A 72,089-nucleotide genomic window follows, 5' to 3' on the forward strand; every position below is an offset into this window, starting at 1 on the left:
CTAGCTGTTGTCAATTCTGAAACTGAACAGAAGGAAGAAAATCTGATTCTTGAATCAGATAAACTGATTGAAGCTGAAGATCCAGAATCTCAGAAGTTTTGTCAAACTCTGAAGTTCAGAGGAAAGGAAACTACTTTGTTCTACAAATCTCCTTCTCTTCAAGCTATAGATGAAGCTGTAGCAAGGAAGATTTTTGAAAGAGAAAATCCAGGAGTTGATATTGAAGCTATCAGACTTGAAGAAGAAAGATTGGCTGCTGAGAAGATGAAGATCAGCAAATCAAAGTCTGATAAACAGAAGTAAATCACTGATCCCTCACAGAAACAGTCAAGACCAAGGGAGAAGGGGATAGTGATCAGTGAGATGAACAACTCTCATATTAACAGACCCAGAACCAGGTCTCAAGGAAAGTCTGAGACTGATTCTAAGGACAAGGGAAAACAACCTGTTGATGGTGTTCCCGTTTTAAAGAAGAAATCAGTTGTTAAGATTGCATCAGAAGATCCTTCTCAGAGACTGATACAGCTAAGCAAAGATGCAAACATAATTTCTGATGTGTCTGATCAAGTTGAAGAAGAAGAAGTTGGATTGAGTAGAATAAAGAAGAATGCAGAATCAGTGGTCAAGTCAATTTCTGAGTTAACCTTAACCTCTGACATTGCTCAAGTTAAGGTTCAAGAAGCAAAAGGAAACTCTGAGCCTGCAGAAACTAAATCATCATGGCTGAAGATAAACTCTGAGAAACCTCAAGACCAGAAGAAGAAGAAGAAAAGCCTTTTTGGAAGCCTTGGTACAAGTCTATATAAGGAAAGCTCAATGCTGACCAGAATCAGAACTCATGGAACTAGAGGAAAGGAGGCATATGATACAACTGGTCTAGGTCACTGGAAAGAAAAATTGGAAACTAGCTCAGCAACCACTTTCAGAGATCCATATTCTCTGACTGATAAAATGGGTGAAGCTGTTACACAGAACGACCTAGACAAGGTAGAATCAGTGCAAATTCTGATGGATACTCATGATGGTACAGGAGATAAAGAAAAGATAGCTATATTTCTCAACACTGGCAGAGTATACAGGATTTCAGAAGCTGATCTGTTACTGAAGTCTCTGAGGGAGCTTGAGCATATTCACTATATGCTTGAGATAAAGAATGAAGCAACCCAGAGATGGTCTGATCTGATGAAGAGGACTATTCTTGAAAAGAGAAGATTCCATGGAATAAGTCCTGATGAAGAGTATGTTCCTAAAATATCACAAGATGATGATTCTGAGATTTATATGGAGAAAAACAGCTCTGTTATGGAGACAATTGAAAATACCAGAATCTTGGGATATAATAATGATGCAGACAGACCTAGAGTGATTGAGCTTGGAGAAGCAACGAGGAGAAGCAAGGTAAATGCCTTGAGATCAGCTATATACCAAACTGGGGATGACACTGAAGAACTCAGTACAGTCAAAGCTCAGATGATACAAGTCTTGAAGCAGAAAGAAGAAGATCTGATAAATCAGTTTGTCAGAGAAAGCTATGGATATAGACTGATTGGATAGATAGTAGCTGCTGGTTCTGTAAGTTGTAATTAGTTCTGAGAATTAATTATTTCATGCATTTGTCCTTAGTAATTTTTGACATCATCAGTATATATATAACTTGTTCATTCTGTCTAATGTACAAGTTGGGGGAGATTGTTACATATTTGATGATGTCACAGGTATCTAACTTGTTTAGTGTGCAGAATTGAATATGAGAGTTTATATGGAAATCAGAGTTTGACGACTGCCAGCTGGATCAGAGTTTAACGAAGATCAGAGTTTGCAGGCGGCTGATTTCTAGGAGAAGATCTGGATAAACAAGGAAGATAAAGATCAAGGAAGATTGAACAAATCAGGACAGCAGAAGGATAGCTACTGATTAGATTATTTTAGGAAGCAGATAATTTTATATCAATCAGTAGATATCATGCAACTGTGTATATAAACACAGCTGAGGGTTTACTCTATAAGAGTTAGAATATCGAGCATATTATTCTTGTAACCCAGCAGCTCTTAGTGATAAGTTATAAATCACTAAGAGAGTATTTGTAAGCTACTGTGATTTGTGAATAAGAGTACAGTTGAATTATTCTCTTAATTGAGTATTTTGGTATTGATTGTGTTCACTATATAAATTAATATAGTGAGTTTACTCGGCCTAACATGACTTTTGACTTCTGATTAATATAGGGTCATGTTCAAGAGAGAACCATTAGACAGGGAACCCTTACCTTATTTCTAGTATTAGTTAGGGTCCTGCAGCAGAACTGCACATGAAAAAAATGTCTTATTTATGTATTATATTTTGAAATTACTTCTGAACACACACAATGATGCATAAAAACAGGTATTTAAATTTAGATCCTGAAAATCTATGTAAAATATAGGGTTCTGCAGCAGAAACTTAGTGGTTCTATGGTTCTATTTTAAGCATTGGTTCTCTATATATCGCGACTCTAATAATATATGTGACTTTTGCATTTTCACTTGTCTTGTAACTTATATATCGATGACCTATAAAAAAACCAATTGTATGAGCTTGTAAATCAGATAATATGAATAATGCTATCTTATAACTTATTTATCGATGACCTATAAAAAAACCAGTTGTATGAGCTTGTCAATGAGATAATATGAATAATGCGATGTCTACTTCTTCCTTGTCTCTATCAATTTTCTTTCTACATGTAATATTACAATTTTCTTATTTTATAACTATACATAAAAACACTTATTTCAAAAGAAACAAAGATGTTATGAAATATAATGGTGGATGACTTTAGGCTCTTGGATTGATCTCATGACTTTTGGCTCTTGGATTGACCTCATGACTTTTGGCTCCTGATTTTTCCTATCAATAATGTGTGTGACTTTTGACTTTTTACTCGTCTTGTAACTTATATATCGATGGCCTATAAAAGCCACTTGTATGAGCTTCGAAGGGGATGAGATGTATAATATAATATATCTACTTCTCTCTCTCTTTAGCTTTCTCAACCTTCTTTCTACATATATTATTACATAACACGTTATCAGCATGACTTGCTTTTTTTTTTTGTTTATATCTCGCTTTACGCTTTGTTTATATATTGCACACATCCTTTTTCTCTTTGTTTGTGTGTTGGCGTACCTTATATTCAAGAGGATCATGGTATGTAAATTTTCGATGAATTGATCGGTGGGAACTCATTTCACTACGAAGTGTGAGTTGTTCTTTCTATATTAAAGGTATTTATCAATACATTTTCAAAGATTTATTGGTAGTAAGGAATCGTAAGCCTAAAAGAATTGATGATCAGATTGTAAGATTTTAAGGTACGCCTCCATCCATCATCCTTTCTCATTTTATAGTTTTATACAAAGTGTGTATCTTTGAGTTATGTTAGTTTTGCATTTCTCCTAAAATTATATCAAATTTATTTTACACCAGAATTGAGAGATTTTAGATGTTTTTGTAAAGACCCTTGATATTCTATAATTTTAATTGGTTAGTATATTTGATATTAGACATTTAAATTCTTCAACATGTATACATTGATGATATGATTTCGATCGTAGGTACTCTAAACTAATATTTACCTATTAAGTGATAATTTCATTTTTATGCTTGTGTCCTCGTATATTTGTTATTACCGGTTGATTTTATATATGCATACTAAATTGTCTCTTCTTGCTATAATTAATAGTTTTCTTGTTCCGATGTCATATTTCTGGTGGTCATGTCTTATATATACTTTTAATTGCCTTTTTATGAATGATCACATAGTTATGTCATTCTCAAATATGGGTAAAATTTACATAAATTCTGGTGATTCATTTTATTTATTTTTACTCTTGGACATAAATATAATCTTAATTATTCATGTATCCAGTACGATGATTCTCATTTGTGATCTCCTACATCATTTTATATTTGACAACTGGGACATAAGGCAAGTTTAGATTGTATATTTGTGATTTATTTGATTTAAATAAATTCACAAGTTATGGTTAATAAATGATTCTATCCAATACTGTAACGTCTGTAATATTTGACTTATATATATTACAGTATTTCATTTTGGTGATATATTAAATATCGTGTTTTAATTGCGAAGTTATGTGAATTTGACTCGTTTATTGTTATGTGACTTTCGTATATCGTTAGAATGTACTTGTATGACTTTTGGTGGATAATTCTCGCTACGCGATTAAATAGTATTACTAGTTGCGACGGTTTTGACTTTATATTAATAAGTGTGATCGTTGTCGCTACCCGATTAAATAATAATAGATATTGATACAATTTAGTGATATTCGATAAATGCGAGTAGCCGATAAACTTTAACTTGTAAAATAGCGTTTTGGTGCATATATTTTTCTCGAGATTTTACGTGTATGTCGTGCTTTATATTTATATGAAATGTGTATATTAGAGCTCTACTTGTAATATTTCTTTTAAATTCATTCCTTGTCCAAAATTTGTGAAAACTATTTTATTAAACTTCTAAAATCTCATATTATTTGTGATATTAATTTCATGATTTATAGATTTGTACTTTATTTACTAAAACTCTTTCTTTTAATACTCTTTTAATCATACTTTTATTAATTATCAAATGTCTACATTACCCTTGCATGCAAACACCACCTACATTGCCTCCAAGGACAAGCTAGACATTTCCAACCCCACTAACACTTTTCTAGTCAAAAGAGGGGTCAAAGCAAGCATATAGCTCCACTTGTCACACCCCCTTTCACCCACCAAAACCCTCATTTCTCTCCTCTCTCTCTCTCATTTCTCTCATTTCTCTCCACTCTCTCCTCTCCCTCTCGGCTGAACCCAAAAACCAGCCCCTCTCCACCATTTTCTTCCATTGTTTCAACATTTCAAGCTTTGTCAAGACAAGCTCTACACCATTCAAGCTTGAACCTTCCATTTCGAGGTTAGATTCTTGTTGCATGTGATATTTGGAGCCGAAGTAGGGCCTTGGTTCTTATGAGCTTAAGGTCTCTACTTTGGTGGCTCCTATAGATGATCAAGATGTGTATTTGGAGAGGTTACTCATCTCTTTTTGGCCAATGCACCCTTGAATCATCACATTCGGCAATGATTCTAGAGAAGAGCCGAATGTATGTATGTTTATACTTGGAAAGCTCATGATTTTGAGATTGGTTTCTTGTAATTCGAAGGGTATATTGATGTGGTGAGATTTTGGTGAATAATCAGCCCTTGAATGTCTATTCTCTTGATGTTATAATGAGATTTAGAGCTATATTTGAGAGATTATAGTAATGCATGTTGAGTTATGTGAAAATCAAGTGTTAAGCTATGAATTTGAGTTTTGTATGTGATTTTTGAGTAATGCATGCCATGTTCTAAGTGTTAAAATGATAGTTTATGGTGTGTATGATGATATCTAGTAGTAATCAGTAGCCATTGTGTGAATACCATGATGTTACATTCGAAATTTTGCTCTTGAATGCTCCCTGAAAATTCTGCTCTGTTTTGCTTTATAAATGCCTCGGTTTTGTGCTTTTAGATGGTTAAATTTTGTGATATCTTGCTTTGTGTGACTAGTCAGTAGGTGTATGTATATTGTAGAGTAGGATTTGTGGCTTGGTTTGTTGGTATATGGAGTTTTGGAGGATGTTAAGGTGGAAGGAGACACACACACACCATGGCAGATTTTTACACTATAGAAAACATGAGTATTGGATGTGTCATGCTTAGGCCCTCATAGGCCCAAGTCTCCTGGAGTTGGGACTTGATGTATACAAGTCTCCAGTAGCCATAAAAGTCATAAAACCATCATTTACATAGATGCACACACACATTTCAGGTTACACCCCAGAACAGGGCACAATTGTGTCATTTGCACTTTTGAGTGTTAAAAACCTTGTCAATGATGAGGCCCTCATGGGGCCTTGATTTAGATGAACTTAGGGAAGTCTTAGGAAGGTATTTGAGTCATTGAATTGGTGTAGTGAGTGAGTTTAGTGAGTTTCAAGTTGGTAAGGTCATGGCAGTCCCCACAGCAAGTGAAGGTGCTCTGTGCCAACTTGGCATGGAGGCCCAAGGAGGCCTGAGCAAGGCCTTAGTGTCATTCCAAGTGCACAACTTAGAATTAAGTCTTAGGTATCCAGAGGAGTCACAATTTCACCAATGCACATGGAGGAAACACTTGTTTTTGCCAAAACCCCCAGGAGGTGCCAAACTGCCAAGGCAGAATGGTCACTTTAAGTACACTAGTTTTTAAGGACCCATATAGGCAAGGCCTTTGAGTCACACCACTTCATAATGTTAGCTTAGGATCATATTAACCTTTAGAAGTCAGTTTAGAGTGAATACCTTAAGTGGAGATGCCTCATTTCCACTAAAGAACACAAGTGTCACACATGGAGTCATACTTTAGAGTTCACTTAAGATGCATTGCATTTGAGTGTGTCATCAGTGAGGCCTTGACCTCATATTGAGTCCATGAGTTAGTTTTAAGTCATATTAGATAGTGCAAGTTAGTTTAAGTCAATTCACTTAGTGTAGATGCATTATTTTTACCAAGGCACCCAAGTGTCGCCAAGGTAAGCATACTAGTGAGTCACTTAGGTTGCACTTCACTTGTAAGTCTTGGGAGGTGGGGCACAAGTGTGCCCTACTAATAATTGGTTAAGTTGAGGTCAGTAGAGTATAATTAGGAGGTATTGGTCTTAGACCTTATGTGCTACTTGATTAATTGCTTAGGTGATTTAAGTATAATTAGAGGATCATTAAGTGATACTAGTTAAGTAACAAATGCCATGCTTTACTTGTTATGTGCATTACTTGATGATTATGTTACTTGTTTTAATTAAGTTTAAGTGTATATTTTACATATGTATATATTTATATATATATATATATATATATATATATATGTTTATACACGAAAGGGTAGTTAGCATTATAGTGACGAGGATACTATTAATTATAGGTGCAAGTAGGAGGCCAGGCAAGGAACCCCTAGAAGCATCTATACAAGAGTTCAGTAAGCTTTATCCAGGCAAGTGAAACTCTTCCTTTATACTTGCTTTGTAACTGTATACCCTATGAACGTTGAATTACTGTTTACTTAGGACTGAATTACCTTATCACCCCTCATGATCATGACTTTGGATTCCAATAATACCCTTAATACTTGAATTACCTTTTCATATAATATCACCTTACAACCACATGATTATACTCCAATAGTCCTTTGATGAATAATGAGAACTTGATACCCCACATTAAACTGAATTATCTCATTTGGAACCCTGATCTTAATAACATCCCTTACTTTAGAAAGATCACTTGTATTTTGAAAACACCCTTGCTTATAACTTGTCTTTGATCAAGACCCCTTTTTGAAAATGATTTGATTTGAAATGACCTTAAAAGGAATTGGTTAATATTTTATAATAAGACTGAGGCGCCAGTCAATTTTTGCAGCATCAGTAGCGGGGAGCCTGATGTCTGTTTATGGCCAATGTGTGCCGAGGATCCTCCCTGGTTGAATCACTTTATGTGGTTCGGAGCTTGGTGTGGGCTGATCACCCCCCAATGCTCGTAGCGCTGTGTGTTTCCAATTCCAATAAATTGATACCCCACATTGCACCTTTACTTGTGTTTATACCTTGTGATATCTGTTGTTGCTTTTGCACTTGTTATATTGCATATTGTGAACTGTTTTATTTACTGCTTTCACTTGCTGAGCTTTATGCTCATATATATATTGTTGTTGTTATAACCCTTCAGTGAAACCCGAGAATGGCCCGATTCAAGCAGACCGCACGTAAATCCACCTCAGGGAATGGGATTGCTTACCGCCATATGATGGAGCAGGTTGGGAACTCGTAGTTCCCTAAATGTTATCTTTTGAACTTTTGGGATTTAAAATTTGTAGTAATGACTTAGACTTAATTCGGATTTTATTTTGGGTTGTAATAACTTTAGATGTTGTTCGTACTCATTCCTGGTGATTCCGGGATTGTGGATTAGACATGTAGATTAATCTTTATAATTCTGTAGTTTAATTATATATATCGATATGCATGCTTAAGTCGGTTATTTAAGGTGGGTCCGTCACAAATACTCATACCTGGAGACAAATCAAATAGTAAGATATTCTAATTTTAAAACATCATGAGTCATATATGACCCTCTAATCCTGAAATCATTCCCTCTAGTTATTGTCCTCTTTAATCCGAGTTTGAATTGGTATTAAGTTTAATTGTCATAATAAGTAGGTTGTATAAACAAATTTATGACATATATAATAGTTGTATGAGTGAAACAAAAGCTTTCTATACTTCTTATCTAGGTAAATTATGTGCGACCTTTTAAGTATTCCTTCTCCATGTATTCTCAATTAATATATGGTACAAAGGTCCTTGCATGTCCATATTTAATCTTTCAATTTATGAGCAAAACACCATATATTATGATTTTAATTAGATGACTTGTGCGCTCACACACACTACGTCACTTATATCAAGTTGTCTTGCTCACATATTAAAGTATATTACATATGCATATTCTTCAAATACATGATATTATGTGATCTCCATATGATAATATTCTTGATAATTGATAAAATGTTAATGTCACTATGTGCCTTTAAATTTATAGTTCATTTAGAATTAGCATTTGTAAATATGTTTTACCACTTAAGTTAAATGATGTTGATATAAGCGACAACTAACTGTTGATGTTATTTTTTTTTATTAAGAATTAGTAAATGATTGCAACCAGAAGTTGCACGAAATAATAACCAAAAGTTGTCTCTCCATAATGATATTCGTTTATCACATATTGACTTTGTGTTTAATTTTTGTTAAATTTCAGAAGGATGTTGATCATATTTTTTATAAATATGATATTGAGCGAGGTCTATAAAATAAATGTTGTGTGTTTAAACACTTGAATACATTCCAAAAGAGTGACAAAAGAGTGATATAGTAGTATATTAATCAAATTACAAGTTTATCCTAAATGATATAATATTCCTTAAATATGATTTTATATAAAGAATAATATGATATTTGGATTTTAATTTAATAAATAAATATTATATTGTATCCCGCAGATACAGTATTATGAAATTGATGAAATTAAGGTGTTAAAATCATGAGTTGATATAATGACTAATTGTGGTTTACTAAATTGGAATTATTAATGAAAGGATTATGTATTGCAACAAATGATATTGCACCATAATATGACATTATTTCGAAATCAAAAGATACCAACCATGCCAGTAGCAATGGTCATGACATTACAAATATTTCTAGTCATATTTCTATTATTTGTATAAGTAATATTTCTTTTTAGTCATATTTCTGTCATTTGTATAAGTAATATTTCTCTTGATTAATATAAAGATGACTAGTATCAATACTTCATATCTAATATGAGTCATCCAAAAGTGAGTATTATATAAGATGTCTCATTATAGTTTTTCTAAATATAAGACTCGAAAGAGAATGTATAATGCTCCGGAAGAGCGTGAATAATGCTCCTGAAGAGCATGTATAAGGCTCTTGAAGAGCATGTATATTTTATCTACTCTCTCAAGTAGATTTTACTTTAGGAGAGCATGTATAGTATTGATGCAATTATACTCTAAAAAAACAGGGGGACTGAAGAATGAAATTTGATATAATTTACCGCATTGAGATATCAAGTGCCTTTAAATGTTGAGTCTAATTCATTGCACTAAAATTAATTTGGAGAAAGCTTTGTCATCAGTTTATAATAACCATAATTGAATTTGATTTTGAAGTAAACCAGAAGTTTAACTATAAGTTTATTGTTTGGCGTGACTAGTTAAGCCATCTCAATTTGATAAAGATGCAAATAGTAATTTTATATGCAAATAGTTTATAATAACCATAATTTTATTTGCTTATAAGGAAAAATTGATCACCAGCAAAGATATAGTTGTGATTTATCATCTTTGAGAATGAATTAATGAAGATATGGCATGAGATAAAAATATCATATTGTTGAACAGTGGGATATTTTTTTGAAATATATGATTGTATACAAAGTTATTATCAACTCGCAGCCTGAAGTATGCGAGGTTCATTATTTAGAATATATGCTTATAATGCTGATGCATCTCATTATGAGTATTATCTCATCCATAACTTTGCTGATTATTTTGTATCACATATTTATTGATTCGCATCATATAAACCAAATTTTGGAATTTCTCCCCATCATAAACAAATTATTTGGTCATCACAGATTTTCCACCATGTTAGTAAGATCGATTCCTCAATTGGATACATATCATATATGAGTGCATTTGGAATCATCAATGTGTATTTGTTATGACTTAATTTAACGAGTTTGTTTTCCTAAAATCAGGGGGATATAATAGCCGGTGAAAATAGATATTTAAGAATGAATTATTATTGCCTCATCTCGATCCTCAAAATAAAGAATATGAACCATAAGTTCATAAGATGATTCATTTTAATGACCAGAAAATAGTGACTATGTCGCAAACACCGGCTACATATGCTCCTATGATATAAATGTTAGGGTTATACTGAAATATACGTTTGAAGTATATAACAATTATTTGAGAATCTTGAATGCATTTTCATATTGTCTGTATATTATATATTGTAGACAATCTAGTATCAAATGGGATAGCAGAACGTTAGATTGTTAGACTCCTTATATAATATAATAAAGGTTCACAGTCGAGGTGGTGTTAGACAAACCACTGGAACGGCTGAAGTATTATTTGGAAATAGTTTATCTTGACTATTGAATAATACTTATATAATTTGTGTATATTGAACGGGATCAAAATAGTAGAATAATTGTTTCTTTAATTCTGACAATAAAGAACTAAGATTCTATGATGTTATTAATGCTTAAGTTCTTAATCCGGATATAGTGATTGACACTTGTATTTAATGCACATGCCTTGACTCATAAGTTAAGTAATTTATTTTAAATTACGAATTTATGTATTGGGCAATGACATTATATACAGAGTGGGATATTGACTATAGAAGGAAACCGTGTCCGAAAAATATATTCGGGTGATGATGTCCTCTTGAAAGCTCATAAAGGTAATTATGCTTTAGTCCTGCAGGCAGATTTGTTCTTGCATAATTATAAGGTTGAGTGGATGATCAAGGATAAAAGATATTGATTAAATTAATTGTCAGAAATTAATTTAATTAATGGACATGCGATATCTTAAACATGGGGAATTTATAAGCAATTAATATGGGAGCCGAATTAAATAATTAATTTACGGAATTAGGAAAGGTAGTGCAAATATTAATTCTTTAGTGGATTGAATTAATAATTAATGACATTGGGCCTGGCCCGGAATGTCATTGGAAGGCCTGACCTAATGATCCATGATCCCTGCTGTAGCCTATATATATTCTCGTTCTCCTAAAGCTGAAATACACACCAAAACGAATTCATCCTAGAGTTTGAGAGAGGCAGACGTTTTTCTCAAGGAGACAGCTAGGGTTTTGGATTTTCGGAGTTTTAAGGAGAGGCACACCTTGGGAGATCAAAGGCCACACTTCGTCCGAGGAGAATCAGGGAATACAGTAGAAGACGTGGATTTGAATCGCTTGCGCCGTAGCGATTAAGGTTAATATTCTGTTCGAACTTTTAATTAGTATCATAAAACGCAGAGGCAAGGTCCGATTGTTCCTACAATGGGATCAGAGCCAGGTTGCGGTTCTGCGTTTTATGATATGTTGTCCAAGTCATGAAGGCAAGTAGCCATGAAGGCTTTAATGAACACTCAGATGGCTAAAGGTACACCTGTAAGGGATCATGTTCTTAAGATGATGTCACATCTGAATGGGATAGAGATCCTTGGTGCTGAGCTTGACGGGAAAACCCAGATTGACATTATCCTTATGAGCTTGCCCAAGAGTTTTGAGCAGTTCCGCTTGAATTACAACATGAACAAGAGGCAGTATAGTCTTGCGGAACTGCTGACGGAACTTCAGGCAGCTGAAGGATTATTTCGCTAGAGTGTTCAAGTGAATGTGGCTGAGAAAGGTTCTTCCTCTAAGCCGAAAGGCAATAAGAAGAAGAAAAAGGCTCAGACACAGAAAGCTATGAAGGCAGTGGGAGTTCAAGGTGGTGTGAAAAAGCCTAAGGGAAAGTGCTACCGGTGCAAGCAGTCGGGTCACTGGAAACAGGATTGTCCTCTTCCTAAGAAGACAAACAATACTGGTATGCCTCTTTCTCTAGTTACAGAAACATTTATAGCGGCTATATCTACGAGCACTTGGTGTGTAGATACTGGAGACACTAATCATGTTTGTAACTCTATGCAGGGGTTCCAGCAATCCAGAATGCTTAGAGATGGCGAGATATACGTGTTCATGGGAGATGCTACGAAAGTAGCAGTAGTTGCAGTAGGAGTTATTCATTTATCTTTTGGCTCTAATAGGATTTTGGTTTTGAACAATTGTTTTTATGTACCTTCTTTTAGAAGGAATTTAATTTCGGTTTCTAAACTTGCTATGGATGGTTATAATGTTTGTCCGGATCGTAATGTTTCTATGTTAGGTCCTATAAACTCACTATATAAGATGATATAGTGATCACAATCTGTAACACAATATGACAATATAAGAGATTAGAAGTAATAAACTCTTATTCACAAAGCTTTAATAGTTACAAAAACTCTCTCAGTGATTTATATTGTATCACTAAGAGCTGCTAGGGTTCTTAACAATGTACTCGATAACTCAACTCATATAGAGTAACCCTAATCTGTGTTTATATAGACACAGTTACAAAATCAATCTCTGATTTGATATCCTATAAATCAGCTATGTATTCTATCAATCAAAGATTGCTCCAGTTTTCTGTTTAGTTTCCATAGTCAGCAAATCACTCCTCCGCTTCTATCCTTCCTTGAAGTATATCCGCTTCTGAGCTCTTTCCACGTGTAAACTCTGACAAGTCTTGACTATGTAAACTCTGATCAGACTTTATCAAACTCTGATCAGACTTTACTAAACTCTGATCAGCTACATCAAACTCTGATCAGCTTCCAGCTTAAACTCTGATCACTCCTGTTCTAAAACAAACTTTAAGAACATTAGTAATCATCAATTATATCTAACAATCTCCCCCAACTTGTGCATAAATAAGTTATGTGCAAGTTAACAGATAATTGATGATGTCAAAACAGATAAGTCAAATGCAACAGAGTTTAGCTATATAACAGAAAACTTTTTAAAACTTACTAATACTTTACTCCCTAGCTTCATAGACACCATGAGCTGTCTTTAGATATCCTTTGAGGAGTTCTCTTTCAGCTTCTTCAAGTACTGTAATCATTTGTCTCTTGATCTCCCTCAGCTCTGGATCTGAAACTCCAGTTTGATAAATTGCAGCTCTGAGATCATAGATCTTGTTTCTTTTCAAGTCTCTATCCAGCCTGATATTGTAAGCTTTATCAGACTCTTCATTGAATGCAAGAGTTCTGATTCCAGCTATTGTCACTATTTTTGCTGAATTTTTCTTCATCTCAACCAGCTGTCCTTTATGATTGAAGTATTTAGGAATGAAAGGTCCAGCATTTTTGTTTCCTGTAATACCCATCTTTCTTCTGATTTGATCTTTAAGCAGGTTGGAGATGTGTTGGCATGACTTGTTCTTTACTTGAAATGTGTGATACATATCTCAATTCTTCCCAGTGTTTAGCATACAGATCAGCTTCTATTACTCTAAACACTGTTCCATCAGACATGAAGTAGATAAGAATGTTATCTCCTCTGTCATTCTTCACCAGCTGGACTGAATCTAATTTGTCCATTCTTTCTTGTAATGCTCCAGTCTTGGGAGCACATAGAGATGAGGGGTCTGCTGACATTGATCCTATACTCTGATCAAATTTCTCATATTTGGATCCCAGCCCTCCTTTATCTCTTCCTGCCTTTTGACGAGAGATTGGTTGAATTGAGCCCTTTTCAAAGTTTATTTCAGTCATCAGACTAGGCTTTGCAAATCCTGCCAATGGAGTAGTTGTTGGTTTGAACACAGCTTGAGCTTTGTCAGAGGTTGTGTCTTTCTTTGCATCCTTATTAACTTGAGCTATGTCAGAGGTTAATCTTTCTTGTTGAGGTTCTGCAACATGAGCTTTGTCAGAGATTGCAGCTTCTGATTTCTTTTCCTTTACAACTTGATCTTTGTCAGAGGTTGTAGACTTCTTCTTATCTCAGCCTTTCTCAAGGTGTTCATCTACTTTGCTTTTTCCCTTGGATGTATACTCATCTTCAGAGTATACCTTTTTGACTGATAAACTCTGATCAGCAACAGTAGCTTCCTTGATCAATATCCCTTTTTCTTTTGGCTTGGTAGTTGATTTTGCAGGCTTTTGAATTTTTCCAGAGTTTATAGCTTCAACATGTTCCTTCTTCAGCTCAGCTTCCTCTGCAGCAATCAACTCCAAATCCAATTTGGCTTCTGGATTTTCTTGTTCAAAAATCAATCTAGCAAGCTCTTCATCAGTCATGGGTTTATCTGATCCAATCACTGGTCTTTGCTTAGATCCAGATGTGACATTATGTGTTGGAGCAGACTTTGTGCTTTGCTTAGACTGTTTTTGACTGTCAGAGTTTGAAACTCTTCCACCAGTCCCTGCTTGAAATCTCTTGTGCTTTGTGAAGTCATCCACATCATCATCATCATCCTTCTTCTTTCTCTTCAGAGTTTGAACAGTAGACTTGCATTTGACCTTAGCTACTCTCCCCCCCTTTTTGACATCATCCTCATCAGGAATCAGTATAGAAGTTATCAGAGAAAGTGAAGATTGGATGGCTTCCAGCTGCTTGGACATCTTTTCTTGAGTAGACTCAATGGTGGTCATCCTCTTTTCCAGAGATTCATTTGCAGATACCAGCTTCTGAACATCATCTTTCAGAGGTATGTGGTTTCTTTTCTTCTCCATAGTTTGAGCTTCCTTGAGACCAGCTACCTCTGTTCTGAGACTATCTATAGACTTAGATGTCTGAGCTTGAGCAGGATGAAATGTCTTTAAATATAGAACTGTAGCCTTGAGGCTTGACATGACATCAGAGTTTGTGATTTTATTCTCTGCCATAGATAGAAAATCTTCAGCTTTTGCTGGCTCCAGAGAATGTTGATGGCTCAGCCAGAGTTTATCCCATACTTCACTTGGTGGATCAACCTGAAGATCCCTGGGAAGTGGCTCAGAGTCTGTGTTCAGAGTTTGTAGCCTGGCATTATACTGGCTGGTAGACTCCCACTTTTGTTGTAGATGTGACTGAGGAACTTCAGTATCATTTTCATCATTGTCATCATCTGAACTTTCATCATCCTCATCATTATCAGATGCAGGATCAGCAACTTTCTCAACAGTATCTTGAGCAGATTTTTCTTGAGTTTTAAACTGTGATTTGCTAGGCTCTTCACCAGCCTTAGCAAGAGACTGCAGAGCTTCCAAAGCTACTTTGTCAGATTCATCAACTACATCAGACTTGTAGTTTTCTGGAGCTGTATCATGAACAATGGCATCCTCAGGAATTTTCATTGGAGAATGAGGAATTGGAGTGGAGGGGCCATGATCAGATAATGGAGTTTGAGGATCAGACATTTTTGCTCCAGCTTCAGTTGTAACTGGTTCATCACACTTTATTTCTTCATCTACTTCAGAGGATGTAGTAGATGCTGTAGCACCATCAGAGATTGGAACAGCCTGAAGAGGAAGTACCATCAGAGCTTGAGAAGGTTCTGGTAGTGTGGTAGATGGTGCTTGCTCTTCCTCAAGAGTGAAATCTGTTATCTCTGTGATGGGTACCTTTGCCCTTGCAGGCTTTTGAGCCCTTCTTTTGAATCTAGCTGGCTTTTGTTGAGGACTGGTCTGAACAGGTTCAGTGTCTGTTGTAGGAATAGGTTCAGAGTTTACGGCATGTGCAGGTTCAAGATCATCATAATCATAGGCTGCAACCAGTCTTCTTCTTTTCTGCTTTTGAGGAGAAGCAGCTTCAGTGTTTAAAGGATCAGTGTTTATGGGATCAGAGTTTACAGCATCAGAGTTTGCTGTTTTATCAGACTTTGTCTTCTTTTTAGACCTGGATGCAGAAGTTCTGGGTTGTTTGGGGATTGTAGGAGAGACTGGTGGTTGAGGCTGTTGTGGTTGTGGTTGTTGTTGTTGTTGTACTGGGGGCATATCCATCCTAGCTCTAATTTGAGCTGGAATTAGAAGAGGTCTCTGAATTGGATACTTCTCATCCTTGGAGATGAGGTCCTTAAACACTCTTTTATGAAGCCTGAATGGCTTGATCTCATCATCAACATTAAAATCTACCTCACCAACAGTAGCATTAAACAATAATTGACAGAATCTGGAGAAATATATGACTTGTCTATTCTCATGCATTCTTTCACCAATATTTCTAAGAACTAATCTACCAAAATCAAAATTAGTAGAGTAGATCAGAGAATACCCAATCTGCAGCATGTCCATTGGTATGGCATCCCAGTTTGTAGACTTCTTTTGAAAAGCCCTGGTGATGCAATCGAAGAAGAAACTCCATTCCCTTCTGAGCCCTGGGCGCTTCAGTTGTCCCAATTTTTCAAGTGATTCACTGTAGCCCAAATCAGTCATCATTGTCCTCAGATTTGCATCTCCATTAGTGATATAAGCAGTGTCGAGCTCTGGCAGGTTGAATGCTGTTCTGACTGTAGCATGTCCAATGGTGATCCATCTTCACCACCATTGTCATACTTACCCGTCCTCCAGAAATTGATGATCTGGCTGCCTGAGAGTCTGGCAGGAGCGGTAAGAGCGGTAGCAATGGCACTCTGTGCCAGAAATTGCTGCATGGGATGATAATCCCTTGGAGCGTCGGCAGTGTTTAGAATAGCAGCATGGTTATTGGTAACAAATTCCACACCTGCAAAGATGAATGCTGTAGTGGCCATTAGAACAGAGTTTATGAAAGAAGGTGTTTGAGGAGGTGTGTGAGAGAAGATTTGAATTTCAGAGAGAAGAGAGTGAGAGTTTGTTGAGAGAGTGTGTGTAAAGATTAAGTGTATAAGTGAAGAGTAAGCAATAAAATCTGATGATAAACTCTTCAGATTTTGTTTAGCTGTACACGCTTGGGCTCTTTGTTCACTTGGACACCTGTCAGATTTTAACTGGTAGATGAATGTTAGTGGGATGGAGAAAAGAGAGTAATAATCATGAGCGCAGTAAAACATGTGCAGTTATAAATGCTGATTACACGTTCTCCTATTAAAATGTTTTTCATGTAAACCCACTAACAATACATCCGTTTGAAATACTCCCTTCATATTCTCTGAATATTTGAACTCCTGAAATGTACAAGATTTTAAAAAATCAAGATCAAATCTCTCGAATTTTAAACTCTGAGATTTACATCAAAGAAAATAAATTTCTAAATACCTCAGAATAAGGACATAATTTTCAGAATATTCATCAATAAATCAGAGTTTGTTATAAAATCCATAGCTCAATAATGTGCTTTGTGAAATAATGTGTGTGATTTAACATATGAGATCAGAGACTTAAGAATTTCACAATTTCGTAATTATAAGGTAGACAAGAATAATTTATTTAAACTCTCAAGACATAGACAATAGGCATACTCTGATGAAGAAATATATAAAATAAACTAACCCCCTTTTTTTTTTTTTTTTTTTTCAAAGGACGCTTTTCAGTGTAAATGAATCACGACCTTTAAGGATAATTTTGCAACAGTATTTCTCCAGTAATCAGAGATTGTGACTGGTCACCATAGATTATAAAATCTTGGCAATTACTTAATACCAGTAAGTGTTTGGGTCTTCCCAGTCACTGTCATATGGACATCTAAGATCTCAAAGGAGTACTATGCTTATTTCCAGGGGTGTGTATAGCATCAGAGTTTATAAACACTGTCTAATTTACTGAGAGAAAATGCAAATTAATCAGTCTCACTTATAATTAAGATATGTGAAGTAGTAGAGTCTCAATGAAATCAATATGCATATAGTGTAAAATAGTAGCACAAAATTGAGATCAAGATTACAGAACTAAACTAAGATTTATGATTACTAATTCAGATCATGCTTCATAGTATCTTCACAGGTGATGTGTCTCAGAGAAATAAAAATGAGATAATTTAACAAGAATCAGAGTTTACAAATATCAGAGAATATCGTCAGAGAATGACGATCAGAGTGTATCATCAGAGTATAACAACCAGAGTATATCATCAGAGAATGTCATCAGAGTTTAACAATCAGAGTATATCATGGCAAATGTGTGAGCAATACATATGGTAATTTGACAATTTAAATTTGAAAGATCTGACCATTATGTTTACTCAGTTCCTGATATCATTCCTAGCTCATTCACCAGTCTAGTAAAGGTTGCTTCACTTAGTGGTTTGGTGAATATGTCTGCTAGCTGCTGATCAGTAGGAACAAAGTGAAGTTCAATGGTTCCTTCCTCCACATGCTCCCTTATAAAATGATATCTTATACTGATGTGCTTTGTCAGAGAATGTTGAACTGGGTTTCCTGTCATAGCAATAGCACTTTGGTTATCACAATAAATAGGAATTTTAGAAAAGGATAACCCATAGTCCAAAAGTTGATTCTTCATCCAAAGAATTTGAGCACAGCAGCTGCCTGCAGCTATATACTCTGACTCTGCTGTTGATGTTGAAATGGACTTTTGCTTCTTGCTATACCAAGAAACAAGTCTTCCACCCAGAAATTGACAACTCCCACTTGTGCTTTTCCTGTCAATTTTGCAACCTGCAAAATCTGCATCAGAGTATCCAATTAGACTAAAATCTGATTCTCTAAGATACCATAATCCCAATGATGTGGTTCCCTTGAGATATCTGAATATCCTCTTCACTGCAATCAGATGAGGCTCTCTTGGATCTGCCTGAAATCTTGCACATAGACATGTGGCATACATGATGTCTGGTCTACTTGCAGTCAGATAAAGCAAAGATCCAATCATTCCTCTATAGTTTGTAATATCCACTGATGCACCAGTATCTTTGTCTAGTTTGGTTGCTGTTGCCATAGGAGTAGTTGCAGCTGAACTGTCTTGCATACCAAATTTCTTCAAAAGATTTCTGGTATACTTGGCTTGATTTATAAAAATCCCATCTTCAGTCTGTTTAACTTGTAAACCCAGAAAATAGCTGAGTTCCCCCATCATGCTCATTTGGTACCTAGACTGCATGAGCTTGGCAAATCTTTGACAGAGTTTAGCATTAGTGGAGCCAAAAATAATGTCATCAACATAGATTTGAACTAAAAGCAGATCATTACCATGATTCAAATAAAACAAGGTTTTATCTATGGTACCTCTAGTAAATCCAATTTCAAGAAGAAATTGAGCCAGAGTTTCATACCATGCCCTTGGAGCCTGTTTTAGTCCATAAAGTGCCTTGTCCAATCTATAGACATAGTCTGGATGTTTTGGATCCACAAAGCCTGGAGGTTGTTCAACATATACCTCCTCATCCAGTTTTCCATTTAGAAAAGCACTTTTGACATCCATCTGAAATACCTTGAATTTCTTGTGAGCAGCATAGGCCAGAAAGATTCTAATTGCCTCCAATCTTGCAACTGGAGCAAATGTCTCATCATAATCAATACCTTCCTGTTGTGAATACCCTTTTGCCACAAGCCTTGCTTTATTCCTTGTAATGACACCCTCACTGTCAGTTTTGTTTCTGAACACCCATTTTGTACCAACTATGGATCTGTCTTTAGGTCTTGGTACTAGGGTCCATACTTTGTTTCTCTCAAACTCATTTAGCTCCTCTTGCATTGCTTGAATCCAGTCAGCATCTTGAAGAGCTTCCTCCACCTTTTTAGGTTCTGTTTGTGACAGAAAGCAATGATGTAAACACTCATTTGCTGTAGCTGTCCTTGTTTGCACACCTGCTTCTGGATTGCCAATTATTAAATCAGGTGTGTGAGATTTTGTCCACTTCCTAGCATGTGGAAGTTGACCATTTTCATCATTGGATCCTCCCCCTTGATCCATGCTCTCCTGATTCTGTTGATTATTCTCTGTAGCTCCCCCTAAATTTGTGCTATCAGAGTTTGAATCAGTATTCTCTGATGAGTTTGAGTCAGCATTCTCTGATGAGTCTTGGGTAGAATCTGAAACATTCTGATGCTCCCCCTCAACAATTGCTTCATCATCATGAACTTGTAAATTTTCACCAGAGTTTGCTGTATTTTGTTCACAATCAGAGTTTGACTGTTCATCAGAGTTTGTTGAATCAGAGAATATTTCTTCATTTTCAAAATGCAGTTCTTCATGATCATCCATATCTGCTAATCCCATGATTCTTTTGTCATCAAATGACACATGTATGGATTCCATGATCACCTTGGTTCTGAGGTTGTAGACTCTGAAGGCCTTTGTTGTCAGAGGATAACCTACAAAAATGCCTTCATCAGCTTTTAAATCAAACTTGGTAAGCTGTTCTGGATGAGTCTTCAATACAAAGCATTTGCACCCAAATATGTGAAAGTACTTCAGATTTGGCTTCTTTTTCTTCACCATCTCATATGGGGTCTTGCCATGCTTATTAATCAAGGTTGCATTTTGAGTGAAACAAGCTGTTTGAACAGCTTCTGCCCAGAAATAAGTAGGTAGCTTAGCCTCATCAAGCATAGTTCTGGCAGCTTCTATAAGAGTCCTGTTTTTCCTCTCAACTACACCATTTTGCTGTGGTGTACCAGGTGCAGAAAATTGTTGCACTACACCTCTTTCTTTGCAGAACTCTTCTATTGTTGAATTTCTGAACTCAGTTCCATTATCACTTCTAATGATCTTTACTTTGTCTTCAGATCCATGATCCAGTTGCTTCACATGATCCATCAGATGCAAGGCTGTTTCATCTTTAGAGTGAAGAAAATATACCCAAGTGTATCTGGTATACTCATCAACAATGACAAGAGCATATTTCTTCCTTGCAATGGATGGTACATTAACTGGTCCAAATAGATCAACATGTAGAAGATAATATGGTTTCTTTATTGAGAATTCAGTCTTACTCTTGAAAGATGTCTTTCTCTGCTTGGCCTTTTGACATGAATCACATAATCAATCAGATGTGAGTAGTGATTCAGGGAGTCCTCTCACAAGCTTTTTCTTTATAAGCTCATTTATGGAGTTGAAATTGAGATGTGAGAGTTTCTTGTGCCACTTCCAACTTTCTTCTGCAGAGATTCTTGTAGACAAGCAGATTGATTTTCCTTCAGAGTTTGTAGGCAAGTGGATTTCATAGATATTCCCATGTCTGTGAGCAATCACTGCCACTTTGCCTGTTGACTTGCTTACTATCTCACTGTGTTCTTCATAGAAATCAACATGATATCCTCTGTCACAGATTTGACTGACAGAGAGTAAATTGTGTTTTAGCCCTTGAACAAGAGCTACATTTGATATGATGACATTTCCAAGATTGATATTGCCATATCCCAGAGTCCTTCCTATGTTGCCATCTCCATAAGAAACACTTGGGCCAGCCTTCTCCACAAACTCTGACAGCAGGGTCTTATTTCCAGTCATGTGTCCTGAACATCCACTGTCCAAGACTAGGATATTCTTCCTGTTGCCCTGCAATCACAAAGACCACTAATTGTTAGTTTTAAGGACCCAGACTTGCTTGGATCCCTTGGCCTTATTAAGTTTGTTAGCTTTTGCAGCGGAATTATTATTATCAGAGTTTGAGCTAACAGACTTTGTAACAGAGTTTGTACTAGAAACAGAGTTTGTACTTGCAGAGTTTTTATTAACCTTTAAAGAAGGTTTCAATTGATAATAATCATAATACAAACTATGATATTCTTTGCAAGTATAGATAGAATGCCATAAACTACCACAATGAAAACATGGATCTTGTGGTTTATATCTAATACTACTTTTGCTAACTCCAGACTTTGTAGGTAAGGAGTTAATGTCCTTGTTCTTCCTGCAAAAATTAGCAAGATGATTAGTATTCCCACAGTTATGGCATGTCTTCCTAGGTGCATTTGGAATAGGCATGTAGTTATTACTCTTGTCTATTCCAGTCTTGCCATTTCTATTTTTCCTAGGTTCCCTGTTTTTGTCATCAGACTTTACCTCTTTAAGCTTATGTTTAAGCTGTTTCTGAGTCATCAGTCCTATGTTAACCTGTTTGGGCTTATCAGATTTTAAATTGTTGTTAATCTCTGATTTTGGTCTATTCTGTTTAGACTTAGAGGATTCAGCAACAAATTTAACAGGTTTAACCTTAGGTTTTTGAGTTTTAACAAACTCTGTTTTTGATGACTCAGCTTCTGAGTTATCAGTGTAACCTAGTCCCTTCTTCCAGTTTCCACTACCTAAGATATCCTGAGTGGTTTTGCCTGAATTAGTCCATGTTTTAATAATGTCTCTTTCCTTAGCAAGTTCTGATTGAAGAGATGCATACCTCTTTAATAATTCATCTTTGATAATGACAGCATCATCTCTTTCTTTCTGAACTTCTAGCATCTGAACCAATTCTTTTTCTAGATAATCATTCCTTTTCTTTACACTTAGAGTTTCAGGTTTTAATCTTTCATTCTCTAAAGTCTGATCTCTAAAGCTGATATGCAAAGTTTTAAGGAACAGTCTTAGCTCAGTTATATCTTCAGTATCAAAGGCAAGAGAAGAATGAGGTACCTTTGCAGTAGATTCAGGGTTGTTGTCAGTGTTTGCCATCAGAGCATAATTGACTTCTTCTTCTGAATCAGATGTATCTGTCCAGTTTCCCTTCTTGGTGATAAAGGCTTTTTCTTTTTCTTTATTGGCTTTCTTGCATTCAGATGCAAAGTGACCCTTTTCACCACAGTTGAAACAGGTATACTTGTCAGCTTTTCCAGCTATCCCTTCCTTGCTCTCATTCTTCCTAAAGTTCTTCTTATCATAAACTCTGTCAGAGTTTCTGTCTTTCCTTGAAAAACTTTTGCCTTTGTTGAACTTTTTGTAGGCCAACTTCTTGAAGCTTTTCACCATCAATGCTGCTAACTGCATCATCTCATCATCACTTTCTTCAGAGTCTGAGGGAACATCAGAGTTTGAATCATCAGAGTTTGATGACTCAATGTCAGACTTTGTGACATGAGCTTTTCCTTTGCTCTTAGCAGCTTCCTCTTGAACTTTCAGAGCAACAGACTTTGATTTTCCTCCATGACGTTTGCTCCTCTGCTCCATCTCAAGTTCATGAGTCTTCAGTCTTCCATAAACATCATCAAGAGACATTTCTCCAAGATCAAGATTGTCTCTTATTGTGGTGACTTTCAAATCCCATTTTTCAGGAAGAGCCAGAAGGAATTTGAGGTTTGAGTCTTCAAGATCATATTCCTTGTTCACCAGAGATAAGTCATTCAACAGTTTGACAAATCTGTCATACAGATCTGTCAAGGACTCACCAGATTTTGAGTCAAAGTGCTCATACTCCTGTGTAAGGATTGTTTTTCTGTTTTTCTTAATGGCCTGAGTTCCTTGACATCTGGTTTCCAGAGCATCCCAGATTTGTTTAGCAGTTTTGCACCCAATCACCCTATTAGACATTGCATTATCAAGGGCACTGTGCAGAAGGTGTTTCACCTTAGAGTCTTTACCAATTGACAAGATGTCCTCAGGGGTATAATCTTTCTTTTCTTTTGGGACCATCTTCTGAGGTTCATCTGCAAGCCCAACAGAGAGCTTGGTGGGCATATGTGGTCCATCATAGATCCTGTCAAGGTATTCTGGATCAACAGAGTCTAAGAATATGATCATTCTTTCTTTCCAGACTGGATATTCAGATGCCTTAAGGATTGGAACTCTAAAGGATGAAGCTTGTGATTTTTCAGACATGATTGTGATTAAGATCTCACTGTAGTAATCTTAACAGAGCTGGCTCTGATACCACTTGTTAGGTCCTATAAACTCACTATATAAGATGATATAGTGATCACAATCTGTAACACAATATGACAATATAAGAGATTGAAAGTAATAAACTCTTATTCACAAAGCTTTAATAGTTACAAAAACTCTCTCAGTGATTTATATTGTATCACTAAGAGCTGCTAGGGTTCTTAACAATGTACTCGATAACTCAACTCATATAGAGTAACCCTAATCTGTGTTTATATAGACAAAGTTACAAAATCAATCTCTGATTTGATATCCTATAAATCAGCTATGTATTCTATCAATCAAAGATTGCTCCAGTTTTCTGTTTAGTTTCCATAGTCAGCAAATCACTCCTCCGCTTCTATCCTTCCTTGAAGTATATCCGCTTCTGAGCTCTTTCCACGTGTAAACTCTGACAAGTCTTGACTATGTAAACTCTGATCAGACTTTATCAAACTCTGATCAGACTTTACTAAACTCTGATCAGCTACATCAAACTCTGATCAGCTTCCAGCTTAAACTCTGATCACTCCTGTTCTAAAACAAACTTTAAGAACATTAGTAATCATCAATTATATCTAACATTCTATTATGATGAATAAACGGATTATATGTTCTAGTACATTGCAAGACAATTTGTATATAATTAATCCTAGTCAACCTACACTGCAACTACAACATAGGGTATTGAACAACACATCTTCTACCTCTAATAAAAGAAAGGAACCTTCTAGTTTGAACCAAACATATCTTTGGCACTTGAGATTAGGTCATATTAACTTGAGGAGGATTCAAAGACTGGTAGTAGACGGGCCTTTAGGCTCATTGGCAGTGGAGCCATTTCCAGTTTGTGAATCCTACTTGGAAGGTAAAATGACCAATAGGCCTTTCAAGGCAAAGGGGAATAGAGCCAAAGAAGTGTTAGGATTGGTTCACTCTGATTTATGTGGACCCATGAATATCCAAGCAAGAGGTGGTTATGAGTATTTCGTCACTTCTATTGACGATTATTCTAGATATAGGTACGTTTATTTGTTGCGCCGTAAGTCTGAGTGCTTTGATAAGTTCAAAGAGTACAAAGCTAAAACGGAGAAGCGACATAATAAAAGTATCAAGTCAGTACGATCAGATCGTGGTGGCGAATACTTGCTTGGGGAATTCAGGGAATATTTATCAGAGAATGGGATAGAATCCCAGTTGACTGCACCAGGCACACTCCAGCAGAACGGTGTAGCAGAGAGAAGGAACCAGACTCTTTTAGAGAGTGTTAGATCGATGATGAGTTATTCAGATTTACCCAAGTAGTTTCGGGGACATGCCTTAGAAACAGCAGCTTATCTTCTGAACTTAGTACCTTCTAAGTCGGTTCCTAAAACCCCTTTGGAATTGTGGACCGGGGACAAACCGAGTCTGAGACACATTCGGATATGGGGTTGTCCAGCACATGTGCTGAACAAGAATGTGACTAAGCTAGAATCTCGTACAGAAGTAAAGCTATTTGTAGGCTACCCCATGGGAACAAAAGGTTATTTATTTTATAGTCCTAAGAATCGGGATGTCACTGTTAGCACCAATGCAAGATTCTTAGAGGAAGACTATATAATGAATCACAAACCCATGAGTAGTATCGTTTTGAGGAACTAGTGGGAGGGACGAATAATGAACCTGTAGTACAAGTAGAACAACCACAGCAGACTGTGGTCACTAATACCGCACTAGTTCCTCATCGTAGTGGGAGGGTTGTTCGACAGCCCGACAGATTCATGTTTTTGGGAGAGTCTTCGGACTTGGTCTCTGGTGAACATAATGATGATCCCCGGACATACGAAGAGGCAATACAAGACAAAGATGCAAGTCTTTGGCAAAAGGCAATGGATTCTGAGATGGAATCAATATATTCTAATCAGGTCTGGGAGCTCGTGGAACCACCCAAAGGTATAAAACCTATTACATGTAAGTGGGTCTAAAAGAAAAAGAGGGGATCAGACAAAAGGGTGAAAGCCTGGAAAGCAAGACTTGTTGCGAAAGGGTATACTCAGAAAGAAGGTATCGATTATGAGGAAACCTTTCCGCCAGTAGTCATGCTTAAGTCAATCCGTATTCTTTTATCTATAGCGGCTCATCTTGATTATGAGATTTGGCAAATTGATGTCAAGACAGCTTTCCTTAATGGAAATCTTAAGGAAACCATCCATATGCAGCAACCAGAGGGATTCATTAAAGAAGGCCAAGAGCATCTTGTATGTAAGCTGAAGAGGTCTATTTATGGACTTAAACAAGCTTCTAGGTATTGGAACATTCGCTTTGATCAGGCAGTCTAGTCATATGGATTTTATCAATGTCCAAGCGAAGCATGCGTGTATAAGAGATGTGAGGGAAATGCAGTGGTTTTTCTAGTGCTTTATGTTGATGACATTTTACTCATTGGAAACAATGTTAAGATGTTGTCTTCAATAAAGGCATGGTTGTTCAAACAATTTGAAATGAAGGACTTAGGTGAAGCAGCATACATCCTTGGGATCAAACTTATAAGGGATCGCAAGAAAAGGATGTTGGCTTTATCTCAGGAGCCCTACATATATGACGTATTAGCTCGTTTTAACATGCAGGACTCCAAGAAGGGTAATTTGCCCTTCGGACATGGAGTTACTCTATCAAAGAGCCAGTGTCTTTCGACACCTAAGGAGATAGAGAACATGAAGGCAGTTCCTTATGCTTCGGCATGTGGAAGCCTAATGTATGCAATGTTATGTACGAGGCCTGATATCTGCTTTGTCGTGGGCATGGTTAGCAGATACCAGTCAAACCAGGACAGGAACATTGGAGTGCTGTAAAACCAATACTCAAGTACCTGCGAAGGACTAAGGAGTATATGTTAGTTTACAATTCCTCTGATTTATTGCCTCTGGGATATACCGATTCAGATTTCCAGACAGATAAGGATAAGAGAAAGTCCACCTCGGGATGTGTTTTTACTTTGGGAGGTGGAGCCGTAATATGGAAGAGTGTGAAGCAGAAATGCATCGCAAACTCAACTATGGAAGCCAAATATGTGGCAGCCAAAGAGGCTATATGGTTCCGAAACTTCCTGCTGGATTTGGATGTGGTTCCTAATCTGCCACAACAAATCACGATTTATTGTGATAACACTGGTGCTGTGGCGAATATCGAGGAACCACGGGCCCATAAGGCAGCGAAACACATAGAGCGTAAGTATCACCTCATACGACAGTTCGTTAAGCGAGGAGATATCATTGTGGCTGATATAGCATCAAAGGATAACCGGGCAGATCCTTTCACGAAGAGCTTACCAGCTAAGGCTTTTCAGGAGCACGTGGAAGCGATAGGAGTCAGATACTTGGTCACATAGTTATTATAGTTGGTAGTGGATTGCTTGTAATAGACACTGATATACTCAAAGAATATCTTGAGTATAAGTGGGAGATTGTTAGGGTTATACTGAAATATTCGTTTGAAGTATATAACAATTATCTGAGAATCTTGAATGCATGTTTTCACATTGTCTGTATATTATATATTGTAGACAATCTAGTATCAAATGGGATAGCAGAAGATTAGATTGTCAGACTCTTTATATAATATAATAAAGGTTCACAGTCGAGGTGGTGTTAGACAAACCACTGGAACAGCTGAAGTATTATTTGGAAATAGTTTATCTTGACTATTGAATAATACTTATATACTTTGTGTATATTGAACGGGATCAAAATATTAGAATAATTGTTTCTTTAATTCTGACAATAAAGAACTAAGATTTTATGATGTTATTAATGCTTAAGTTCTTAATCCGGATATAGTGATTGACACTTGTATTTAATGCACATGCCTTGACTCATAAGTTAAGTAATTTATTTTAAATTACGAATTTATGTATTGGGTAATGACATTATATACAGAGTGGGATATTGACTATAAAAGGAAACCGTGTCCAAAAAATATATTCTGGTGATGATGTCCTCTTGAAAGCTCATAAAGGTAATTATGCTTTAGTCCTGCAGGCAGATTTGTTCTTGCACAATTATAAGGTTGAGTGGATGATCAAGGATAAAAGATATTGATTAAATTAATTGTCAGAAATTAATTTAATTAATGGACATGTGATATCTTAAACATGGGGAATTTATAAGCAATTAATATGAGAGCCGAATTAAATAATTAATTTACGGAATTAGGAAAGGAAGTGCAAATATTAATTCTTTAGTGGATTAAATTAATATTTAATGACATTAGGCACACCTTGGGAGATCGAAGGCCACACTTCGTCTAAGGAGAATCAGGGAATACAGTAGAAGACGTGAATATGAATCGCTTGCGCCGTAGTGATTAAGGTTAATATTCTGTTCGAACTTTTAATTAGTATCATAAAACGCAGAGGCAAGGTCCGATTGTTCGTACAATAAATGTTACGGAAGAACAACCTCAAGATACCTAGTATGTCTAAAGAACGCCTGAAGCGTGATAGGCAAGTTGGTTCCATATCCTATACAAAAAAAAGGGTGAAAAGGAGCAAAAATTGACGATAGCTAGATTGAGAAATCAATAATTTTTGAAGAATCTCCGGAAGAGATTATAGACATGAGATTGAAGGATCTCAGGAAGAGATTATAGACATGATAAATTAGAGAAAACATAAAAGTACTTGAAAATATTGAGGTCTCGATATACTATGTCCTATCCAAAATAAAGTGGAATCATAAATCGAATCGACATCGATGATATTTAATGAACTTGAGGTTATTAGTGATAATGAGGATCATGCATGAAGCAAATTCTATTGGAGAATATAGATAAAAATGGCCAAGAGAAAAGAAGACATAATTGAGGCAATTACAACAAAAAAACTATTTGGACCAGTAGTCCTTTCACACCTGAAGTTGTGAAAGTAGTGCGCCCTACGAATCATATTTTTAAAAATAAAAATATTTGGAACTGCAGTTCATACACCTAAAGGTGTCAAGTCGGTGGGATGTAAATGATTATTTGTGCGAAAACAAAATGAAGTTGTTGAATTTATTAATGTAAAGCTCAAAGAGATATTGGTTATGAAGAGTAATGATATTTTTGTGGTTGATATGATTATTTGATTGCAAAATAGTCTCGCAATATGTGAAAGTTCAATTTAAGTTTTATACGACCCACTTGACAATAATCATCCTAGAAGGATCTTAACTGCCAAAAGCAGTATAACAAATTCTCGAGAACATTACCCTCCTCAAATGAAAAAGGGATTCAGACCTGAGGTCAAACATACAATTATTTGATAGAATACATGTTGTCATTGGATATTAAATTATAGGTAACAAAACTCAAAGTCTCTGGTCAGAGCAGATAGAAACTAGTATGTGTTTCTAGTTGACATTGAATTGAGTTGCACCTCATAATCAAAATACTACATGCTATATTACGTGATAAAGTGTTTTTTGGTGTATATATTGAAAGAAGAATTACGCTTGGATGAATGATATATTTTAATATGTGAATCCTAGAAGGATTATAAATACACGATATACAGTAACTTTTGTGAACACTTGAAAGAAATTCTCGATCCTGAAGTACCATATCTAAGTAAACCAAAACATATTTTATTATACATGCTTTTACATAATTATAAATTCATTATTTAATGCACGTCTTCGCTTTCGGTTAGTGTTCATTGTTAAGATATCGCTCGCTTTAAGGACGTGTTAATCATGAAGTTAAAAAATGATAATTTTATCTCCACTAACCTATTCAATAAAGTTTTAAGCTAATTTTGCAGGCGGAAAGATATATGAGATCAAAAGTTGAATAAATTATACTGGAGATTTTATTTTGCTATGAATTTAATCGTTGCAGGCAATTTTTATTAAGGAGGGGCAAATGCACGCTGCACTCTTTTTCTCTTATCCATGATTTTTCCCACTGAGTTTTCCTGGTAAGGTTTTTAACGAGGCAGCATCATGTGCAAGGTATGATGATTAAAGGAATCCAACATATCTCTTCACAAAGGCACTTCCTACCACTCATTTCGAGAAATTTGTACACGGGATGCGTAGACTTTGATATATTTGCTGATTTTTATAGTCATATCATGACGAGGGGGAGACATAAACGGCACACTTTTGTTTTGTAAAACTCATGTGCTCTTTTTCCTTCATTAGAGTTTTTCCCATTGGGTTTTTCCTAGTAAGGTTTTAATGAGGCATGAAGTTGATACAAGTCTCATCCAATAGGGAGTGTTATGAAATATAAAGGTGGATGATTTTTGGCTCTTGGATTGATCTGATGACTTTTGGCTCTTGGATTGACCTCATGACTTTTGGCTCCTGATTTTTCCTATCAATAATGGGGCTGTTTGGGCAAACTTAAAAGAAGTGATTTTTTGCTTAAATTAGAGAAGTGGAGCAGAAGTGAGAAGTAAATAAGTTAATAAAGTGTTTGGAAAAGAAGCAGAAGCTGTGAGAGAGAAGTTAGGATTTCCAGCTTCTTAAAAGTGTTTCTGCTTCTTTACACAAACGGGTCAAGAAAAGCAAAAGCCAGAAGCAGCTTCTGCTTCCCCTTCCCAAACAGACCCAATGTGTGTGACTTTTGACTTTTCACTTGTCTTGTAACTTATATATCGATGGCCTATAAAAGCCACTTGTATTAGCTTCCAAAGGGATGAGATGAATAATATAATATATCTACTTCTTTCTCTCTTTAGCTTTCTCAACCTTCTTTCTACATATATTATTACATAACAAAAGACTATATATAGAAAAACCAGTCAAATTTTATGACCAAAAGTTAATTTTTAATCTTGCGACTGCGTTGTGCCTACAGTTTCATATAACTTATCATCCTTGTTGTGGAAAGTGATTTTCACCTCACCTGGAAAATCAATGCTTAAACAATACAGTTGAATATAACATTTTGTGGGTATACAGAAATAATAAGGCAACTAGTGCCATTATGTGTCAATTTAAAACCAAAAAAAAAAAAATGCCATTATAGTTAGTACACGAAATTAATAACAGACGAATACGGGTTTCATATTTAGTACACGATATTCATAACAGACTTAAATGGGTTTCACCTTCGAATACACGAAACAAGAAAATACACGAAACGAAAGTATCCGAAACCAAACGATTGCCACCTCTAATATTAATGTTGCAAATTTGTACATCAACACTCCGATAGACAATTGCTCTTTTGACTTTACAAACCTCTGAACTGCCTTTATTTATGTTCCTTATATATACAATAATTTATACATTTGTTAAATTCCCGGTTGTCATTCTGTCACTCTCAAACAAGATTATATACATACATTCAACTGAGTATATGAGCAACATGAGCTTAAAACCTAGTCCCACATCACCACAAAAACATTTCAAGTTTAATGAAAAACTAGCTCACAACTAGGACCTGCCACCTTGCCTCAGCAGCAAGTCTTTCATCTCTCGGTACCCTCGGAGCTCTTCTAGTGCATCAGTGGTTGTCTTGGAGGAAAAAACTCCAGAAGGCTCTAAGCTTGAAGAAGAAGCTTGCCGAAACCCTGAACCTCCAGAAATCTGAACAGGCTCCCTGGAACGACCCCCTAAGGCCTCACACTTGGAGCTTTTACCCAAATATCTCGACTCAGACAAGTCTTGACGAAGGGGAGGAGCTTTCTTCAGCATATGAACAAGAGCACCAACTGCAGCATCTTGGGATTTTACTATTGGAAATATTCCACCAGGTTCATTTGGTTCACGCTGATCAAATGAGGGAGGCCTTGAATTTAAATGAAGAACCGCTTAGATTTTGTAAAACCATATGATATACAACAGAAGTTCAGGCATAGCAAAAATGCATGTTTATTTGTAAAATAATTTATTTTCTCCCAAATTTTCAGACCCAAGCTTTAAAAGGGATATAAACGTTCATGTGATATATTATACAATATATATATCAATTGAAAATACACCTTGTCCTCAATTATAGGCGACCGATCATATAATTTAAAAGTTATATATATATATATATATATATATATACACACACACACACAGAGAGAGAGAGAGAGAGAGAGAGAGAGAGAGACACCAGTTAGACTGAGAAGAAAGAAAAATAGATAGGAAAAAGAGGAGAAAAGAAAAAAGTAGGTGTTTCACCATCGAGTGGGATTTGGCTAACAAAGTTTTTATAGTTGGCCAGGCAGCAGCTAAGCCTAGCCGGCCGAAGCAAAGGTGAATAAGCATGATCAGGTTTGATAATTAACATGATTTTATGCCTTTTGCTTTTGACACATTCAGGTTTTTCGCTTTTGATGAGTTCTTAGTAGAGTAACAAGTATGTAATGACTGTGTTCAGCTGAACATGTTATTCAAAGTATAGGATTTGCAATCCAACGAGGTGTTGCCACGTGTACCCAGTTTACCTCGCACATCTGTAACTTAAACTGTTATATAAGCACGTAAAGAACATATCAATGTTCATCGAAAGAAATTTTATAATTTAATCGAGTTACATTTATACTCTGTACTCTGTTTTGATAAGTTCTACCAACAAATAAAGTGCAACAATACGCATACAACTCCAATATATCACTAATATAACAAGTTTTTGATCTTGAAGTTAGTTGCAAGATAAGATCCAATTTTTAAGACTATAATTGAAATAACATGTACAGATTTATATATTAAGATCTCGTGAAATGAATCCAAAAGAATAAACATTACCCTCTTTAAAAAGAAGGCAAACTAGTATACACAATTAGCTAGAACAGTTATTATCCTTCCCCGTCACTCTCACCACCTCTGTTTTCTTCAGATTTTACATGACACTGACCAGTTCTAGTACATAAACAAGACCAAATTCATCTCTTTTTTAAATAAAAAAATTAACTTGGCGGACCTTGGATCCACATTCTAATCATCACACGATACATCTTATGATTTTTTTTTCATTTATTATTTCTGTCATGTACAGGCAGGCACTTCTAGATATATGCTTATAACTTATATACTAATGATATCACCATTAAACTTCAGTTCTATATACTTTATATTCTAGTCATTTTCTGATGTACTTGATCAACCCAGTAGTGGGTCTAAACAAACAACTTCATATACTAATGATATCACCATTACACTTCAGTTCTATAAACTTTATATTCTAGTCAATTCCTAAGGTACTTGATACAGCCAGTAGTGGGTCTTAACATACATAAGCTTTAAACTTATCTGACTTTTCAGTTTTAGAAATAAAAGTAAATAGCTCCGTCGACCTAACCTTAACCACATAAGATTATATGTAAGGCTGTAAACAAATGGAGCACTTCACATACAAGATCCGGCTGTAAGACCCCGTATGTATAAATAATATTATTTAATTATTAAATAATATATTATACATATATCTAATTTAATTAGAAACTAGTAAAGAAAAAAGAAAAGAAAAGGTATTGAAAACAAATAAGGGATAGGGTTGAGACTCATGTTAGAGAGGAAGAAGGAAAAGAGGGAGACGAGAAGGAGAAAGATAACAATTTTTAATTGGATTTGGAGTTGTAACGTAAAAATCTAATCCCTCTCTTTGATGTATAGATTATCATCTTTTGGGTAGGATTTGAACTTATAGTTCTTGTGTTTATTATAATATTTAGGTATCTAGTGATTGGGAGAAATCTGAAGTTCTTGGAAATTGTGTATAATCGCTAAGTTTAATGTACGGATTGTTTCACTCTTATTATCTTTGTATGATTACCTAGTCGGGTTACAACAGTCTGATTACATATAAAATTTAGTTTTTATCGTATGATGATGGTTTTGGTGTCTCTGGAAAGATAATTTGAACATGTACAACTTTTTTGTTTTAACTTTTTTGAAATTTGTCCTCAAATAAGAGTTCTCTGCAGTTTTGTGATTTCTCAGTGTTATAATTAGTCTGACACTACCTACTCCGAAAATTCATAGTAAATTGGAAATTTATCCAAAAATTATGATTCTTGGTATTCTGAAAAGGAAATTTCGGTATCCAAGTTTTTTGCTTACATTTGGCTATCAAATTGTGTGATTTCAGTATCTTAAATATTAAATAATCCTCTGACCAGGGCCTAATTCTGTTTTAGGTCCTTGGTACCAAATCAGTTCTCTCCTCTCACAACAATGTCGTCTCTTTGACGGGTATAGTAAACCAAAGTATATCTATTAACCAGATCAACAATTTACTGGGAGAAGGGGGTGAAACATAAATATCTCTATAATAAAGAAGATTGAAGAGGTAAATTTCTGTGTTACCAAAAATATATTCAGTGATTTTACGATCACAGTTTCTTGAGTAGGCACTTCATTTAGTGGAACACAACACGTGGCACTCTGATGCAAAAGATTCATCATTGGAGTCGACCGAATGAAGATCTTTCATTTTGCGTGCCAACACAACCAACAAGGTGACTACAAAATATAAATACATAATTTATTTACCTAATTTGATTATACTATATTGACTATAATTTCAGAATTGTATGTGTTAAAGCCCTTTCAGATTATAAGATACCATTGACTAATGTTTTTTCTTCATAAATACAAAATGAAGATATATACAGACACACATAGAATATATAGGTAATAACAAAAATCAGTCTAGGAGTTTAAGGTCCTTGGCATTAACTTAGTTCTCTTCTCTCTCTCACAACAATGTAGTCTCTTACTCTCTTTGATGGGGATAGTAAACCAAAGGATATCTATAAACCGTATGTACTAGCAGAAGGTGGTGAAACATGAATCTCTGTCAAAGTAAAGAAGATTGAAGAGGTGAATTGCTGGGGTAAGCAAAAATGTATTCAGTAGGCACTTCATTAAATGGAACACAATACGTAGCATTTTGATGGGCAAGATAAATCATGGTGCTAAGAGATTAGAAGCAGAATAGGACAGACTGTTGATGAATAATGGTCAGTTAAGGGCAACCAATATTCATCCTGTAACAGATGAATCATCATATAAGCTATGAACAAGAAGTTCATAATTCGAGTCGACCAAATCCCGGTGCTTAGATTAGAAGCAAACGGTGCAGACAGATAGTGAATAATGGTCATCTACAGTAACCAATATCCATCCTATAAGGCTATAAAGATGCTAACATTCAAATTAGAAGAACCGCAGCACACCCAGAAGGCCACAACCTCGAGGATTTCCAAGAAAGACTATGGATCGCAACCCATAAAAAGACCCAATGCAATATTCATATATTCCCGAATCAAGTCTACTAGCATATATAGGGTTTATAAAGCCTAATAAAATAACCTAACAATGACACACTTCAATAATTTATGATGATCCCTCTAAGCAAGTAAATAGTTATTACTCTGCATCTTAAAGCGACACAATATGGCACTCAGACGTAGCTACCCTTTCTTTTTGGGTGGAAAATAGGTCTCCAAGTTTACTGCCAAGTAATTAATTCTAGTGTTGACTTTATTATGCACCCTTTTATTATGTCTCCGATTATATAATAATTTCAGAGGTTTTCCTGACTTTGTCCGTGTCAACATGTGAAAAAAGATATGACTATAGAGAAATAATCGGCCAACTTTATCTAAAAATAAAGTACTTATATTATCAACTAGCTCCAGCATATATCTATACTATACCATGTTACTAAAGCTGAAGCACTAAAAGTTTTAGAGATGGTCAATATTTTTAGTACTTGGACCAATATTACGTGCCACTTGTCCTACATATTCTAAAAATCTTAATTCATGGGCCCAATTTTTGTAACAATTTATTCCAATTAAGACACATGTAAGTGTTGTAATTTAATAAAGTATCTAAATTTTTATTTAAAAAAAAAAATCTATTCCAACTTAACCGCATCTCCAAGTCCCGACTATACTAGAAATTTATATTAAAAAAATTATACAATCAAATTATAAAAAATTAAATAATTGATATTAAATAAATAGACTAGTTTCAAAACATTAAACATGATTAAACTAATAACTAATAAAAATAAAAGATTTGTTGTATTTTCCTTCTCGTTCTTAATCAATAGCACAATACACCAGTGATCATCTTTTTTAACTGAAAATAGACCTCAAAAAACAATAGTTTATAATGTTTATAAATTTGAAAGAATTATGTAATAATTCTGCAAGGGATTGGAACTTGAACCAATATTTATGCCTCCCATATAATCACCATAATCACTTCACTGCTACAATGCACATATTATGCATATAGCCCTCTATAGAGCATTTACGCTAATTATAATGTATATTTAGTCTTTTACATAAAGACAGTGCAGATATTCTAATATTCCTCCATTGCCTTCTATGGTAGTGCACTCCAACAAGTGTATCACTCATCCTACCTGATAGGTTAATCATCTGCAGATGCTAGCATGTAAATATTCGCACAACTCTTGTGATAATTTGTGCTAATTAGATAACTTTTTTGTTATGAAGGACACAACAAGATTTTATTTTATTCCTTTGCTGCTGTGAAGCCCACATTCTAACAAGCATACACACTAATTTTCTGCACAAGTAAATTATTAAAAGATTCTAAAGCCATATACATCAAGAACATCCAACAAAATGTATAAACATTAATTTGCTGCATCAACCAACTCTCTAATAATATTTTGAACACTGATACACTACAATAAGCAAATCGCTCTCATTATTTTGCAGAGAGTAGATTATCAATAAAGCACATCAACAAACACCGAAAAATATAGTATAGCAAGCATCAATACTGAATTTCTAATTCCAGCAATTAAGACTGGAGTTCCTAATTCAGATTGGACTTATATATCAAGAGTTCAAGACAGAGAAAAATAGACAGGTTACCCCCTGAAATTGGCTTTTATGAATGGTATTACACATTATTGACTTGCAAGTGCCGCCGTTATATATATATATATATATAGACACACACACACACACATATATATGATTTGTTACCATTCGGTTATTGAAACATTAACTAAATGTTAACTAGACCATAATTATGGATGTAAATTATTAAAACTATCACTCTGGTATTGGCTTTTACAAAGGTACCACTACGATTTTTATCAAATATTAATATGTATTATTTTAAGAAAAAAAGGACCCTGAGACATATCTCAGGTTGCTTCCTGAGATTGAATGCTAAATGACGTCATTTTGTGAGTGATATTTCCTTGTTATTTCTTTCTCCTCCCCTGAGTGTTTTCTTCTTCACTTGCAACCCTTATTCAGGCATCCTATGCCAGGCTATCACCCCACAGAACATACATCCAATTATGTTCTGCTTAAGAGGCGAACATAAAGAGACAGATGTTGCATAACAAGATTCAACAAGCACTACTGGGAATTCAAACTAAACTGCCTTACCCCTTAACAAGGGTTGCAAGTGAAGAAAACCGGGGGGGGGGGGGGGGGGGGGGGGGGGGGGGGGGGGGGGGGAATAACGAGGAAGTATCATACACGTACAAAACGACGTTGTTTAGCATTCAATCTCAGAAGGCAACCCTGAGATATATCTCAGAGTCCATTTTCTCTTATTTTTATTATACAGATATTTTATAAGATAAAGGACAAAAATCTAAAATATAATGAACCACCAAACTTTGTTTTGAGTTCAATAAATTAATTATAGATATAAATTTGAATAAAAGAAATATATATACGCCCATCATATTACAATATCTATCTAAAATACTACTGCCTCGTCAACAACATATTCAAATATTAATATTACAATATCTATCTAAAATACTACTCCCTCTGTCCCGTTTATTTCTATACAATTTCCTTAGTGAGAAGTCTCATCATTTCTATTCCACAAATAGTTACTTTTGATAATATAAAACACTATTACACCTACTACTTACTTTCATTATCTTCATTCTATAATAATATAAACACTATTACACCCACTACTTTTCACCATTATCCTAAATCTATTACTCCCTTCGTTTCAAAATGTTAGTCTTATTTGTCAAAAAGAAATTTCCCATAATATGTGTCCTACTCTTTTTCCAATGCAACTTTTTAAAACTTAACTTTGAACTTCTCTTTCCAAAGTTGACTAGCTGTAGTAAATATTTAACGCCCTCTTGAGATTTTATACTATCCAGTGAAAGTTGGTTTTAGAAGTGTGTGCACTTAGTTGTTTTCAAGGTTCACGATCATTAAAAAGAACTATAAGTAAAAAAGAAAAAGGAAAAATAGATTTTCTCGCCACCCAATTTACTATGTATTTAGAAACTTACCACTAAACTATAGTTTTTTTTTCTTTTTGTCACTAATGTTAGGTTTGGATTTTTTTTTTTGCCAATAAAATTAGGTTTGGATTTGATTATTAACACTATGTTATTATTTTTAGCATTATTATAATATAGTGGTATTCTGCAATATTATGGTGATCTAACATGTCTCTACATCTTTATATGTAGTACTCCATACGTGTCTTAGGTAGTTTATCTTGGAGGACGAGAGTTTGACACGCATTTTAAGGCTCCTAAAAGATTTAGTTTCATAAAGTATTTTAAATTTTTTTTGTGAACAAATATTTAACGTATGAATTTTTATACAAAAAATTCTCAAAATTAAGTTATAGAACTATGTTTTATAAGAAGTGGGAACCTCAAAATATATGCCAAGCAGTGGGAAAGAACTATAAATAATTGAGATGGACGGAGGGAGTAATAATAACATAAACGAGCGGTAAAATCGGGAAGAATTATAATTAAAATTCTAAAAATTCATTAAATCATCAATGACTTCAAACAATTTATCATCTACAATCAACTCTCAAAGTAAAATTGAGTCAAGTGATACTATATTTTTGTGGAGTTCAACAACCAATGTAGACATCATATAAACCTCAAATCAAGGTTAAGAAATTCTATAATTGTCTATTGTCTATTTTTGTTATAATATTTGTCCTTATTTTTGTACAATAGTATAAATAATTGCAGATGACATCTAACCTTGATTTTTATAAAACAATATATGATATAGACAATAGACAATCATAATTTTTATTCAGAAAAAAAAATATAAAACTAAATCTTTTAGAAGTTTTAAAATGCTTGGCAAACTCTCGCCACCAAAGTAAACTATCTAGGAGACATATAGAGTATCTATACTATACTATTAAAGCCGAAACATTGAAAGTTTGGTAGGTCGGTCGGTCGGTACTTGGGCCGAAATATGAGCCTATCTATATAACCAATTATTCCTTTTAACTAAATATATTATCTTTTCATATTTTCAAACATAAAAATCTCAATTTTCTAAAATAACATCGAGCGACATTGTAATTACCTTTTACTTAAAACATACTATCTTTTTTAGATTTTGTTTGTACTTGGGCCGAAATATGGGCCTATCTATATAACCAATTATTCCTTTTTTTCAACCAAATACATTAACATTATTTTTAAATTCTCTAATGATCTCACTTTAAAAATAATTTATCAATCTATACTATACTATATATTATCATATTATTAAAGCCGAAACATGAAAAGTTCAGTTGGTCTGTCGGTTGATCGATGTTTCGAGTTTGGTGAGCCAGTTGGTATTTAACTCACTGACATCCTTGATTTATAATATTTTTTTTATTATCTATTAAATAAAAACATTAAAAATTAGGTTAGTATGATGAGTTGGTATTTGGATTTATTCTTCATTTTAACTTTCAATATGTTCCATACTATATTATTAATTATTAATAACGAAATATTAAAAGGTTGATTGGTTGGTTTATATCTGCATTTATAAGTCTCCTTAAATTATAACATGTAAAAAACATATTTTAACATTCTAATTAAAATATGTATATTCGACCTAATTTTTAATTAGGAATTTGACGAACTTAACTATTAAGAATTTATTCAACTGTTAAATAAAAAATTTATATAACCATATTATTCTATCATAATTTTATTTTCAAAATAGAATTAGTTAAACTTAAAATATATACAATAAAATAAAATATATTATAACCGCCCATGCATTGCACGGGTTATAAGCTAGTTATATATAAATATATATAGATATATAGGGTAGCACTCCATAGCATACCCTCTTATATGGAGTTACGTAGCACACTATTATAAATATATACATAATATATATTCTATTATATTTTTTTATGAAATATAATTGCAAATTTTGATTATTAAACTGAAAACAAAGTTATACAATTTTTTTATTCCAAAAATCATCTAAAATTATGCAATATCTCAACATGATTCTATAACAGAATAATAATCATCTAGAATTATTCTGTTGTAGAATCAGTTTCAAAAATATACTTTTTTTAATCAAATTTTAAGTGTTAAATTACTTAAAATAGATTTATTTTATATTATTCTATATTAGAATCACGTTTTATATGTATTCATTGACAAAATTTATAATAAAATTGATGATTTATACTGGCGCACTATGTAACTCCATATAAGGAGTCCCTCCCTGGAATGTTGGCCTAGATATATATATCATATCACCATAGACTACCACTACGTTTTATTTTTTAAAAATGCTAAAAATAACATAATATTAATAATCAAATCCAAACCTAACGTTAGTGACCAAAAAATATCCGAACCTAACATTAGTGACAAAAAGAAAAAAAAAATTATAGTTTAGTGGTAAGTTTCTAAATACACAATAAGTTGGGTGACCAAAAAATCTATTTTTCTAATATAAATAAACACATTTAAGAGACCTTAATATGTGTGAAAATGGCAAATAGGACTAACATTTTGAAACGGAGGGAGTATTAAATATAAATGGGTCCCACCACTTTACTCACTTTTCATTTAACTTTACTCATTTTTTACACTTTTTCTTGGTCTTCGTGTCCACACCCAATGTATATAATTGGGTGGGACGGAGGGAGTAATAAATAAGTATTGAATCCCGTAAACAACATATTAATATTATATGTGTGTGTGGGTATAAACTCCCACCATTCCAACCAATTCTTTACCGTTTCCTTTTTTGACGTTCCTCGATTCTTAACATTACAAAACTTTCCAAAACTAGTAAATTTTTATAATATAAAAATTAATAGCACCCATCACTTCCATTCACTTATTTCAAATCTCTCATTTAAATCTTGATAAGTCCCACCATTCACCCACTTTTCTTTCTATTCCATACTACTTCATACACTTCTCTAACATTTTTCTTAAGCTCCGTATCCAATTTATATGTAAGAAAATGAGAGGGACGGAGAAAAATAATTTATTTCAAAGAATATAAGCAAGGTATATAATTATATTATATTTTAATTCAATTAAATATCATAATTTATTCTTAATATTACATTTATTAAAATTATTAATATGTGTATATGTATATATATCAAAGAAATAATAATGAACACCCATGCATCACAGGGGTTATAAGCTCATTTTTAATAATAAATTATATATATAATGACACCACTTGTAAGTCAAAAATATGTAATAGTATCATTCATAAAAGCCAACACCAGAGAGGTACTATTAAAAATTCCCCTTCAAACATTAGGCTCTTTTATTGAGAAAATGATGAACACAGGATTTTAAATACAAGCACGGTCTTTTTATAAGAAAGTAATTTCGTCGGGTATAAGAAAAAGTATGCTATGTTAAAAAGTGATGAGCCAGAATTTAACAAAGGTCTGTCTACATACCTGCTACCTGGATCTGTTGTATCATCATCATCCACGACAAAGGGCCCAGAAAATTCGGAATCATCAAAAGTATCCTCATAAGATAACCTACTAGAGCTTCTAGAATATGATTTTCGTGGTGAGCTATTGGATGATAACCTCACACCTAATGAATTTCCAGTTTCACCTCCTCCAAGGGGCAATAGCTGCACAACAAACGAAAACAAAGTTAAAATTAAATTTAACTTTGAGGAATACAAAATCTGTGATAGTTCTAACTTTTAAGTTCACTAAATTCATAGTATAGGCCATAGTGTACCTTTCCAACTGCTGACACTGAGCCAGTTTGAACCAAACTTGAACCTCTGTCCATCCTAGAGATGACTCGTGTAGTTTTCAACGGAGGGGAAGCTGGGAAGTTTTGTGTGTTTAACAACAGAGGTGTATTAGAAAGCTTACCATGAGGTATGCTAAGTGGAGCACTCTCCGAACGTAAAAGGGCCTTACTTATCTGACGATCGGAAACATGAGTAGGTGGCGAAGGGGATGGAGATGGCGAAAATGAAGGGAAAGGCCAATACTCATCAATACTTGTCTGCTTTGTATGAACATGAGGTACTTCATGCAAGTAACGGGGTACACTCATTGGAGGGAGATGTGGAGAAGAAAATCTTGATGCTGAAGCATGGGAATCTGAGTATGTGGGTGATGGAGAAGGATATGCTAAAGGTGGAGAGGCCCTATATTGGTCATAACTCCAACTATGACGTCTTTCGAATGGAGAAGAAGAAGCATAGCGTTGGGGCGCAGATAAAGATGGGAACCTCTTAAGTGGATCTGCCAACGGGCTACCAACATAATCTGGTATGAATTGAGGGGACATAGGTGTTGAAGGTTCAGAACCTGTATCACAGAGTGAAGAACGATACAAAACTGAAACGCAGAGCCTACCACATGATGTATCCACTGGGTTGAATACAAACTGTTGCATATCTGATTCTTCTCTATGAGTAAAGGGCTCAACAAAAGATGAAACACGATGAGTTAGGTTATATGTCCTAATTTGGCCAGAGGAGATGAGGTCACGAAAAAGCTTATAAGCAGGCAAAAGCCTTACAGTTAGATATAAGGACCTTAAAAGCAATACTGATTTTTTGTACACTACATGTGAACTGTTGCTGCTCAACCTTCTGTGACCTGGTACATTTTCCCTATTAACCTTCCGACTCTCATAGTGCACAATCCATCTCTCAATTACTTTTTCATTCTTTACCTCAAACCCCAGCTCATCAAGCTCGGGATTCAAACTAGAAGGATACTGCTCTTTTCCTGAAAAATTCCTACCAAGACTATTTCTTGGTGTACAATCAGCAGGGTCCCAACTCATCGCTTTCTGCACCAAGATCACATCAATCACCATAGGTTCAAGAATACTCTGATGCCAATAATCAATATTCTCCAGGGCAGCAGGACATTCTGGAAGTGCTAAATTAAACCACTTGTCCTTAGGCCTTGTACTTGCCGAAGAAGAAGAAGAAGACGGGGATGACAAATTTTGTTCCCCACTATAATGGCGAGAGGAAACATACGGGGACCTAGACTCGAGCACTACATGAAGAGTCTTTGCGAAAAAAGCAGTGATTATTTGCTCCATTTTAGCAGGTTCAGTTTGAGTATTACCCTGATATGCTGCTGCCATATTTATCTACATGATCAAAATTCAAGAATTAAAAAAAAACAAAAAATAGTGAATTATTACATCCCTAAAGTTCCCCAAATCACAACAAACAAACAACAACATATACATAAAAGAATTCATCACATGTCTATTACATACAAAACAAAAGGTGGATAGCACATAATCCAAACACATATACAAGAAAAATACAAACCACAGTTATCCAACAGCTATATACACAGAATAATTAAGAAGCTAATTACAAAAGTGAAAAGGGTAATTACATAAATCAGAAACGAAACAATATTTATGAAGAAAATTAATAAAAAAAAAAAAAAGAGTAGGCATGGACTTACAGTTGTTGATGGGGGTTTTGCTGGAGACAAGTGAAATGAAAAAGAAACGAGTATGTGTGTGTATAATATATGTGTGGCCTTGCTGTATGATTTGTAAAGAATACGGAGGGAGGAAAATACGATGAAAAAGGGTGAGTCTTCAGAAACAGAGAGATGGAAGTGGGAGTATGTGTGTGTATGTGTATCCAACAAGGAGTAGTTGCCGTGGGATGAGAGATCAAACGATTTATGACGCGTTTGGCTTTGTCCAGACCACTCAATTCGGTACACGACACGAAAACACGACAGGAACTCGACACGAAAAGTTTGGGTTTGGTTTTTAATATTCGGTACACGAACACACAACACGAAAAGTACACGTTATTATTAGTGTCGGGTTCGGGTTTTGATATAAGTACACGAACGACACGAAAGTACACGAACTAAATAAATAGATATAAATTAAAAAAAATATATTAATTTTATTTATATATATTCTTTAATCAATTTCAGTTCTGTCATTTCATTTATGTTATCTGATGAATTTATTATATGTCTAATCTATTGTTTGTCACAGAAAAATTGTAAAAATAATAAATTTATTGTGAAATCCGTGTACTTTCGTGTACAAATGTGTATTTCGTGTACATTTCACGAAATGTGTATTTTGTGGACAGGACAAAGCCTTTGTCCTGTCCGCCCTTTTTAATTTTATATTTTCTTCCCGGAAGTTTTGATTTATTGAATATACTTACAAATTAACAAATGCTTTTAATTTAAGAAAATCTATATCTATATTCCATATATTTCTATATTCTATATTTTTGTAATGGGTGTTAGTGAAGAGTTTGGTTTTCTCATACAAAATAAGGGTACTTCGGTCATTTTTTGATTTGCCTGCTCCGACCCGTTAACCTATTTGTAATTATATATATTAGTTATTAATTGTAGAAAACTAATTTAGAGGTATTAAAGGTGTGCTTTGCTGATGATTGATTGAATTTTTATTTTTATTAGAGTTATTAACCAAAAAACCCAACCAACTTGTAGTTTTTTTGCCAAAAAACTTTTAAACTTTTTTTTTCATAAACAACCAACAAACTTTACTCAATTTTTGAAATTTTTTTAACTAGAGTTACTTATCGCTGACGTGGACTAACCACGATCATTACATATCTTACGTGGCAATATGATTATAATTATTTAAAAAATAATAAAAATAAATAAATTTTTTACTCAAGCCCCTTGAAACCCAAGAACCACCAGAATTCGACCAAAGCTGCTCACCACAAAAGAATCAGAGCCAAATCTGGATCTGTCAAATAATCCACCCCACACTACAAGAATAGATTCAAATAACTCAAAGTGGCCACCAAAAAATTACCTAGCCTAGCTTTTTGGTGTCCAGATATTATGGTACCGTGTTGCTACTGTAGGTGATCAATATATATGGGTTCGTCTTCAATCATTTTTTTGCTTTTTGACGCCCCAAGCAGATCAACCGCCCGATCAATAACTACAACTCTGCCACCTTCAAAGAGATCGCAAATTATTTTCATTTGTTTTCATGTTATTTTTAAAATCAAAACTAACAAATATCATAATATAAAATCACAATCCGCCAATTATTCTTAACTAGGATATATATACATATGACGTTAGAAGTTAGAGACTTAAGCAAAATCATCAATGCAAAAGTTTTAATAAACTATAAAAATGGCCAAAACAAATTTTATTCAAGAACGTACCAATGCATATAGTCTAGTACTTTCAGTTGCTGGAAAACATCCTTTTTTTATTACTTATACATATTGGAATCATTTTGAATTGACCTATTCAGGCTACTTTGAACAATACACATGTTGCTTAAGGTTGAAAGATGCATATAAGTAATTAACAGTTACAATACATAGTTCAATTCACATATCTTATTCACCCAAGATCAAAGCAATAATCAATAAGATAATTAAAATAGGCATATTACAATGATCAAATCAATTGAACAAGATCAAAGCAGAATTAGAATACTTACCCAAGATGATAAAATTTATGATTAAATACTAGTCATATGAAAGGCATCCAGAGATTATAACAAGTAGCTATGGCTGATATATATATATATATATATATAAGTGCTCAAATACAAACTCCTTAGTTTACAAATTTACAAATGTACAAACAATCACTAAATGACTTGGACGGAATCACTAAATGATTGAACACAATCACGGAATCTACCAGGGGGTCTGATGGAGAGATAAGGGCATAGCCGACTGGTGGTGCAGCGCGGCCGGCGGCAACCGCGAGGGCAGTACCAGAAACACGATCGAGTGAGATGAGAAAATCAGTGGTAAATGAGTGTTTGTGTGTGTGTATAGGACTGGTCGGTGAGCGAACAACCAGAGAAAGAGCCGCTGGCAGTGGTGGTGGTTGGTGGTGGGTGGTGGTGAGAGAGAGAGAGAGTGAGGTGCTGGGCAGTGGTGGTTGGTGGTGGATGGTGGTGAGAGAGAGAGAGAGAGAGAGAGAGTGTGGCGCTGGGCAGTGTTGGTTGGTGGTGGGTGGTGGGGTGGTCGTGGTGGTGGTGATTGGAGGTGATTGTGGTGGCGGTGGTGATGGATGTATATATGTATTTGTTAAATTAAAATCTGCTAATCAATAAATATTATTGTCATAATCACTGGTTCGTACGTTTGTACGGTAAGTAGTTTGTTACTTTTAATGATAAATTATTACTCTTAATGAATAGGTATTATGTGGCACACACGTGTACAAAAATATACAAATCATGCGGAGATACTTGACAAGTTAGATTAGAAAATTAACCTGGTTTGTTTTGTATTTTTATTATATAATTTTAATAAAGTTTATTGGAGTTGTTAGTGAAGAGAAAAGTTTAAAGGTTTTTTGGCAAAAAAATGACAAGGTAGTTGGGTTTTTTTAGTTAATATCTCTTTTTATTAATATTCTGCCATATTTACATTGCTTGCATGTTTATTTCAGCCTATTAAATTGTTCTACTTATTTAAATCATATTAATGCTTGGGATACACTGTACATATAAAAGTGTGTTACGTATGGAAATGTTAAAAAAGTAGACTTTAATAATATGTATTACACTTGATCAATCAATCCCATAATCGAGCACGATTGGATAGCCGGTGGGCTTGTCCTCTGTTGTCCCGGGAGACCCGGGTTCAATGGTGTTACTGACGATGCTATCAAATTGAGGTTGTTCCCATTTTTTCTGAGGGATAAAGCTAAGGGATGGTTGCATTCTCTTCCTGCAGGATCTATTACGACATGGGAGGATCTGGCTCAGAAATTTCTTACCAAGTTCTTCCCTATGGCCAAAACAGCTGCAATCAGGAATGCTATCACTCAATTCTCTCAGCTATCTGGTGAAACTTTATGTGAAGCGTGGGAACGATACAAGGAGATGCTTCGAAAGTGCCCACATCATGGGATGCCTGATTGGATGGTGATTAATTGTTTCTATAATGGCTTGGGACCTCAATCGAGGCCAATGCTAGATGCAGCGTCAGGTGGAGCTCTATGGGCTAAGAACTATGATGAAGCTTATGAGTTGATCGAGATGATGGCTGCAAACGAATATCAAAATCCTACTCAGCGTCTTCATCAGGGCAAGGCAGCAGGAATTCTAGATATTGATGCTACTACAGCTTTGACTGCTCAGCTTAAGGCTCATACTATGAAGGTGGATTCTTTGGCAAATCTGGGAAATCAGCAGCCACCTTCAATTTGCGAGCTTTGTGCTGGTGCGCATTCTTCTGATCAGTGTGCTATATCTAGTGAATCCGCTCAGTTTGTGAGCAACTTCCAGAGGTCTCAACAGCCAGCTCCTGCCACTTATCATCCCAATAATTGGAATCATCCGAATTTCAGCTGGAGCAACAATCTGAACTTCATGCCACAACAGCAGCAACAATTTCAGCAGCAAGGAGCTAGACCTTTCAACCCTTCTGGTTTTCAACAACAGTTTGCACCGAAGCAGCAATTCCATCCACCTGGATTCTAGCAACAAAATCATGGGGTGGCTGGACAGTCTTCCAACGAAAGATTTGAATTGGAAGAATTGAGGTTAATGTTTAAAAGTCAAGCGGTGTCAATCAAGACTTTGAAAATCAGATTGGGCAAATTGCTAATGCGTTGCTTAATAGACCACAGGGAACTCTTCCTAATGATACCGAAGCCAATCCGGGTAAGAAGGAAGTGAAAGAACAGGTACAGGCAGTAGAACAGGTTCAGAAGCATAAGCTCGACAAACAATTCGCTAAATTTCTAGAGGTTTTCAAGAAATTACAAATCAACATACCTTTTGCGGAGGCTCTAGAACAAACGCCGAGTTATGCTAAATTCATGAAAGGTATTCTATCTCGGAAACTCAAGCTAGAAGAATTGGACACTGTAGCTTTGACCGAGGAGTGTAGTGCTGTGTTGCAGCAGAAGTTGCCCCCGAAGCAGAAGGATCCGGGAAGTTTTACAATCCCGTGCACCATTGGGCAATTGTCATTCGACAAGTGTTTATGTGATTTGGGAGCTAGCATCAATCTGATGCCCTTGTCTATTTTCATGCAAATTGGTCTTCCGGAGCTGAAACCTACTAAGATGTCTTTGCAACTGGCTGATCGTTCGATTACATATCCAAGGGGGATAGTTGAAGATGTGTTGGTAAAGGTAGATAAGCTAATCTTCCCTGCTGATTTTCTCATTCTCAACTTTGAGGAAGATAAAAAGATTCCCATCATCTTGGGAAGACCATTCCTTGCAACAGGGCAGACGTTGATTGATGTTCAAAAGGGTGAACTCACAGTGAGAGTTCAAGATCAAATGGTCACTTTCAACATGTTCAATGCCATAAAACTTCCATCGGATGAGGAGGAATGCTTTAAAGTGGATGTGCTCGAAGCTGCAGCTCATTCGGAAATTGACAACAGGCTGAAAACTGACATCTTGGAAAGGGTTCTATCAGGTGACTCTGAATTCGGAGATGAGGAGGAAGAAGAACATCTTGAATTCTTAAATGCTTCCCCTTGGAGAAGAAGGATGGATCATCCAATTGAATCTCTTGGGTTACCGGAGTTGAAAGATTCTCATGAACGACTGAAACCATCTATTGTCGAACCTCCTAAACTTGAGCTCAAGCAACTTCCCGAACACCTAAGGTATGCCTTTCTTGGCGAAGCTTCTACATTACCTGTGATTATTGCATCTAACCTTTTAGGTATCGAGGAAGAAAAGCTTTTGAGAATTCTTAGAGAGTTCAAATCAGCCATTGGATGGACTATCGCAGATATCAAGGGAATCAGCCTTTCTTATTGTCAACATAAAATTCTGATCGAGGAGGGTAGTAAACCCACTGTGGAGCATCAAAGAAGACTCAATCCAATCATGAAAGAAGTGGTCAAGAAGGAGATTCTTAAGTGGCTTGATGCCGTAATTATTTATCCAATCTCGGATAGTTCTTGGGTGAGCCCTGTTCTGTTTGTGCCTGAGAAAGGAGGCATGACTATGGTAGCTAATGAGAAGAATGAGCTCATTCTGACTCGAATAGTCACGGGTTGGAGAATATGCATGGATTATCGGAATCTCAATAAAGCCACCAGAAAAGATCACTTTCCGTTGCTTTTCATTGGTCAGATGCTTGATAGGTTGGCCGGTCATGAGTACTATTGTCTTCTTGATGGGTATTCAGGGTATAATCAGATTTGTATCGCACCAGAGGATCAGGAGAAGACTACTTTCACTTGCCCTTTTGGCACATTTGCTTTCCGTCGTCTTTCTTTTGGACTTTGTGGCGCACCAGCAACTTTTCAAAGATGCATGATGGCTATTTTCTCTGAGATGATTGGTACCAATGTTGAGGTATTCATGGATGACTTTTCTATATTCGGTTCTTCTTATGATGAATGCTCGAGCAACTTGAAGATGGTACTGAAAAGATGTGTGGAAACCAATCTAGTTCTTAATTAGGAAAAATGCCACTTCATGGTTCAAGAGGGAATCATTCTTGGGCACAAGGTTTCGAGCAAGGGTCTTGAGGTAGATAAAGCGAAGGTGGAGACAATTGAAAATCTTCCTCCACCAATCTCAGTCAAGGGGATTCGAAGTTTTCTTGGTCATGCGGGTTTTTATCGACGATTCATCAAGGATTTCTCTAAAATCACCAAGCCCCTATGCAACTTGTTAGAGAAAGATGTGCCCTTCAAATTTGATGAAGAGTGCATGGCTGCGTTCGAAACTCTCAAGAAGAAATTAATTACAGCACCTGTTATTACTGCAGTTGATTGGAACGAGCCATTCGAGATAATGTGTGATGCTAGTGACTATGTAGTGGGAGCCGTGCTTGGTCAGAGAAAGAACAACATCTTTCATGTGATTTAATATGCGAGTAAGACTCTCAATGGTGCTCAGCTGAATTACACTACTACGGAAAAGGAGCTGTTGGCTATTGTTTATGGGTTCGAGAAATTCAGGTCTTATTTACTTGGGACGAAGGTGTTGGTGTACACTGATCATGCCGCCATTCGGTATCTGGTGGAAGAAAGACTCGAAGCCGCGGTTGATTCGTTGGGTTCTCTTGCTTCAGGAATTCGAGTTGGAGATCAAGGATAGAAAAGGCACTGAAAATCAGGTGGCTGATCATCTCTCTCGGTTGGAAGATCAAGCGCGAGCATCCAAAGACACCACTTTGATCAACTAACCTTTCCTGATGAACAACTATTTGGGGTCCAAGAAGAAGAGCCATGGTTTGCGGATATAGTGAATTATCTTGTGAGTACTGTCATTCCCCCCAATTTGTCTTATGCTCAAAAGAAAAAGTTTCTTCATGAGGCGAAGTGGTATCGTTGGGATGAACCATTCTTATTTCGACAAGGGTCAGATCAAATTATCAGAAGGTGCATTCCATACAGTGAGATTGAAGGAATTTTGCAAGCTTACCACGACTCTACTTATGGAAGACATTATGGAGGACATAAGACAGCTACTCGTATTCTACAGGCGGTTTCTTTTGGCCTACGCTCTTTAAGGACGCTCATCAGTTTGTGTTGAAGAGCGATTGTTGTCAAAGGGTTGGTAATATCTCTCGAAGGGATGAAATGCCCCTTATTGTACTTCTTGAGGTTGAAATCTTCGATGTGTGGGGTATAGACTTCATTAGACCCTTTATCTCGTCTTGCAATAACCTCTTGAAAGGCACATGTTTAGCCTATTTTTATTTAAGAGTATTAACTCAACTCTGATAAGAAAGCAAGAAAATAGCAAGTACTGTTAACTGGAATCCGTACGAAGAACGTCAAATGATTTATTGAAGATTTTATGTCAGAAGAATTTCAGGATGCTGCTGCAAACCACTGGAAGAAGTTCATTAATATGATCAAGCCTCAGTGTACAAATAATCTTTTGTAGCACGTCCAGAAGATCAGAAGGTATAAAGTTTAAATACTTTATTTATTCAGAAGATTCCGTATTGTGTCAACAAGTGAAGAAGAACTAAAAAGACGAAGAATCGACGAACAAGCCACCGCCTAATTGTTTAATTGACAAGGAATATTTAATTCAGCTAGTTACAGATGAACCAGACAGTACATTTGTGTATCAGCTCATCCGGTTAAATATTCTGAGTCAAGTGAAGGTGGTCGTTCAATCAAGTCGAAGATCATAATTGTTTAAAGAAGACTGAAGACTCTGCTGAAGAAGAAAAAGGATAATTAATTATCTAATTAATTATTTCACTTCTCAAAATAATTATATTGGATGTGTAATTTATTTATTAAATAAATTCTATCTCGAATTATTTAATTTATGAATTTATGCATTTAAAATAATTAAGTGAATATTAATTGGTTAATTAATTAAAGGGAAAATGGATTGTCTACTTGAAATACACAAGGAAAGACAATCTATTTGATTGTCTAGTTGAAAAACAAGAAGGAAAGACAATCTAAATGATTGTCTAAGTGTTTAACCAAAAGGAAAGACAATCCAAGGCTTTGTCTTGTTGAAATCAACAAGGAAAGACAATCTAATTGATTGTCTTGTTGATTTAAGCAAGGTAAGACAATCTCCCAGATTGTCTTACCGCTTTTCCCCTCTTCCTTTACACGGCAAGACAATCTCCCAGATTGTCTTACCGCTTTTCTCCTCTTCCTTTACACGGCAAGACAATCTCTCAGATTGTCTTACCGCCTGTTGTATTTGTCTTGCCATGGTAGCTTGCAAGACAATCTTTATGATTGTCTTGCCGATTGTAGAACAGCAAGACAATCTCCCAGATTGTCTTACCGCACTTCTCAATTGTCTTACCGACCCCTAGATTGTCTTGCCCCACGGATTTCATTGTCTTACTAGTTGTAGACAATTAATTTAATTGTCTTACAAGGTCTAAAATAGCAAGACAAAGTGCCAAATTGTCTTAGCAAGCTAGGGATTGTCTTTGCCACCATTGTCTTGCTAGTTCAAGGGTTTTGCCTATAAATATGGCTCTCCCCCCCTTCATTTATTCTTGTTCAAAGTATTGTAAAGCTTTCAAGTTGTGCTAAACTTGCTATTCGTTAAATCCGCAGTTTACTGTGCTTTGATCATTCGGTTGTTTTGTTCCGCTGAGTTAGAATACTTTCTGTCAAATTTATTCTACGACCTAGTGGACATTAAAACGAACCATATTAATTATATAACGACTTAAAACATTGTTATATTAATTAATCTTAATCTGATTAACAAGTTACATTCCAATCAGATTTATTCCGCCGCGATTATTTTTAAGTGACGATTGTATTCAACCCCCCTTCTACAATCGTTCCAGGACCTAACAATTGGTATCAGAGCGATTGATACCATTTTACTGTATCAGATCCTATACAAACTCTGTAACGTCCAAATATTTTTTATTCGAATTAATTTTATTCCAAAAATTAATTTTGATTTAAAATATTTTTCTTTCAAAAATCCAAATCTCATCCAAACACTATTCACTTCAAAATCAAATATTTTTAATTCGAATTAAGTTTTTTTTAAAAAAAATTAATTTTTAAAATATTTTTCTTTCAAAAAATCCATTTCTCATTCAAACACTATTCACTTTAAATCCTTAAAAATGAGTACCCAAAAGATTAGTAGCATTAAAATCCCACCGTTCAGCAAAGAACTCTTTGGCCTATGGAAGAGGCATATGTTATTGTTCCTTCGCACCGCCAACAGAAAATATATCGGGATTTTAAACAAGGGTGTTTCTACTCCGATGAACGTCATATTAGCACACGAAGAAGATGGTGTGTTAATACCTCATCAGACTATTCCGAAAGAATTTTCTGAGTACACAGATGAAGAGAGTGAACAGATGAACCTAGATGATGCTCTTCAACTGATCTTAGTTGAATCCCTAGATCCTGTTATGTACAATGCTGTTGTTAATTGTATGAACGCGAAGCAAATCTGGGACACTCTAGAAATTATAAATGAAGGCTCAGAAGAAGTTAGGGAAAACAAGAAAGAGATACTGATGGCTCAGTATGAACAGTTTGGTTCCAATGCCGGAGAAGGGATTTCAGAAGTATTTATCAGACTCAATAATCTGATTAATAACTTGAATCTGAATGGGAAATACTACGACAAGAAAGAGGTCAACATGAAGTTTCTCTTAACCCTTCCCGAACATCTGGAACACAGAATCACTGCTATCAGGGAAAGTAGAGATCTGAATGAGATTTCTCTGGAGAGACTCTACGGAGTTTTGAAAACTTATGAACTCGAGCAAGTTCAAAGTAAGCAGAGATATGGCTGGGGTAAAACACTGAACCATTCGAGAGCTCTAGTTGTTGAATCACCTACACCGGAAGAAAAGAAGGATGCTGTTGTTCCTTCTAAAACCACTCAGGAATTTGTTGTACCTGAGATGGGTCAGACTGCTTCTTCCAGTGGTGACGAAGAGTTCTATACAATGGAAGAGCTAGAACAGTTAGAAGATCAATCTCTATCACTGTTTGCCAAGAAGTTTGGAAACATGAGATTCAAAAAGAACCCCTCCTACAAGTACAAGCCTACTGCTAACAGGTTTCAAAAAAGAGGTTACTCATCTTCTACAAGCAAAGGAGGATACAAGACTGGGATGGTGGACAGAAGCAAGTTTAAATGTTTCAACTGTGGTGAACCGGGACACTTTGCAACTGAATGCAAATAGCCCAAGGTTCAAGGAAAGAGAAAGGATTCGTACGACGAGCTGAAGCAGAAATATGATGCACTAGTGAGAAAGCATCAGGGTACTTCTGGAAGTCAAAGTTTCAAGAGCAAGTCTTATCTGGCAGAAGGGAAAAGCGGGATGATACAGACAGTGATGAAGAAGAGCAAATAGGGAATGTTGCTCTCATGGCTAATGCTGGATCATCTTCACCTCCTCCTGCTGGAAGCTTTCAGGTAGATCCTACATGCCCTAAACTTTTTATGCAATTAGGACTAGAAAGAGATGATGCTATTAAAAAGATGAAAGCTGCCAATCTTAAAATTAATACGTTAGTCTTAGAAATTCATGCTTATAAGATGACTAAGATGAAAGTATTAAAACCTAAAATTGAACAACTGACTATGGATTTAGGATTACAATGTGCTAAAGTCAGAGTTCTAGAGAAAGGTGAGATTGCTTTAAGACTTCAGCTAGACGAAGAGAAAGTGAAATGTAAAGCCTTTAAGGATGCCTCCACTATAGTCAAAGAGCTTAATGATAAACAAGAGATTAAGAGAACTGTTGGAATAGGTTTTGACTATAACAAATCTGTAGGCAAGGCTAGTAACATTACTCCCTTTAAGAAGAGTGCTGAGGAGAGAGGAATTCCTTTTGTTTTGAAAGATTCCCCTCAACCTATGTTTAAATCCTCAGAAGCTGAACCTCTGTTAGAAACTCCTGTTGTCATTAGATATGAACTCAAACAGGAAGACCTTAAAATGAAAGAGAGTAATGAGAAGAGAGATGAGATCCTGACATCATTGAAACCAATTAAAGTGAAAGGCAATGTTAGGTTGCCTAAAGCTGGTTTAGGTGTCAACTCTGAGAGAACTAAATTCAACAAGCCTAATAACTTTGTGAATAGTAAGAACAGTGACAATAGATGTCATTCTACTGAGAACTTTAAATCTGTTAATAAAGTTAGAGTTGAATCTGTTGATGTTCCTACTACTATGACTGATATGCCTGTTGCTCCTGTTTTTGATGCATGTCATAAATGTTGTGGTGTTGATAACTGTATGCTTTGTGCTTTCAATACTATGTCTGCTTATTTTAGAAATTTGCATGCTAAAAATGAAAACACATCACCTAGACAACACACAAACAATAAGCATGCTAGATCAAAGACTGCTAGTCCTTCTCATGTGAGAAAGGAGACTTATGTTCCAAAGCCTAAAACCAAGGTTTACAAGGCTGTTGTTAAGGAAGTAAGTTCAGTCAAGAGTGAGCCAAATATCAGTCCAAGAGGCTCTGTTGTATTACCTGATAGAAATCAATTCTTTAAGTCTGCTGGACCCAATCAAGTGTGGGTCCCAAAGAATGTTTAATCAAGTTGTCTTGTGCAGGGTGCCAGTGGAGTTGTTCGAGTTACTTGGGTGCTTGACAGTGGAGCATCAATGCACATGACTGGCAATAGATCCCTGCTGGAAGACATAAGAGAAGGAGCTGGCCCAACAGTCAGTTTTGCTGATAATAGCAAAGGTCGTACTGTGGGATATGGCAAGTACAAAATTGGAAGGATCATCATAGAGGATGTTGCTTTAGTTGAAGGACTACAACATAATCTCCTGAGTGTCAGTCAATTTTGTGACAAGGGATATTATGTTCACTTTGAAAAGGAGATATGTATCATCAAACATATCAAGGATAAGCGTCCTTCACTATGTGGTGTAAGGAAAGGCAACATATACGTAGCTGATTTGTCTTCAGGACCAGGAAACGAAGTTCACTGTTTCTACGCCAAAGCGTCTGCTGAAGATAGTTGGTTATGGCATAAGAAGCTCTCACACCTCAACTTCAAAACCATGAACTCTCTAGTCAAGAGAGATCTAGTGAGAGGTTTGCCTTCCCTGGAATTCTCAACTGATGATCCCTGTGAAGCTTGTCAGAAAGGAAAAGCGAAGAGAGCATCTCACAAAGGCAAGACCATCAATACCATTACAGATCCACTTCATTTACTGCATATGGATTTGTTTGGCCCCGTAAATGTTGCATCAATTGATGGAGGAAGATATGCCTTGGTTATTGTGGATGACTTCTCAAAATTTACTTGGGTTTACTTCCTTACTTCTAAGGATGAAACTCCGCTGACAGTGATTGATCATATAAAGTTAGTTGAATTGGATAAGGGTGTGCCAGTGAAAGCTGTAAGGTCAGATAGTGGCATGGAATTCAAGAATCAAACTCTAATCAACTTTTACTCTGAAAAGGGAATTAGAAGGCAGTATTCAGCACCAAGGACTCCTCAGCAGAATGGAGTCGTCGAAAGAAAGAAACGTACATTGATTGAAGCTGCAAGGACAATGATTGCTGAAGCAAAGCTTCCTCTGTACTTTTGGGCTGAAGCTGTATTTACTGCCTGCTATACCCAGAATAGAACTTTGATCAACAAAGATCATATGAAAACTTCATTTCATCTGTATAACAACAAGAAACCTTATGTCAAACATCTTCATGTCTTTGGAGCCAAGTGTTATGTTCTCAAGGATGGTGAAGAGAACTTGAACAAGTTTGAACCAAAGGCATCTGAAGCAATTTTCGTTGGTTATACTAATAATGCTTATAGAGTTTTTGTAATTGATACTCTGTCAGTGAAATTTAGTGTCAATGTTACATTTGATGACACTAAACTTCCAAGTATACAATCTGCTGATCCATCTGAATCTTTAAAGTTTGACAACTATCCAGATTCTGATTCAGATGATGATGTGCCACCTGAGGTTGCAACAGGTGATGACAACAATGATGATAATGATCCAGGCAATGGTGGAGGAAATGGCAATAATGCTGGAGATTCCACTGATGCTAGTGGTGGATCATCAAGTCATCCTGGCAACAACTCAGGGGGAGCTGGTGGATCAACTAGTCATACACATCAGCTTACTGACAATACAGCTGAATCATCTAGGACACAACTTCCAAGGGAAAGGATTTGGAGCCGAGATCATCCCTTTAATCTTATAATTGGTGATCCTGATGTTGGTGTAAGAACTAGAAGTGCTACGACAAATGAATGTCTATTCTCTGGTTTTCTATCACAATTAGAACCAAAGAAAATAGATGAAGCACTTGCTGATCCTGATTGGGTTCTTGCCATGCAAGAAGAACTCAATCAATTTGAGAGACAAGAAGTCTGGGCCCTGGTTCCAAGGCCAAAAGGAAAGTCTACAATTGGAGCTAGATGGGTCTTCCGTAACAAGTTAGATGGTGATGGCATTGTCGTAAGAAACAAAGCCAGACTGGTCGCAAAAGGTTATTCTCAAGAAGAAGGAATTGATTATGATGAAACCTATGCTCCAGTTGCTCGTCTTGAAGCATCAGAATATTTCTTGCATTTGCTGCACATTCCAACTTCAAAGTTTATCAGATGGATGTGAAGAGCGCAAATCTGAATGGAAAGCTAGAAGAAGAAGTATATCTGGAACAGCCCCCTGGCTTTGAAAATCCAGAATTTGCTGATTTTGTTTACTTCTTATTCAAAGCTGTCTATGGACTCAAGCAGCACCAAGGACATGGTATGACACTCTCTCTGAGTTTTTAATTGAAAACAATTTCACTAGAGGTGTCATAGACAAAACTCTCTTTTACAAATTGCATGATAATAATATGATATTTGTTCAAATATATGTTGATGATATTATATTTGGTTCTACTAACGATAACTTGTGCAAGAGGTTTGCTAAGTTAATGCAGAGTAATTATGAAATGAGTATGATGGGTGAGCTATCCTACTTTCTTGGTCTTCAAGTAAGCCAAAAGGAAGATGGCATCTTCATTTGCCAGTCAAAGTATGTCAGAGATCTTCTGCGAAAGTACAATCTAGAAGACTCTTCTCCGGCAAAGACACCCATGGCCACTGCCACAAAGCTTGACCAGGATAAATCTGGTAAGAAAGTTGATATCTCAAGCTATCGAGGTATGATTGGCTCTTTACTCTATCTCACTGCTAGTAGACCAGCTATTATGTTTGCAACATGTTTGTGTGCTAGGTTCCAAGCTGATCCCAAAGAATCACATCTTATAGCCGTCAAAAGAATCTTTAGATATCTTAAGGGTACACCTGGTTTAGGTATTTGGTACCCTAAGAATACTGGTTTTGACTTAACCGGCTATACAGATTCTGATTATGCAGGATGCAGGATTGATAGGAAAAGTACGTCTGGAAGCTGTCAATTTCTAGGACGTCGGTTGCTTTCCAGGTACAGCAAGAAGCAGCATTCAGTGTCTACTTCTACTGCTGAAGCTGTGCACATAGCTGCTGGAAGCTGCTGTGCTCAGATACTGTGGATCAGAAACCAATTGAATGATTATGGGAAATCTGTCGACAAAATTCCAATATTTTGTGACAACACAAGTGCCATAGCCATTTCCAACAATCCGGTTCAACATTCCAGAACCAAGCACATAGATATCTGGTATCATTTTATTCGAGAACATGTCATGAATGGTACGGTGGTGTTACATTTTGTGCCCACGGCTGATCAAATCGCTGACATCTTCACTAAACCACTTGATGAATCCACTTTCTCTAAGTTGGTTTGTGAGCTAGGGATGTTAAATATGACATGATTCTCTTTGTATATATTTTTAATATACTTTATATGTTTTTATATAATTTTGTGAATTTTCTGTGTAATTATAGGTATTTTATTAGATTTTATATGTTTGTCTGTATATTATTTGATAATTATCTGTGTAATTATGCATGTCTATATGTTTATCTGTAATTTTCTAAATGCCTGCATACTCCCCTGTATTATTCTCTAAGCATTTAGATAATTATTTGTATATATTTTGTATTTTTCAAAATTAATTAAGCATAAATATTTGAATTTAAGTTAATTCATTTTTATGAATTAAAGTTAAGTTCATAAGTATTTATATTTAATTAAAAGTTGAATTTTACAAAATTTACGTGTAATATTTAATATTATTCGTATATCAGATTTTTGATTTAATGTGCAAAATATTTTATTTCAAAAATAAATCAAAAATCTCATTATATATATATTTTTCGTTTGTTTTTATTAAGAAAAACTCGGCAAGACAATTGTTTCAATTGTCTTACCGAATTTGTCAGGTTTTATATTTTTTTTCTTATTAAAAACTCGGCAAGACAATTGTTTTAATTGTCTTACCGCAATTTTTTTTGTGTTTTGCTGATTCATAACTCGGCAAGACAATCTATTTGATTGTCTTACCGAGCTCTGCCTTCCCCCATACGCCACACGGCAAGACAATTCACAAGATTGTCTTACCGTGTTTTTCACATACACTCGGTTGGGTTTTCTCGGCAAGACAATTTATAAGATTGTCTTACCGAGATTCAAACCAATAAGACAATCTTATAAATTGTCTTACCCCCCATTACATTCATCTTCTTCACTCAATCGCATATACACGCATATACACGCACATTCACCAGGGTTTTCAAGTTTTGATCCATAAAACTTGCGGTTCGTTGTTTTCAAGTGTCATACAACTTGCTTGTTTGGATTCCACGTCGTTTTCTACCGTTACGCTGCCGATTTTTTCGCCGGAATCTTACCCGTTTGCACGAGTTTCGATCGGAATCGTCTGGTAACTAGGGATCGCATTTGCCCTAGAAATCGTGTGTATACAGTCGATCTGAGTAGACTTTCTGCTGTTTGAAGTTTGAATTAGGAATTGGAATCAGTTTTTCGATTTGGGGCTTTCGAAAATTAGGGTTTCTGATTGAATTTGGGGTTTTCGAATTGTTGAAGTTATTGGACTGTTTTTGGACTTTTTGGTTCGAGTTGGATCAAATTTTCACACCTTTAATTAATTAAGTTTTAATTCGAGATTAATTAATATTTTGAATTATTAATTAATTAATTAAATTGTTAATTAATTATTAAGTGAAATTTGCGAGAAATTTGAGAAGTATCGTTTAAGTGGATAAATTCTCGCTTAATTCATTTCTTAATTATACAAATGGCTGGAAAATTTGTGATCCAAGAAACCAATTATAATGCCTATTTGGACCCTGAGGTGTGCCCGAGCCGGTTCAAGCACTGGGTGAGATTTCTGAATGAACAATGTATAGCCAGTACTGCCCTCACCGCATCTGCAGATTTACAGATACAGCCACTCTACGACTTCTACTCAACCGCGCTGAATTCTACACTGCTAGAAGAGTACAGGATGATCGGAGATATAAGGCTTGGTGATGTGAACGGCCGAAGGAGTATTTTGATTACATCTGATGATGTTAATCGTGTTTTGGGTTTTCCTAGGGGCAACTTTGCTGAAGTTCCTGAAGAACCAGAGTTGGTACAGTTGTTTCAGACCATACAGTACCAAGGAGATATCAATCTGCCCAAAATGTCTAAGGGTAATTTGAAGCCTGAGTGGGAGATTTTCTTTGACACCTTGGCTAAGGTGTTCTCTCCTACAGATCGCAGAAACTTCCACAACATCTCCAACATCCTTCAGGTTTTTGGACTTTGCATTGCTTATAATCGTCCAATTGATTTTGGCAAGATAATCCTGAAGGAGATTCTAAGGAAAATGGGACCACTGATGAGTCGATCAGTGGAGAACAATGATAAAGTTGAATGCTTCTACCCTCGGTTTCTTATGCTGCTTTTGAATGACAAGATGACAGAAGCTGATAAAAACTTCTACTTCAACAGTGAACGAGCTTTGGTCAAGAAGGCCAGTACTAAGTTGGTGAATAAGCTCGCTAAATCTAAAAAGCACATTTCAGTTCCACTTGTAGTCACTCCATTCATGTCAGAGATGTTCAACGCTCCGTTGGCACCTCTTCAGTTTAATGTGGCTCAACCTGAACCCCTGCAACAACAACAACCTCAACAGCAACAACAACAACCCCTGCAACAGCTACTTCAACCACAACAACAACACTCTCCTCAACCATCACCTCAACAATCACCTACTCAATCACCTATCCACCACCAACAACAATTCCCTTCAGTTGAAGATGAGCCTCTACAATACAACTTCTTTGAAAATCATCCATCCTCATCTGAACCTATAATACCCCTCACTCAAACACAATACTCTCCACAAACACAATCAACCTCACAACCACTACCATCAGAATCTGCTGTCAATCCTGAACTTCAGGAATTCAGAGATAACTTACAGGTATCTCAGGTACTTACTGACTTCTCATCTAACTTTAATGTTGATATATCTGATTATGGTTGTAACTTTGACTTGTTTTGTCAGCCTGCCAGCAATGAACCTGACAACACACAGGTTCATATCCCCGCTGATGTTTCTTTGCAACAAACTCTCTCTTCTCCAAACACAACAAACATCACTACTACGAAACCTGTTCGTAAAGTAGCCCGGAAAAGGAGTGGGAGTTCTTTTGTGTCTGAACCCGCAGCTCTGTCTTCTCTAAAGAAGCAAAGGGTGGAAACCTCTAAGACAACTGCAGCCTCATCCTCGCCTTCCCAAAAGGGCTTGGACACTGATATGGCAATACAGTCTCTGGAGTCATTCTCTCAACAGAGTGAACCCATTGAAGTTGACCGTCCAGCCATGGTAATCTGTACAGAGTCAAGCACTGATCTAGCACTCATGCTAGTGCAAAATCAAGCCAATACACAGGTTACTACACTTTCTGAGAGCACAGTTTTTCAAAACCAATTTACTATGTATGAAAAATTTGCTGATCATTCTTTCTTTGATGATCAGGAGCTGCTTGGCAATGTGCAAGTACATCTGCCGTCAATGGCATCCGGAGGACAATTTGTTCCTCCACTACCTTTGAACCCATCTCAGGGAACATTGGTAGTATATACAGGTACATCTGGAGCTATGAGTGAATCGACTGATGAAAGGCAAACACCGAGCGATACACATGCACGAGAGGCTAGTGAAACAGCTTTGAGTGTACTAGAGGTGAGTGCACACACTAACACAGCTCTTTTTGAGGAACAGATTGCAAGGTTACAAGCTGAACTTGCAAGAATAATTGCTGAAAATGAAAGGTTGAAAGGTGCACAACTGGCCACCTTAGAGAAGAAAGTAGAGGAGGAGCCATCCAGTTCTTACAGGGATGAGCTTAGAGCTGATATCCAGAGTTTAGCTGTCGAGATGAGATCCAACCATGAGCTCTATATGTCTAAATTTGATGAAATCGACAGCAAACTGGATCAACTTCTCACTAACTCCAAGTCTGATGATCCAACCTCCAGAGAGGATCCCTCAACTAAGGGGGAGAATAGAGACAAGGGAGGAGAAGACAAAGGAAACAGCTCCAATCAAAGCAATAAAGGGAACACTAACACCAATACTTCTGATTCTGCACCTGGCAGAGAAACTGAAAAGTCTAAAGGCAAGCAACCCATGCATCAACAGGAAGACAATTATGATGCCTTTCCTAAGGAAATGGATGATGATGATGTGTTTGATGCCACTTATTGCCAGAATCAAGAAGATGGTGTATTTGATGAAGCTTATCTGTTCCAGACAGAAGAGGAGGCTGTAGATCTTGAACATGAAGAGTTGGTGAGAAAGTTCAAGATGGAAAATGAAGCTAGGAAGCGAAAGCTCAGGGACTTTCAGAAGCTCCTAGAAGACAAGCTGATTACTGAAGAAGAAATCAAGAAGGAAAAGCAGAAAATCTATGATGCTGCCTGTGTGCAGAAGAATCTTGATATTAAGCATAAAGTTGGTAAGAGTTGGGACATTGCACGGAGAATCATCAATGGACCTCAAAGGGAACCCTTAGACGACAAGAAGTTCATGTCTTTGATCTATGATCTAAGGGAGGTAAACCCTGATGAGGATTTATTTATGCATGCCCTATCTCTTGAACTGTGGTACATTACAGTTGCTGTCAGGAACTTGCTAGATGAATGGGAGCTTATCATTTACACAAGGAGGAACGGGACATTCAGACTCTCAGTTGAATTCTTAAAGTCATTTACAGTAACTGAGCTCTGGGTTCGTAACAAAGTTAAAAGAAGCTCTAATTTGAATGAACTCCTTCGAGACAAGCTGATGGAACATGCTGAATTTAATAGTCCTCAGATTGTCAAGAAACCTTATTGTCTGAAGTTCATCAATGACGACGTCATAAATACTGTGTATCTGAATGATGAAGCATTCCCAAAATATCCTGTGAACCAACTGATCCTTGCATCTACTCTCCTACGAACCAAGGGATTCGCTTCTAAAGAGAAGGCTGATGCTGATAGTGTTATCTCTGACTATTGTCTTCGGAATGGTATTTCTAAATACACAAGGAAGATGAAGCAAGTCACGAAGACTCAGCCTGCTGACTTTAAGGAGGACCCGGTGGATCTGGAAGTAATGCACCAACTGGCTCTGGCTAACGAAAGGAAGAAACGTGGTGAAGCCACTACTGCAGAAAAGCCATCCAGGGAAGAACCTTCAACTCCTATTCTTCACAGTTCTGATACTGAAGAAGGAGAAGTTGATCTGTAGATTTATATAGGGTATTGTAATATATGTTCTAAATGAACACCCCTTTTGTAATCTACTTATATGTTTGAATCTGGTGAATGTCTAATGAATACCAGAAACTTTTGCTATTTATCTTTCCATGATTAATCCTTTGTCTTATCAGTTAGTTGAGTTATCCTCTCGATAATTTGCATGTTATGTTAACAAATAAATAGGGGGAGATTGAAAGGCACATGTTTAGCCTATTTGTATTTAAGAGTATTAACTCAAATCTGATAAGAAAGCAAGAAAATAACAGGTACTGTTAACTGGAATCCGTACGAAGAACGTCAAATGATTTATTGAAGATTTTATGTCAGAAGAATTTCAGGATGCTGTTGCAAACCACTGGAAGAAGTTCATTAATATGATCAAGCCTCAGTGTACAAATAATCTTTTGTAGCACGTCTAGAAGATCAGAAGGTATAAAGTTTAAATACTTTATTTATTCAGAAGATTCCGTATTGTGTCAAAAAATGAAGAAGAACTAAGAAGACGAAGAATCGACGAACAAGCCACCGCCTAATTGTTTAATTAACAAGGAATATTTAATTCAGCTAGTTACAGATGAACCAGACAGTACATTTGTGTATCAGCTCATCCGGTTAAATATTCTGAGTCAAGTGAAGGTGGTCGTTCAATCAAGTCGAAGATCATAATTGTTTAAAGAAAACTGAAGACTCTGCTGAAGAAGAAAAAGGATAATTAGTTATCTAATTAATTATTTCACTTCTCAAAATAATTATATTGGATGTGTAATTTATTTATTAAATTAATTCTATCTCGAATTAATTTAATTTATGAATTTATGCATTTAAAATAATTAAGTGAATATTAATTGGTTAATTAATTAAAGGGAAAATGGATTGTCTACTTGAAATACACAAGGAAAGACAATCTATTTGATTGTCTAGTTGAAAAACAAGAAGGAAAGACAATCTAAATGATTGTCTAAGTGTTTAACCAAAAGGAAAGACAATCCAAGGCTTTGTCTTGTTGAAATCAACAAGGAAAGACAATCTAATTGATTGTCTTGTTGATTTAAGCAAGGTAAGACAATCTCCCAGATTGTCTTACCGCTTTTCCCCTCTTCCTTTACACGGCAAGACAATCTCCCAGATTGTCTTACCGCTTTTCTCCTCTTCCTTTACACGGCAAGACAATCTCTCAGATTGTCTTACCGCCTGTTGTATTTGTCTTGCCATGGTAGCTTGCAAGACAATCTTTATGATTGTCTTGCCGATTGTAGAACAGCAAGACAATCTCTCAGATTGTCTTACCGCACTTCTCAATTGTCTTACCGACCCCTAGATTGTCTTGCCCACGGATTTCATTGTCTTACTAGTTGTAGACAATTAATTTAATTGTCTTACAAGGTCTAAAATAGCAAGACAAAGTGCCAAATTGTCTTAGCAAGCTAGGGATTGTCTTTGCCACCATTGTCTTACTAGTTCAAGGGTTTTGCCTATAAATATGGCTCTCCCCCCCCCTCCATTTATTCTTGTTCAAAGTATTGTAAAGCTTTCAAGTTGTGCTAAACTTGCTATTCGTTAAATCCGCAGTTTACTGTGCTTTGATCATTCGGTTGTTTTGTTCCGCTGAGTTAGAATACTTTCTGTCAAATTTATTCTACGACCTAGTGGACATTAAAACGAGCCATATTAATTATATAACGACTTAAAACATTGTTATATTAATTAATCTTAATCTAATTAAGAAGTTACATTCCAATCAGATTTATTCCGCCGCGATTATTTTTAAGTGACGATTGTATTCAACCCCCCCCCCTTCTACAATCGTTCCAGGACCTAACACCTCTACATTCTTCTTGCTGTGGATTACGTATCTAAATGGGTTGAAGTCAAGGCTTTACCAACCAACACAGCTGCAGTAGTCATCAGTTTCCTTCAGAAGAACATATTCACCCGCTTTGGTACTCCTCGAGTTCACAGCGCTGATGGAGCGGTTTGGTATCAATCATAGAGTTGCTACTGCTTATCATCCTCAAACGAACGGGCAAGTTGAGGTGTCTAATCGTGAAATCAAGCGAATTTTGGAGAAAGTGGTGAGTCCTTCGAGGAAAGATTGGGTGTTGAAGCTTGATCAGGCCGTCTGGGCTTGTAGAACAGCTTACAAGACTCCATTGGGGAGGTCTCCATTTCAGTTGGTCTATGGAAAAGCATGTCATTTGCCTGCGGAGTTAGAGCATAAAGCATATTGGGCCTTAAAGAAATTGAACTTTGATATGACAACTGTTGGTGTGAAACAAATGCTTCAATTAAATGAACTCGACGAGTTCAGGCTTCAAGCGTACGAGAAAAACAAACTTTACAAGGAAAAATTCAAGAGAAGGCATGATAAGAAGTTGGTACAAAAGGAGTTCTTCATTAGCCAACAGGTTCTACTTTATAACTCTCGTCTCAGACTATTTCCGGGGAAGTTGAAATCTAGATGGTCTGGTCCTTTCACAATTAAGACGGTGTTTCCACATGGAGCAATTGAAATATTTGAGACAACACCGGCTTGAAAGGCATATGTTAAGCCTATTTGTATTTAAGAGTATTAACTCAACTCTGATAAGAAAGAAAGTAAATTAGCAATCTCTATTGAAGGAATCCGTACGAAGAACGTCAAGTGATTTATTAAAATCATATGTTTGAAGAATTTCAGGATGCTGCTGCACACCACTGAAAGAAGTTCATTAATATGTTCAAGCCTCAGTGTACAAATAATATTTTGTAGCACGTCCAGAAGTCCAGAAGATATAAAGTTTTAATACTTTATTTATTCAGAAGATTCCAAACTATTTCTACTTATGAAGATGAACTACGAAGACAAAGACTCGATGAACAAGCCACTTCTCAAATGTTTATTTGATAAAGAATATTTGATTCAGCTAGATACAGATGAACCAGACAGTACATTTGTGTGTCAGCTACTCCAATTAAATATTCTGCATCAACAATAGGTGGTCGTTCAATCAAGACAAAGAATCGGATCTTTTAAAGGAAGTCAGAAGACCTGCTGCTGAAGACTGTGCTCTATATAATTATTCTTTTAATTTATTCACATCTCAAAATAATTATATAAGTTATGTAATTTATTTATTAGATTGATTCACACTTGAATTAATTTAATTTATGAATTTATATGATTAATATAATTAAGTGAATAATTATTGAATTAATTATATTAAAGAAAAATCAATTTATATTGATTTTGTGCACGGTATGACAATCATATAGATTGTCATACCGCACCTGGATGGTTCCATTTCAGCTGGCATGACATTATTCTGTTTGTCATACCGAATGAGGAATTGGCATGACAATACCATGCATTGTCATACCGAATTCAATCAGTATGACATTGCTATGCATTGTCATACCGAATTCATGTTGTATGACATTGCTAGGCATTGTCATACCGATTCTTCCTTTGCCTCCAAGTCACATGTCATACCGAAAATTGTTTAGTATGACAATGCTTCAGTTTGTCATACTGATTCAATTATAGCATGACATTAGCTCAGATTGTCATACTGATCTTTGTAGCATGGTCATACCACAGTTTGTCATACAAGTTCAAGGTGTTGCCTATATATATGGCTTCACCTCCTTCATTTGCAAATGTTCAAAGCTTTGTAAACTTTCAAGTTGTTAGTAACTTGCTATTCGTTATATCCACAGTTTTCTGTGCTTTGATCACTCGGTTGTTTTATTCCGCTAAGTTAGAATACTTCCTGTCAAATTTATTCTACGAACTAGTGGACATTAAAACGAACCATATTAATTATATAACGACTGAAAAATTGTTATATTAATTAATATAAATCTGATTAACAAGTTAAACTCCAATCAGATTATTCCCCCGCGATTATTTTGTGACGATTGTATTCAACCCCCCCCCCCCTTCTACAATCGTATCTGGACCTAACAATTGGTATCAGAGCGAGGTTGATACCATTTTCCGTATCAGATCCTATACACACTCTGTAACATCCAAATATTTTTTATTCAAATTAATTTTATTCCAAAAATTAATTTTGATTTAAAATATTTTTCTTTCAAAAATCCAAATCTCAGCCAAACACTATTCACTTTAAATCCTTAAATATGAGTACGCAAAAAGATCAGTAGCATTAAAATCCCACCATTCAGCTAGGAACACTTTGGCCTATGGAAGAGGCATATGTTGTTGTTTCTCCGCACCGCCAACAGAAAATATATCGGGATATTAAACAAGGGTGTTTCTACTCCGATGAATGTCATATTAGCACACGAAGAAGATGGTGTGTTAATACCTCATCAGACTATTCCGAAAGAACTTTCTGAGTACACAGATGAAGAGAGTGAACAGATGAACTTAGATGACGCTCTTCAACTAATATTGGTTGAATCTCTAGATCCAGTGATGTACAATGTTGTTGTAAATTGTACGAACGCCAAGCAAATCTGGGATACGTTAGAAATTATCAATGAAGGCTCAGAAGAAGTTAGGGAAAACAAGAAGGAAATACTGATGGCTCAGTATGAACAGTTTGGTTCCAATCCCGGTGAAGGGATTTCAGAAGTGTTTATCAGACTTAATAATTTGATAAATAATTTAAATCTGAATGGGAAATTCTATGACAAGAAAGAGGTCAACATGAAGTTTCTCTTAACACTTCCCGAACATCTGGAACACAGAATCACTGCCATCAGGGAAAGCAGAGATCTGAATGAGATTTCTCTGGAAAGACTCTACGGAGTTTTGAAAACTTATGAACTGGAGCAAGTTCAAAGTAAACAGAGATATGGCTGGGGTAAAACACAGATTCATTCAAGAGCTCTAGTTGTTGAGTCACCTGTACCGGAAGAAAAGAAGGATGTTGTTGTTCCTTCTAAGACTACTCAGGAATTTGTTGTACCTGAGATGGGTCAGACTGCTTCTTCAAGTGGTGACGAAGAGTTCTATACAATGGAAGAGCTTGAACAGTTAGAAGATCAATCTCTATCACTGTTTGCCAAGAAGTTTGGAAACATGAGATTCAGGAAGAACCCCTCCTACAAGTACAAACCTACTGTCAACAGGTTTCAAAAAGGAGGTTATTCATCTTCTACAAGCAAAGGAGGATACAAGACTGGGATGGTGGATAGAAGCAAGTTCAAATGCTTCAACTGTGGTGAACCTGGACACTTTCCAACTGAATGCAAACAGCTCAAGGTTCAAGGAAAGAGAAAAGATTCGTACGAGGAGCTGAAGCAGAAGTATGATGCACTAGTGAGAAAGCATCAGGGTACTTCTGGAAGTCAGAGTTTCAAAAGCAAGTCTTATCTGGCAGAAGGAAAAAGCTGGGATGATACAGACAGTGATGAAGAAGAGCAGATAGGGAATGTTGCTCTCATGGCTAATGCTGGATCATCGTCACCTCCTCCTGCTGGAAGCTTTCAGGTAGATCCTACATGCCCTAAACTTTTCATGCAATTAGGACTTGAAAGAGATGATGCTATTAAAAAGATGAAAGCTGTCAATCTTAAAATTGATACATTAGTCTTAGAAATTCATGCTTATAAGATGAATGAGATGAAAGTATTAAAACCTAAAATAGAACAATTGACTATGGATTTAGGATTGCAATGTGCTAAAGTCAAAGTTCTAGAGAAAGGTGAGATTGCTTTAAGACTTCAGCTAGACGAAGAGAAAGTGAAATGTAAAGCCTTTAAGGATGCCTCCATGATAGTCAAAGAACTTAATGATAAACAAGAGATCAAGAGAACTGTTGGAATAGGTTTTGACTATAACAAATCTGTAGGTAAGGCTAGTAACATTACTCCCTTTAAGAAAAGTGCTGAGGAGAGAGGGATTCCTTTTGTTTTGAAAGATTCCCCTAAACCTTTGTTTAAAACCTTAGAAGCTGAACCTCTATTAGAGACTCCTGTTGTCATTAATTATGAACTCAAACAGGAAGATCTTAAATTGAAAGAGAGTAATGAGAAGAGAGATGAGATCCTGACATCACTGAAACCAATCAAAGTGAAAGGCAATGTTATGTTGCCTAAAGCTGGTTTAGGTGTCAACTCTGAGAGAACTAAATTCAACAAGAACAATAGATGTCATTCTACTGAGAACTTTAAATCTGATAACAAGATTAGAGTAGAATCTATTGATGTTCCTACTACTATGACTGATACTCCTGTTGTTCCTACTTTTGATGCATGTCATAAATCTTGTAGTGTTGATAATTGTATGACTTGTGCTTTCAATTTGATGTCTGCTTATTTTAAAAATTTGCATGCTAAAAATGAAAACACATCACCTACACAACACACAAACAACAAGCATGCTAGATCAAAGACTGCTAGTCCTCCTCGTGTTAGGAAGGAGACTTATGTTCCAAAGCCTAAAACCAAGGTTTATAAGGCTGTTGTTAAGGAAGTAAGTTCAGTCAAATCTGAACCAAGTATCAGTCCAAGAGGCTCTATTGTATTACCTGATAGAAATCAATTCTTTAAGTTTGCTGGACCCAATCAAGTGTGGGTCCCAAAGAAGGTTTAATCAAGTTGTCTTTTGCAGGGTGCCAGTGGAATTGTACGAGTTACTTGGGTGCTTGACAGTGGAGCGTCAATGCACATGACTGGCAATAGATCCCTGCTGGAAGACATAAGAGAAGGAGCTGGCCCAACAGTTAGTTTTGCTGATAATAGCAAAGGTCGTACTGTGGGATATGGCAAGTACAAAATTGGAAGGATCATCATAGAAGATATTGCTATAGTTGAAGGACTTCAACATAATCTCCTGAGTGTCAGTCAGTTTTGTGACAAAGGATATTATGTTCATTTTGAAAAGGAGATATGTATCATTAAACATATCAAGGATAAGCGTCCTTCACTATGTGGCATAAGGAAAGGCAATATATTCGTAGCTGATTTGTCTTCAGGACCTGGAAACGAAGTTCACTGTTTCTACGCCAAAGCATCTGCTGAAGATAGTTGGTTATGGCATAAGAAACTCTCACACCTCAACTTCAAAACCATGAACTCTCTAGTCAAGAGAGATTTAGTGAGAGGTTTGCCTTCCCTGGAATTCTCATCTGATGATCTCTGTGAAGCTTGTAAGAAAGGAAAAGCGAAGAGAGCATCTCATAAAGGCAAGACCATCAATACCATTACAAATCCACTTCACTTACTGCATATGGATTTGTTTGGCCCCGTGAATGTTGCATCTATTGATGGAGGAAGATATGCCTTAGTCATTGTGGATGACTTCTCGAAATTTACTTGGGTTTACTTCCTGGCTTCTAAGGATGAAACCCCGATGACAGTGATTGATCATATAAAGTCAGTTGAATTAGATAAAGGTGTGCCAGTCAAAGCTGTAAGGTCAGACAATGGCACAGAATTCAAGAATCAAACTCTAATCAACTTTTACTCTGAAAAGGGAATTAGAAGGCAGTATTCAGCACCAAGGACTCCTCAGCAGAATGGAGTCGTCGAAAGAAAGAATCGTACACTGATTGAAGCTGCAAGGACTATGATTGCTGAATCAAAGCTTCCACTGTACTTTTGGGCTGAAGCTGTGTCTACTGCCTGCTATAGCCAGAATAGAACTTTGATCAACAAGGATCATATGAAAACTCCATTTCATCTGTATAACAACAAGAAACCTTATGTCAAACATCTTCATGTCTTTGGAGCCAAGTGTTATGTTCTCAAGGATGGTGAAGAGAACTTGAACAAGTTTGAGCCAAAGGCATCTGAAGCAATTTTTGTTGGTTATACAAATAATGCTTATAGAGTTTTTGTAATTGATACTCTGTCAGTGAAAGTTAGTGTCAATGTAACATTTGATGACACTAAACTACCAAGTTTACAATCTGCTGATCCATCTGAATATCTGAAGTTTGACAACTATCCAGATTCTGATTCAGATGATGATGTGCCACCTGAGGTTGCAACAGGTGATGACAATAATGATAATGATCCAGGCAATGGTGGAGGAAATGGCAATAATGCTGGAGATTCCACTGATGCTAGTGGTGGATCATCAAGTCATCCTGGCAACAACTCAGGGGGAGCTGGTGGATCAACTAGTCATACACATCAGCTTACTGACAATACAGCTGAATCATCAAGGACACAACTTCCAAGGGAAAGGATTTGGAGCAGAGATCATCCCTTTGATCTTATTATTGGTGATCCTGATGCTGGTGTAAGGACTAGAAGTGCTACGACAAATGAATGTCTATTCTCTGGTTTTCTATCTCAACTAGAACCAAAGAAAATAGATGAAGCACTTGCTGATCCTTATTGGGTTCTTGCCATGCAAGAAGAACTCAATCAATTTGAGAGACAAGAAGTCTGGGCCCTGGTTCCTAGACCAAAAGGAAAGTCTACGATTGGAGCTAGATGGGTCTTCCGTAACAAGTTAGATGGTGATGGCATTGTTGTAAGAAACAAAGCCAGACTGGTTGCAAAAGGTTATTCTCAGGAAGAAGGAATTGACTACGATGAAACCTATGCTCTAGTTGCTCGTCTTGAAGCCATCAGAATATTCCTTGCATTTGCTGCACACTCCAACTTCAAAGTTTATCAGATGGATGTGAAAAGTGCATTTCTGAATGGAAAGCTGGAAGAAGAAGTATATCTGGAACAGCCCCCTGGCTTTGAAAATCCAGAGTTTGCTGATTTTGTGTACTTCCTATTCAAAGCTGTCTATGGGCTTAAGCAATCACCAAGGACATGGTATGACACCCTCTCTGAATTTTTAATTGAAAATAAATTTACTAGAGGTGTCATA

At 36.0% G+C, this 72,089-nt stretch overlaps 2 protein-coding genes and 1 non-coding gene across 3 annotated transcripts; all 3 read right to left on the reverse strand.

Annotated features, from left to right (window-relative positions):
• Positions 1 to 2,284: 2,284 nt before the first annotated feature.
• On the reverse strand, positions 2,285 to 16,891 carry LOC135152798 (nucleolin 2-like). The gene is made up of 4 exons (XM_064093907.1): positions 16,749 to 16,891; positions 15,864 to 16,137; positions 15,295 to 15,581; positions 2,285 to 2,303 (listed from the first exon to the last, which is right to left on the reverse strand). Exons 1-4 carry the CDS (start codon positions 16,889 to 16,891, stop codon positions 2,285 to 2,287), a joined length of 723 nt encoding a protein of 240 aa, XP_063949977.1.
• Positions 16,892 to 31,080: 14,189 nt separating this feature from the next.
• LOC108192499 (autophagy-related protein 13b) lies at positions 31,081 to 43,825 on the reverse strand. Its single transcript, XM_017372099.2, has 4 exons — positions 43,631 to 43,825; positions 41,916 to 43,301; positions 41,618 to 41,802; positions 31,081 to 31,724 (listed from the first exon to the last, which is right to left on the reverse strand). Exons 2-4 carry the CDS (start codon positions 43,293 to 43,295, stop codon positions 31,370 to 31,372), a joined length of 1,920 nt encoding a protein of 639 aa, XP_017227588.1. The 5' UTR covers positions 43,296 to 43,301; positions 43,631 to 43,825; the 3' UTR covers positions 31,081 to 31,369.
• Positions 43,826 to 46,967: 3,142 nt separating this feature from the next.
• On the reverse strand, positions 46,968 to 47,074 carry LOC135146929 (small nucleolar RNA R71). The gene has a single exon (XR_010284022.1). It is a non-coding gene; the product is annotated as a small nucleolar RNA R71 (small nucleolar RNA).
• Positions 47,075 to 72,089: the final 25,015 nt, after the last annotated feature.

This window comes from Daucus carota, chromosome 5 (genome assembly GCF_001625215.2).
Source record: "Daucus carota subsp. sativus chromosome 5, DH1 v3.0, whole genome shotgun sequence".
Classification (NCBI taxonomy): Eukaryota; Viridiplantae; Streptophyta; class Magnoliopsida; order Apiales; family Apiaceae; genus Daucus; species Daucus carota.

Excerpts from the sequence above, each read along its gene's own strand:
- LOC135152798 (XM_064093907.1), bottom strand. The coding sequence starts at position 16,891 with ATGCAGCAATTTCTGGCACAGAGTGCCATTGCTACCGCTCTTACCGCT. Across the intron at positions 16,138-16,748 it reads TCACCATTGGACATGCTACA|GTCTAAAAAGAAGACAAAGT; the intron begins GTCAGAACAGCA and ends TTCTGCATCCAG. Across the intron at positions 15,582-15,863 it reads AAAAGCCTGCAAGGGCAAAG|GATGCCATTGTTCATGATAC; the intron begins GTACCCATCACA and ends AAAATTCCTGAG.
- LOC108192499 (XM_017372099.2), bottom strand. The coding sequence starts at position 43,295 with ATGGCAGCAGCATATCAGGGTAATACTCAAACTGAACCTGCTAAAATG. Across the intron at positions 41,803-41,915 it reads CAGTGTCAGCAGTTGGAAAG|CTATTGCCCCTTGGAGGAGG; the intron begins GTACACTATGGC and ends TTTGTTGTGCAG. Across the intron at positions 31,725-41,617 it reads ACAACAGATCCAGGTAGCAG|GCCTCCCTCATTTGATCAGC; the intron begins GTATGTAGACAG and ends TTTAAATTCAAG.